The following is a 72,089-nucleotide window of genomic DNA, read 5'->3' as shown; positions in this document are numbered from 1 at the left end:
TAGGGCTCCACCACCACCACAAATTATTCCATTGAAAAATGTATGCAGTAGTTAATGGTATTATCTAATCTTCCCAAAACTGCTAATGCCACTAATTGTAACTATTTTTAAGCTTTTAAAGAAACTCTCAGAATACAGAACGCTCACTAGGAAGTTTCAGTCTTTAGGGGACATTTTTATGTCTGCACTGTACTTCTGCACTGAGTACTGAATAAAAAGTCCTGCTGTTTTGTACCCTTGAGCCTTCATAATGACATGCAAGGAAGGGCGGTTTAGGGGGCAGGAGGGAGGACATTGCATGCCTTCCCCTATTTGCCCAATTTATAATTGAGCATGGTCTTAACACGGACGGAATCTATTCTAAGAGCAGTCTGCCACCTCTATTAAGGGGAAGAAAAGTCTTAAAAATAGACATTAAGGCTACAAAAATGCTGTATTTTGTATCTAAACATAAACATGGACTTACTCGCCCACAGCCTAATCAATACAAATGATTTATGCTTTCGAAAGTTGCCACAGGGGTCACCATCTTTGTTAACTTTGTTAAGCATCTTTACAAGGACCAGGCTGGTGCACATGCTCAATGTGGTCTGTGCTGCTGCTTAAGGGATCATCATAAATTATCAAAACAGCACAAGTAATAATTTGCTAGAAGCTGATACAGCAAAGAACTAATTAATAATCGATTATACAGACTGCACTGGGTCCTGTGTTGTCATTAATCTCATGTGATTTTTATAGATTTGTACTGTTTAATACCAACTTCTCCAACCAGTGGCTGCCAAACAAATAATCCTCTAAAGAGGAATTCTGTTCATCTGTTTTAATCTGGCTCCATGATCCTTCTGGTCCTGCCAGCTGAAGTTGGATACAGTTAAAGGGATGTAAAGGCAAATAAAATAATTACAAATCTCACCACAGTCACTGAGCTACAGGGGACAACCATAGCTGTTATTGAGGTTCTGCATGGCTGGGGGAATGTAAGGCGGGGCTCCCCCTGCTGGTTCATAAGTAGATTATTTCCCTGCCAGAGCAGTTAGGGACGTCTGCAATTCCTGTCCAACGCAGTAAATGAAGAGAGAATTTTCACTGCATACAGGTCAAGGTTCTTTAAAAAAATTGTTCACATTTTAATTAAAGTATATTGGATATAGGTTTCTTTTTCATTAAAGAAAAGTTAAAAATTATTAACTATAACTAAGTTCACCTAATTAGCTATTTGGCTGAATTATTTCCGATTCATAATATTATTTTCAGCTTGTTTTTCTCCATCCAAAATAATATAAATATAATAATAAAATAAAATGTTCAGCAAACATTGGGCTTGTGGGCCTCCTAAAACTTGCCTGTAAATTTATGCATTTTTCGAGACTCTGTAGTTATCCAGATTGCCCTGCTTCTGCCTTTCATGTAAGTCATCTGATTACTCCTTCCTGCTCAGGGACAACAAGTGGCAGTTTTGGGCATGTACAGCTTCCAAGGAATTTTGTATTAAAGGAAAATGGAAAGCTTAAAAAAATGAATGTGGCTAAAAATGCCATTATTAGTGAACTTAGTGCAACAGGCCTAAATTTTCAGCTGTCAAAAGCAAGCATGATCCAGGACTTAGACTTGTCACAGGGGTCACCATCTTGAAAGTGTCTGTAACACTCACATGCTCAGTGGGCTCTGAGCAGCTGTAAGAAGCTCACAAATTATCCAGCAGAAAATGAGGATGGTCTGTAATATAAGATGATCCTACAGGGCTGATTATTAAATTCTGTGCTAGTTGGCACTGGTTCTGTACTGACATCTAGTAAATTATCTGTATTAATTATAATACAGCCTTATATTGTGAACATTTCTTATTTCTATGTGTATGTTATTGTGAGTTGGTCCCTAAGCTCAGGGGGCCCCAGGCCATAATTTTTTTACTTGCATGGAGGGCCCTGAACACCACTGCTTTTAATAACTTGTGGGTGGGGCGGGGCAGGCCATTCCAATTTATTTTTACTTGCATGGAGGGCCCCTGATCGCCACTGGCTTTTTATAACTTGTGGGTGGGGGGCCCAGGCCATCAATGTTTTTTTACTTGAAGGGGGCCCCTGATCACTAATAGTTTGTTGGGGGTGGCTGGCCACAATGTTTTTTTTTTTAACTTGGAATCCTGGTCACCAGTGCAGTGTTTATACAAATGGCCTGTAGATGTCACTGTGCTCAAGACTTATACTGTGCATACTTTCTGTACAGCTTGTGGTGTTAGAGTTGCTTCCTGTTGTGTAATGGCTGCATGAGTCTGCTAATAAAGCACTGTTATACTCTACTTATTCTCGGCTACCAAAACATACTTGTGGGGGGGTCTGGCCACCAATGGCGTTTTATAACATGTGGGGGGGTGGCCACCAATGACTTTTTATAACTAAAGGGGGTTAATGTTTTAGATCTGGTGTCTGTGGTTGCATTTTACTGTATGGTGTTAAGATATGGGGTGGGGTGGGCTGGGACCGAGGGGGGGCCCAGAAAATGTTGCTGTACAGGGCCCCGTAAGTTTCTGAAGGAGGCCCTGCACGGGCCGATAAAGCTTCTGATAGACAGAGTCAGCAGCTTATTGGCCTGTGTTTGGGGCCATCCAACGGGCTTCCCCGATTGATAGCTGGCGAAAAGTTTGGTCAGATCTCGATCAAGCAGGTTAAAAAAATCCCGCCGGATCGTGGCCGCATCTTTGCGTATATGCGGTCCCCGCGATCTGAACGCCTGTATCAGATCGATTACAATTTGATCATGGGCCCTAGCCCCACGATCGGATCAGCGCGATATCGCCAATTTCAATGTGAGCACATTGGCGAGAGATCCGCTCGTTTTGGCGACATCACTAAAAGAGCGGATCTCTATGTCTATGGCCACCTTTAGCTACTAACAAGCAATGCCAATTACAGTACCAAGGGCTAGTAAGACTTTGCCTTGTATTAAACGGTATAGATTCATGGGAGAAGAGGATAATTCTTCCCCTTTACAACCACTGGTAAGGTCCCATCTTGATCTTGCTATTTTATCTTAATTGCATCGGAAGGGACATTAGAAAAAAGGCTGGGAATGTTTACTGTATATTGGTGAAGGTAGATAGATTACTTTGTGTAAATATATTAGAAAACCATAAATAAACTCTCTAATGCTTTACTAACCAATACATCTTTCAGGAGTACATCCATTAATAAAAAATGAGGATTAATATTAAGGTTGAAAAGGGATTTTACACTGATTAATGCAAAGTTATAAAATTATTTCTTTGAAGCTGAAGCTGTTTTTCTGGCATATTCATTATATAGTTCCAGTAAGAGTGAAGGCACATGGGTGCACCTGATGAAAATGTTCTCCAGCATAGATGACAATATATCAGAAATACCTGTGTATAGAAGTCAGTCTGAATCTCTGGAGTATTTCAGGCATAGTTTTCCAGAAATTACACATTTCAAATTTTAGTGCCAACATTTTGCCATCCTTACTGGGGAAGATTACAGGTGTCAACACATACCATGTGCCATCACCCTAAGGAGGATTTTTCACCATGAGAGAGTCACTGATACTTATATTATTGTTAAACCACAGTGATTATGAAATTTTGAGTCAGGGAGAATTTTTCCTTTTAGGCAATTTAGAGATTGAATATTTTTCACCCTCCCCTAGACCAGCTATTATTTAGGTAAAATGTCTTGTGCATTTTGTAGCCTAAGCTCAGGGCAGCCATCAGGGGGGACAGGGGGAGAGTTGTAGGGGACCCCAAGGGTAAGGGGGGCCCGGCCACGCCACACTTACTAAGAGCTGCTGACTTCGGGAAGGCATGGACGTTTAAGGGGCCCTGGCCACCAATTTTCTTATAATGTGGGGTCCTAGCCACCAACATTTTTTAATAGGGGCCCTGGACACAAATGTTTTTTTATGGGGGGCCCTGACCACCAATATCTTTTTATTTTTATTAACATGTGGGAACCCTAGCCACCAATATTTTTTTTGTTTTTTTTTTACTGTGTGGTGGGGGGCTGACCTGTGGGGTGGGGAGGATGGACTTGTAGGTGGGGTTTGCAGTGGGCGCAGCCCAAGGGGCCCAGGAAATTTTGTCGTATGGGGCCCTGCGATTTCTGATGGCTGTCCTACCTAAGCTACTAATTATGTAAGTAGGTACAAGCACATTTCTCTTGCAAAAAAAAAAAACAGTTTGGCATGTTTTTGTGAATTTGACTCAACAAAGTTGTACAGATCAAGGTTTATAATTAAATTACCTTCATAAATGCACCTACACATTACTGTGAGGTTACTTACATAGGAATACTGTCTACATCTCTAACTACTTATTGATAAAAGTAGAGTGTGTCTTTAATAAATACTGGGCACAGATTATTTTCAGGCACAGCAAGCACTTGCCTGCAGAACTTCTAATATAATAATCGGCACCTACGATGAAATAATTTGTATCATTCACAGAGAGCTGTCATGAGAATGAGAAATAGCCTGCCTTTTTCTGTATATGTGCTAGAGTCAGTCAGCTAATGGGTTGTGTCTACAGAAAGCGTCTCAGTAATATCTGGCTGACAGCAGAATAAGCAGAAAACAGACACAGTTAAGGGAATTTGAGGAAAGTTTTGATAGAATATGAACCAAAAAAAAAAACTGCAATTTGATTTGACAAGAGAAAAAGCAGAATGGCTACTGTGTTTCAAAGGAATCTTTAATAAAATCTTTAATAAAACCTCATATTTGCCTGTTGAATAGAAAATATTCTATTGACAAAGGGTATAGCCCGAAACATGTTGTGAAACTCTGCTTCCCAATAAAGAATATTGTAGTCGAGTTTGCTGACCTGGATTTGTTCCACAACAATTTGCATTTCTGATACATTAATTTGGGATATTGAACACAGGATAACCCGTGGAATTAAACCAATAAGGACTTTTGGTGAGCCGCACTTATTCCCTTATTTGAATAGAAAATAAGATCATACAGAAGTGTAGATTATGGACTAACACTATTTACAGAAGCATTTGTCAAATTTTAATCATAAAGTATCTTGCTACATTATCCCTATATAACTGATTGGCAGAAGTTATTGCTGGCGTGTGGCTAGGCCAGTACTGGTACCTGCACCTCTGCACAATTTATATTCTTTAAAGAAGTTACTGTGAGACACAGTAAGGCCAAAATCCGCAGAATGTAAAAAAAGTTGATTGATATTGCACACCTCTTTCACCACTATGCTAGTTTACCTTGTGCTAACTCAGGCTATGCTTGGGACATTTTTTTTTTTTTTTTATATTTTCATTACAATATATGAATTGGAGTGCCATATTGCTTGTCCGGGCACAGGTCGTTTTCAGTTTAGCACCTTTGTTAGTACACCAGTTAAAATTATATCATAGAAGAAAAGAGCGTGTTTACTGTGAATCTCTGAAGATAAATGACAGTGAAGATAGTTTTGGCCTGAGATTCCCACATTATCATTTTAAAGGAGTAAATAGAGTAAATCAGGAGACTCAAGTGATCCTACTACTTATAGCAAACAAAGTGAAGATGAGAAACCATTGGATAGAGATCTCCTAAATGAACAGGTCCAGCAGATTGCAGTCTCTTAGCCAGATAAAGAGACTAACTATCAATGCCAGATGTCTCTATAATAAAACAAGAGAGCGACCAGTAAAATGTGTTCTAGTTACCATATGCTATAACAACACAAAGCAATAAGAATGTTTATGGTGGTCATCTAGATTTGGGGTGTATTGTGTGCTCTTACTAAATACTTTTCAGGCTTTGCTGGGCTTTGATCCTGACAGTTCTTGGTTACTGGCTGCATGCCCTAACCACCGGGCCAGAAAAGCAGCCAGCAAATTCTTATTTATGCTTTGGCTGGGTCTCAGGATTAGCCATCTCACTTAAGCATCCTAATTGGTGGGTTGAGGTCAGCCAATCAGGGCTGACCCTGTCCTATATAAGGCCAGCCCTCCTCACCACTAAGCACTGTGACACCTGCTCCAGACTTTTCCCTTAATCTTGTTCTTCCTTGCCTTCCCTGCCTAGTCTGTATCTTGCTTTGTCTTGCCCTTCAGTCCTGCTCCTGCTCCAGTCCTGTTCCTGCTCCAGTCCCGTTCCTGCTCTAGTCCTGTTCCTGCTCCAGTTCTGTTCCTGCTCTACACGGCTCTGTCTTGTCTTGTCACTCCTCTCCATGTTCAGCCTTACAGCCCCTGCCTTAAGGACTCAACCTACATCCTCTGCCTCCACAGTGCCCCCTACCCAATTGTTGACAAATTGTTGAAAAAGGGGGTATAAAGTCCCTGAAGACCACAAAAAGGCTACAATTATTGGAACAGCACAAATAAGTATTCTCAAGCTTCAGTCAACTTTAATGAATCTCCGATTACACTTAACAAGGTCACTACACAAATACCAAGAGGAGCTCTGTGCCACTAATGTGCTTGGCCTTAGAAGAAGCTCGTAAATATGTATGTGGTGTAACACAACCAAAAGGGCTTATGTCCTTAATACAATAAGGGTGATCTTGGTAATTCGTGTTATAACGATCTGCCACACAGTTTAGATTGGAGCAATATCATTTTAAATGCCTGTAACGATATTTGTTTATAATGCTGGATACCAAAAGAAGTATAAAAAGCCCCAACAATTACACGACCATACATATATTTGTTAGTTAGAGATTTTGTGATGGAATGTACATCACTGATGCGCTTATGTTTTTTTTAGTTTCAGTACAACTGCACTCACTTTAAGATGATTTACATTTCATTTATCTGTTGTCAAAAAGAAGGTTGAGTATGAGTAGAGATGCACCAAAATCAGAATTCTATTTGGGATTTGGCCTTTTTTTTTAGCAGGATTTGGATTCAGGAGGATCCAAGTACCTGGCTACTGGTCTTTTTAACCATTTCTTACTCTAATTTGTATATGCAAGTTGCCATGTTTTTTTTTTTTACCTACAATGCAGCATATACCCCATAACTCAAGAATTAACTGAATTGGCTAAAGGGGTGCACTTATGTATGCACTTGGACCCAGTGGTGTAGACAACCCCTCCATAAAACATCTTCAGAGGGACCTGGTGGGCACAGCAACTCATACCCAGTCCCCCACCTTTTCACACCCAGGGCTCATGTGCATGCAACTATTGAGGGAGGAAAGTAGCTGAGGAGGGGTTTTTTATATACAGCAAACCCTGTGGTCTGTGCCACTTTATTTCTCAGACCCTGGGTCTACTTCCTCTGGCGTTAATTAATGAAGAAATGAACTTGTTTCTACGCATAAGGCACCTGTGTCCTGGTGGGGCACAAATATTTAACATTAAAATGTAAAGTACATTTTAAAAAAGTATGTACAATTACATTACAATTACAATTTCCTCTCAGATAAAATGGCTTTGCAGCAGATCTAAGACTGTTATATTGTTATTGTTGTCAATGCATGTGTGGCGCTGAAGCCCCAAGCAGGACAGACAGTATTGGTTTATTTTCTTTAAACTTTTTGTGTAAACTCATGCCATAAACTCCTTGAAAAGCACCACTGTCTCAGCAGGTAGCAATCATGTATTCCTAAAGCAAATCATACAAATTAATGAAGCTGTCATGTAGGGGTAGAATTGAGGGAGAGCTGGGTGGGCAAGTGATGACATCATGTCTGCCAAGGAAGGAGATTAGCATATGAGTAGAATGGCCTACACACACTCACACAAAGGTGACAACTAAAATGAGAAACTGTTTTACCTTAAAAAATCAATATAATAGCTGACATTTTGTAAATATCCTGTTTATGTTTTTTCCTCTATAAAACAAGAACTTGTTTTAGGCATGGCAGGGCAATGGCATACCCAATAGAAATCAAGTGAGCTATATAGGGCAACGAACACTAGTGTGTGCCAGTAGGTGTACTGTAAATAACAATGCCCGTTACTATGGAAGCCATTATTAATTACACTGAAGATTATAGGTTGTAAAGGTAGATTTTATGGGGTAACATGGCAAAAGAAATGAAAAGAGTTTCTAGTAAATCATAGAAACTGCCCCCTAGGCTGTTTGTGACTGGTCCATGTATAGTAAGCTTATGTCCCTGTATTGGCTATACCACAACACAATCCCATTCAACCAGTTTATAAATAGAAATAATAAACACTCCCCTGTAAACAATTAATTTGCAGTAATTATCTTATCGTACTGCCTATTCTCAAGTGTTTTACCCATAGAATTGCCAAACCTCCATTAAAGCCCCTCAAAGCACAGTACATCACAAAAATACAAATTTTCCATGAAGTCACATGAAAAACAAACAGACCACATCCAATCTCCTACTCTTGGAAGCCACGCTACTCTCTCTTCTTTTCACTTCCCCTCCCCTATCCCAGAATCTCGAAAGAATCACATGCACATGTCATCATTTTGACACTAAGCACCGGAAAATGATGATGGAGCAATTGTATCCGATTCATATCAGAACACAAGTATAAGTGCACATCAGACAGTTCACCTAGCGCAGCCCCCTTATGCAGCCTAAATTACACTGGAATTGAAGTAGCATTTTTAGCATGGACTGAAGACAAGAGAATATTTTGAAGCACATTTAGAACCACACCTTTAATAGTAAAGGAATTCCTTGCATTAGGAATACAAGAATATATTCATCTTGTACATATTTACATTTAACAAAAAGTTAAAATAAAAAGTACAAGTGTTCGTTTCACCCTGGACAGACAACTAATACTTAGAACATCTAATAACCAAAGAAAGAATATAAGAGATAAATATATTTTGAAAACCAGACTGAAGCAAAGCTTTTTTATCCATATGTCTTCCAAATTAATGTGTGTTCTAATGCACGTCCATAACTGGAGGGCAGATATGTCACATTATACAATACATTATTTGAAAGAACAAAAACTTGCTAATGTTCATACAATAAGGACAACTTATACTCCCAGTGCAATTTCCTCAGGGTACTTTCTGTCTGGCAAAATGAAGGGGCATATGTGCTGGAATAAACATTGTATTTCCAGCACTCCCTTCTAAATGCGGCAATCACATACCTGCAATAAAAAGATTGTATCAGCCACTGGCCAGTGGGTTATTTCTTGTAAAATTAAGATAAGGATTTATTTCTATGGGAAGGTGATAATGATGAAAAGTGACAAAAAGTAGCACAGTCTTACCATACGTTTCATTTATTTGTGGATTCAAGGTCAGGCCTTGATTAATTCAGCAAGGGCAGCTTTGCCTGATATGTTATTTGGCATTACCAAAAGTATTGGCCTGTAAGTGTAGTATATTGGACAATGTCAGCGCTTGTAGCAGAAGCACTGGACCAGCTAGTAATATAATAGAAAGTACTGGAGATACCCACATAGGAGAGCACATGTTAGAAAAGCTCTGTAATAAAAATAAGTTCTGCATAGTCTTGTGTCGGTACAGCCACATTACACGAAGCACTGCAGGTAACTGTTTGTAGTTATTGACTTCTTATACTGTGCTGGGAGTCAAAAAGCATTGATGGCTGCTAAACCTGACTTCAAACTGCTCTTGGTGATTTTGCCTGAATTCAAATTAGCTGTGACTGGTAAATGCTATTTGAAGAAAAGGGAACATAGCATAGAAGGCAGTTTAGGCATCTGTCTAAGGATTCGGAAAGGTCCCACATGGGATTTGAACCCGGGACTACTTGGCCACAGACCAAGCATCATAGGCTTCTGTGCCACAGCATCTTAGCCCACCAGGCCTGCCTTCGAATGCCCATTACAACTGAACGTCCCTTTGTGCCATTAAATAGACAGGCGCTACCGGCAGGCAATCTTCCGCCTAACAGAGTCAGTGGTTAAGGCATCTGCCTACAGTGCCCAAGCTTGTGAGTTTGATTACTGCCTGTGGCCGGTGTAGCCTGCTGGGTTGAGGAAGTTGGTCAGATGGTGTGTTGACTAGTGGAAGTTGCTGCCTGGGACAGAGTTGTCCGTTGGATCAGCAGAAGTTGCTGACTAGCAACAGAGTCCCCAACGGATCATCAGTGGAAGATGCTGCCTGGGGGAAGAGAGCTGCGTGGAAATTGTTGAATAAGATAGGGGAGAGCTGCCACCATGGTCAAGTTGCAGCCGGAGGTGGCCTGCTGGTGACGAAAGGAAGGGTCCTGCTGAAAAACATGGTGCTTGGCTCTTGCAGAATTAAAGTATATTTGGTTGGCTTTCGTCTTGCAGGGGTTGCCCCCTGCACACTTGCCACTGCATCAACTTGGAAGTTCTCCGTATGTCAAACACCCCTGTCACCCCCCTAATCCCACAACCTCCTGCCTTTTTTGGGGGCTTGCCTAGCATCAGCCCACAGTTAACCTTGGGAACTGCTTACTCAGAACAGTGTTCTGTACAGAGCTTGAAAAATAATTCAGAGGTAGGCCCCGGGCCCCCCAGTCTGGCCGTGCTTGGGGCCCACCGGGGCTACTGCCCCAGGGCCCCCCTCCGGCCCTCCCTGCTGCTCCGGCGTGCCACAATTTTGAGTATGTGTGCGGCGCCGGGTCTGTTCGGCCCAGTCCGATGCTGGCCCCAGCCCCCCAGTCTGACCCTGCACACACTTAATTGAATGTCATGCTGACTAAATACAGATTTAAAGAAGAACTGTGAGGCTTTTCTTGCCAAGTACAACAGTGGTTTCCTCATGTTGGACAGGTGCTTAGATCAGACAGTATTGCTTAGTCAAAATAATGAGATTTGCAGCATAGTTTGGCCACTGTGGACAGAGTTTTATTTGACTTACTCAATTATATCTTACAATGAGCAAAATGGCAGATCTCGCTAATCTTAGTAAATCAAATTAAAATAGGAAATTAGACTTTATGTGCAGCATAATCCATGCTTAATGGTCTTATTAAATATTTATTTAAAATAAAAATACAAAGTGAAACATATTCTTACTTATAGATAAGGCACATTTTCCTATAAAATGGATACCTGCAGAAATGTTGCAATGTGAGCTGTTCCATTGTCAATGAGATTGTTATACCGCAGGTCAAGAAAAAAACACGAGATTTTTTACTTCTAGCTAGGGATGCACCGAATCCACTATTTTGGTATTCAGCCGAACCCCTTTGCGAAAATTTTGTCTGAAAACAGAATCCGAATCCTAATTTGCATATGCAAATTATGGGTGGGAAGAGGAAAACATTTTTTACTTCCTTGTTTTGTGATAAAAAGTCACGCGATTTCCCTGCCTGCTCCTAATTTGATTATGCAAATAAATGATATAGCCCATACCATCTCATAGTATGTTGTGCAGCCTGTTTTGTACTTTACAATAAAAATGTTTAAAAGGGGACACTGCAGTACCAGTACTGGAGAAGAATATATACTACTGCACTGTTTTATTTGTCAATAACCATTTTATTGACACATTTTATTTAAAGGACTTTCTGATTGTATATTTAGCATTTGTACGTGCCTATTTTCTCAAAGGAGGTCTTCACCATGGACTAATCCGAACTGCTTCCCCCTGTCTTCTGCCTGCTAGAAAAAAAAGTTGCCTGCGGCATGGCACTTGCGTCGCTTCATTTTCCGAAGTCGCCCGAAGTTGCTACACAAGGAAACTACGGACAACCTCGGAAAATGAAGCGCCGCGAGTGCCATGCCCCAGGCGATTTTTCATTCTAGCAGGTGGAAGACAGGGAGAAGCAGTTTGGGGAGATTAGAAAATCTTCCGGGTCCTCGGTAAGCTGACTGGGAGATCAGTATGTCAGCGCATGCGCAGTTGGAGCAATTTGCCGGTTTGCGACAACTGCGAATGCGCCAAAATTGACAGAGATTGCCAATCTCCCAGTCAGGTTTCCTGAAGACCCGGGAGATTGATGTTGTGAAGTCCGCTGCCAGAATCTGCGACGAGGGCTAAGTATAAAGTATGGGGCATTTCTCCGGGGGGTAGTTAGCCTGGGGGGAGGGGTGTCTACGTGGGGTGGTGCTTAGGGGTTTTTTTTCTACAGGGTTTCCTTCTCCTTTAAAGAGTCTACCTTGACATGGTGGCAGGCTTAATAATCCTTTGGCCAAAAGTTACTGTTCAGCGCTCATGTCCATGTGACCTTTGGTACTGAGTGGGGGAGTTGTGGGGACAGGGACATGGTTGACCCAACTTGCCCCTACCTTCCTTATTACCCCTCACAGTGTTGGCTGGCCTAGCAAACAACAGAGTGTGTCACTGTGGGGGCAAGAAGAAATGAAATACTCCTCCATCACTTTAGCAGGAACCCCCACCCCCACAAGGATGTCTCACAACCTGGACAGAGACATACCTAAAAACGAATCCAGCATAGTCATTCCCCCAATATCAATCACATTGATATACTAAATGTCTGGTATAGTATTAATAGGCTGGTGGGAAGTGGCTGGAATTCCCATATTAAGAAAGGGGACGCAGACTTAGAAATGCTATTGCATTGTGGCCTATGGAGTAAAGCAATATTGTAGTTCCTTCCAGTATGTGTCCCTAGGTCTTTAAGCCCCATCATGTACATATTAATCAATTAACCCTGCAGAAATATTAACCCATTCCCTTCTTCAACTAAACCCCTCTATCAGCACAACCACCCAGTTTTACCCCATGCCGCCTTTGCCCATTTTGAGCAGCCCCAGCAATATTAATTAGCCCGTCACACAACTGTCAGTCATCTTTAATAGAATGAGGCACAGGAGCCCCTTCCCTCAATATTCACCATAGGGATTAAAGAAAAACACAGAGACATATTTATGGGGAAACCAGGCATTGAGCACAGGATTTATTAAATTTAATAGCCAATTTATGTTTGGGCATCCCTAACGGCTGATGATCCAGAGGAAGGAGAAAAACCCTAAAGTGCTTGGGAATGATCTGCACTGAAGGTAAAAATTCCTTCCTGACTCCAAACGGCAGTCGGTTTTACTCCCTGGACCATGGCTTTATAAGTTCATTAACAAACAATAATTTAACTACACACACAAACATCAAACCACCATCCTTCCCCTACACAGGCTCCCACCTACTCTTTCTACATAGACTTGCTACCCACACCTTATACTCATGTACCAACCCATCCCTCATACATACACCCTCGATCGTATACACATGCACCCACCCTCCCTCCTGCACACACACACGCACTCACCCTCTCACTCACATACAAACCCACCCCTCATACATACATCTTCCCTCCTACACACATGCACCAGCCACCCTCCCTCCTACACACACACACACACACACACCCTCCATCTCTTCTACAGTCAAAAAACACAAACCCAACCTCCTACACACATGTGCCTACCCTCCCTCCCTGCTACACACAAACACCCACCCTCCTACACACATGTGCCTACCCTCCCTCCCTGCTACACAAAAGTACCCACCCTCCTACATACATGTACCTACCCTCCCTCCCTGCTACACACAAGCACCCACCCTCCTACACACACACCCACCATCCTATACAGACGCACTCACCTCCCTCCTACAGACAAAACACACCCACCCTCCTTCCAACCCTCCTTCCAACACACATGTACCTGTCCTCCAATATACACAGTCACCCACCTTCCTTCCTACAGACAAACCCACTCTCCTACACACATGTACCTACCCTCCCTCCCTGCTACATACATGAACCCACCCTCGTACACACAAAAAACACCCACCCTCCTACACGCATGCACCAACCCTCCCACATACAGTACATACACACCCACCCTCACACACGCACACATGCCCCACCATCCTACACACAGCCATCTACCCCTCCTACACACATTTAACCACCCTCCCTCCTACACATGCACCCAGGTCATACACACACACACACACCCTACATCCCTCCTACAGACAAAACACACAAACCCACTCTCCTACACACATGTACCTACCCTCCCTCCCTGCTACACACATGCACCCACCCTCGTACACACAAAACACACTCACCCACGCTCCTACAAACACACACCCACCCTCCTATACAGATGCACCCACCCTCCCTCCTACAGACAAAACACACACACTCCTCCACACACGCAACCTCCCACACATGTACCTACCCTCCCTCCCTGCTACACACATGCACCCACCCTCGTACACACAAAACACACCCACCTACACTCCTACAAACATGCACCCACCCTCCTTCCTACACACATGTACCCGCACTCAAATATACACATGTGCCCACCTTCCTACAGACAAACTACAGATACCCACTCTCCTACACACATGTACCTACACTCCCTCCCTGCTACACACATGCACCCACCCTCATACAAAATACAAAACACACTCACCCACCCTCCTACAGACATGCACCCACCCACCCTCCCACATACATACACACACACACGCACACACACATGCTCCTACACACATGCACCCACCCTCCTATACAGATGCACCCACCCTCCAGACAAAACACACACACTCCTACACACACGCACCCTCCCTCCTACAGAAAACACACCCACCCATGCTCCTACACACATGCACCCACCCTCCTTCCTACACACATGTACCCGCACTCCAATATACACACATACCCACCCTCCTGCCCACATGCACCCACCCTCCTAAACACATGTACCCACCCTGCCTCATATACACGCACCCACCCTCTTTCCTACATACATGTACCCATCCTCCTAGACACGCACCCCCTAACATGCACCCAAGAAGCTAATGATCCAAAGGAAGGCAAAAAAACCAACCAAGTGCTTAACAGCCAATCTGCACTGAAGGTAAAAATTCCTTCCTGACTCCTAGAAATGGCAGTCAGTTCTACACCCTGGATCATGGCTAGACACACATATACACACACAGTTGCAGGACAAGTAAAAAGGATTCAGGTGTTGTCGGTGGATCGATGACAGCAGGCGAGTTTTCTGGTGGAATGCTGAAAAGAAAATGTTTAGAAAGTGTTGAAATAAGAATAAATTACAGACAAATACTTGTTTATTTCTGATATAAAAGGCTTAGCCTGTCTTTAAGAGCATACTATTTGTCAGGCCTGTGGGGTCTGTTTGGGTCTCTCTACATATACAATGCCAGGGCCTGTTATGAATCTCAGTTTTATCAATCTCAGTGAGCATGCACCATTTATTCTTTTATACTCTTTGATCACTTGGTGCCAGTTCATTACCCAGTGGCAACCCATTTCTAAAGATGGATATCCAGGCTAGATGCACAGCAGCCCTATAAGAGTTAACTACCTTCCCTCTTATTGGCCTACTATAAAATCAACACTTTATCTGCAGACTTAGATCTCAGCCTCTGTCAGCAACCTTTTACAAGCTTAAGGAAGTCATAAATTGGTCTATCATGTAAGCCCTCAAAGTAATCAGCCTGCGGGCTGAACAGACAGGGTGTATAACTTCAGTGTCGGACTGGGACTCCAGGGGCCACCCAAAAACCTTAGACCAGGGGCCCACCATAAAACCTTAGACCAGGGGCCCACTCTCAGTACTTAATCAACCTATATTCTCCTAGTCTGCTCTCTTTATACTATAATCAATTATTCCATCTATTTAGCCTCTTTTTTCTCATAGAAATAGGGAATGACCATGAAATAGGCCAAATGTTTAGCAGCACAAGGGCCCACTGACATCTGGGCCCACCGGGAGTTTTCCTGGTATCCTGGTGGGCCAGCCCGACACTGTATAACTTCCTTTCTATTGTTCTGATTGAAAATGATCAGAATGGCCGGAAGTAAAGTGGAACTGCACTGGACAACATGGGGCATCTCTAGATGAAGGGTAATTGACAGTAAATAGATACATTACCCAAACTCTCTGTAGCCTCTTCATGATGGCCTTCCTGACCCGTTTTCGGAGGGTCAGCCTTTCCCCCACCGGAGGATGAGCAGCTTCCTGCAGTTTCTTCTCCTTCTCCGAGAATGTCATGCCAAGCTGGAGAAGGTGAGATTGGACAGTCTGCGAGCGAAGGGGAAACACAAAGATAGGAAAGAAAGGAGACAGTTATGATTATGCCCAGGGCCGCCATTAGAAATCATGGGGCCCCGTACAACAAAACTTTTGGGGCCCCTGGCACCCAAGCCCCACCCCTGATCCCACCCACTCCACATCACAGTTAAAAGACCACACAGACATCAGTGCTAAAAAAGTAACCCCCCAAACATACAAGTTATAAAAAGCTATTGATGGTCAGGACCCCCTTATAAGTTAAAAAAAACAAAACGTTGGCACCAGGGCCCCCCATAAAAGTTTTTTTTTAAAAAAGTATTGGTGCCAGGGCCCCCCTTACAAGTAAAAAAAAAATTGGGCCCCAAAGAATATTTTTTTAAAAAAACATTGGCACCAGGGCCCCCCTTACAAGTTAAAAAAGATTGGGGCCCCAAAAAATATTTTTTAAAAAGCATTGGTGGCAGGGGCCTATAGAATATTAAAATAATTCATTGGTGGCCAGGGGATTAACAAAAAAAAAAAAAACGAATTGAACTCATGGCTTCAGAAATTCAATTTCGCCTCCTTTCGTGACATAGGGGTCTTTTCGCCACTTCAGGACTTCAATTTCGGCTGTTTTCGTGACTTCGGTCTTTTCACCGCTTCGGGGCTTCGGCTTTGGCTATTTTCGTGGCTTCGGGTCTTTTCGCCGCTTCGGCTTTTCGGCACTTCCGCATTTCGGCTGTTCAGGACTTTGCATATGGCTGCACGGCTTAGCCGCTGTCAAGGGGGGCCCGCCCCTCTCAAAAGTGTAGCACTGCCAGGCCCCCCTTCAGGCCCGGGACACTTGTCCCCCCAGTCCCCCCTGAAGGTGACCCTGATTATGCCTGTATATGTGGTGCTAATAGTACTTTATATGCTGAGGCAGTGATGGTGTTGGATTCCCTGCCGGGTGATGTTGTGGTATTGTATTTATGACCATTAATATGCCTTTTCTCATCATAGGGAGAAAAAGACCAATCAAAGTTAATTATCTAGTGGTTGAATATCCAAGAAAAGCATCAGAGACAGTGATCACTTACATTCTGCAGCCGCAGATACTCCAGATGCTGCCTCCATATCTGCTGCTCTGTTGGTGTCTCCTGTGGAAGAAGAGAGTCAATGTTAAGCACTGCTTTGCACCAATGCCATTATTGTGCCCATGTGGCCCCTTGAAACAAAACTCTATGCAGTGTCTAATGACATTTTTGTTGCTGGTGAAGATGGCACTTAGGTGGATGACTTTAGATACCCCCCAGGGGAGCAGGAGATACAACGAATAATAATGTTCCTAATTATTATAAAGACACACAGTGAACAATAACCTCTGTTATAATAATAATAATAGTGACACTTACAGGAGACAGCGACACATCAATGCAGAGGGTGGCATGCTCCCTCTTGAGCTCTTCCTGTAACATAAAGAAATTAACAGTGTGAGACAAGAGCTGGCAAATTAATATCATTTATTCCATATTTATCTAAATGTCTATTCTGCATTACTTACCAGATAGTAAATCATTATCCAGTAATGGATAATGTTCCCATTGATTGTGCTCGGGTCCAAAAAGTAGAGCAGTATAAACTGATCTCTGAAAAAGAGAAATCCCAGTGTTAATAAAACATTGCTATTTTCCACCCTTACTTCCCTTGCACTTACCCCTGGCGCAATAGCAAATTATTCACAACATTTAATAAGACCATTTTTGTTATACTTACAAGATGACGTTGCTCCCATATTGGACCCGGTAGTGATGTTCTGCAAAGAAAAACACATTTCCATTAAACACTGAGCTAAAGGGGAAAGGAATTGTCATATAATAAAACTAAAGCTGCAACCTCAGCAACTGATAAATAATATAGGATTTTACCGTAATAAGAGGCGAGGGCCTCAAAATCTGTATCCTCCACCCTGAAATCCTCCAGGACGGAGTACAGTGACTGTAAATGAAAGGGAAAAGCATTAGGGACATAATACTAAATGCGTCTAAATGCTACTCACAGTCAGTCTGGCAGGACCGGGCCAAGGTATTTTGGCACCCTAGGCAAGGGCTTCAATCAGTGCCCCCACCCGGTCCTGCATTACCATTTGCCACCTTACTATTCATGTTGCCTCCTGTACCTGTGCCAGCAGCCATTATGTTGCCCCCATTTGTACCAATGCCAGTCAATCAATCAGATTGCACCCAAGCCCCCAATCTGTACCTGTGCCAGCATAGCCCAAAATATCCATCATATTGTTACCCCTAATCTGTGCATGTGCCAGCAGCAGCCAAAAATCCACAATATGTCCCCCAAATATGTATTTGTGCCAGCAGGAGTAAAAATATCCACAATATTGCCTTCAAATATTTACTTGTGCTGCGCAAGCATAAGCCAAAAATCCATCATATTGCCCCCAAATATGTGCCTGTGCCAGCAGCAACCAAAAATCGACAAAATTGCCCCAAACATCTGTGTACTGTGCCTATTGCCCCATGTACCTGTGCCAGCAGCAGCCAATCCCTCATAATGCCCCCAATCAGTACCTGCGCCAGCAGCAGCCTAAAAATCCAAAATAATGCCCCATAATATGTACCTTTGCCAGCAGGAGCCAAGAGGGAGGTGGGGAGTACTTCTGCCTGCAGTACGAATAATGGGCAAGAGGGAGTTGGAACAGGCGGTCTATAAAGTTTAAAAACTATTAAAGGCTAAGCATACCAGAGTTAAAAAACAAGAAATTCCCCTTAAAAGTACGCCCCCCCATGATTGCTCCCTAGGCATGCGCCTACTCTGCCTACCCCTAGTTCCGGGCCTGCAGTCTGGCTTTGAGGAGAATAGAGACAGAAAAGTGTTTCTATGGTACATACATTTTTTTTTGAAAAAGGAAATAAACGTAGTAATTCGATTCCCTCAATGTCGGCTCCCACCTATGTGGAAAAGGAAGCAGTGCAGACAGACAGCTGCTTAAGGGTTAGGGCACACGGCCAGATTCAGGGAGATTTAGTAGCGTTGCTTCGTTTTCCGAAGTCGCCCGAAGTTTCCTCATGAGGCAATTTCGGGCGACTTCGGAAAACGAATCGCCGCGAGTGGCATGCCACAGGCGGTTTTTAATTTTAGCAGGCAGGGGGAAGCAGTTCAGGGAGATTAGTCGCCCCAAAGAAGAGACGATTAGTCGCCAGGTGACTAAATCTCCCCGAATCTGCCCGTGTGCCCCAACCCTAAGGAGAAGTTATATAGAAGAGTGATAGGGAAACAAAAGTTCAGATAAGAGAGAGGTTTTTTTTCACTGAGGCATTACCAGGAGTGATGGAATTCTCTCTGTCTTGTTCATCTTCAAAACCTAAAGATACAAATGGACATAGTCAGACAAAATGAAGTCACAGTTAAAGAGGCTGTTCACCTTTAAATAAAAATTTTGTATGATGTAGAGAATGATATTCTGAGATTATTTGCAAAGGGTTTTCAATTTTTCTAATTTGTCGTTTTTGAGTTATTTAGCTTTTTCTTCAGCAGCTCTACAGTTTGCAATTGCAGTAATATAGTTGCTAGGGTCCAAATTACCCCGGCAACCATGCACTGATTTGACAAATAGTAGCAATAACAATAAATGTGTAGCCTTAAAGAGCATTCGTCTTTTAGATGGGGTCAGTGACCCCCATTTGAAAGCTGGGAATAGTCAGAAGAAGGCAAATAATTCAAAATATTAAAAATAAACAATGAAGACCAATTGAAAAGTTGCTTAGCCCACTTTAAGGATAAACTCAATTGATAATGGTTAATGAAAGACTAACCAGTATACGTATAGATAAAAATGAGAAATTTAAGGAAATATGGTAACCGTGTTATCGATATTCCTTCCCAACTACAGAAATCCCAACAATCTTTTTGTAATCACTATATGATAGTAATATATGTTACACTTTATACTTTCTCAGATGTGGAATAACTAATACTTAACAGTTGTATTTCAGGTAATTCCTTCAGCCCATAGAATTATCTTCTATTATGATACTTAAGGGACCTCGTGAAAACCACTGTAGAGCATGCAACGCTCGATACAAATGTTTCATAATACATAATATGCCGTCAAAGTTAATTTCAGTTTATTTCTTTCTCTTTCTTTAATCTGCAGGTCCATTGGATTAAGAAAGGACCGACTCCATCTCTACTCTTCTCTCTCTCTCTTAACTCCTTTTCTCCAAGTAAATACTTGATGTTATTACATAACTGTTATAATTTCTCATTTTTCTTAAAATGTTAAAACTCAATAAAAACTATTGAAAAGAAAAGTTGCTCAGAATTTGCCATACTATAACATAATAAAAGTTAACTGAAAGGTGAACCACCCATTTATTTCCTTATCTATATTATCCTATTTGTATGAAACATTGTTCCACTCAATGACAAAAGCCCATTATTAATGCTGTTGATGGCAATGGATTGGCTTCTTATAAATACCATATACAGTAAACATATGGGCTGATATGGACAAAGCCACGTAGAACTCCAACAAGAGAATTTAGGGCAGACTTGCCGAAGAAGAATTCATGAACTGAATCAATTGTATTTGCAAGATTACCTGTTAAAGGAGCTTTTCAGATCTTGAAAAATGTAGGGGCCGGCTCAAGGCCGGGGTACCCCAAGGGGGTCTCCCTAAGGAGACCCTGGCTATCTCTTACACTTGTTCAGACGAGATGGATTTATCTGAACAAAGGAGAAGCCAAAAAATAATAAACCCAGATGTTAAAAGGCAGGTGTAGCACCAAGTCGCAGTCCAAAAAGGCAGGAAAAGCACTGTAGCAATCTGTATAGAAAGAGAATAAAAAGGCAAGTTAATGAATTTGCACTTAACATTTCCTATATAATACAGAGGGAGGCAGGCAGAGATCTATGTTACCCTAAACTTGAGCTTTGCATCACTTCCAGAAGGTAATGGGCCTCAGTTTATAGAATTAAGCATCGGTGCAGTTGGAATGAGCACACAGTACATTGGTGCCATTCACTCCATGTTTTTTTAAGTAAGGCCCAGTTATGCCCCTTGGGTGACTTGGCTAGAGAAGTGCAGAATTCATAGAAAACTCAAAGCAAATACTTCTGATTGATCTACAGAAAGTGACTGGTTTGGTTGATATGGAGAATGACACACATGGCAGTAAATGATGCTTGTTGTCCCCAGTTCATGGAAAGACTCATTGATCTGTTAGATCTCCAACTATTTCATACACTATTCATAGCAGGAATGCACCCGATCTACCATTTCAACTGAACTTATTAACTCTGCAACACATGATTAATATCTAGTTGCTAGGCTCCATGGCGTTAGCAACCAGATGGAAAATATTGCCGTATTTACTAACATAGGTGCTTAAATGTAAAAGAGCACTTGCCAATAGCAACAGATCAGCGATTCGCTTTTATTTATCACCACCATTTTGGAACCACTGATTTAAATGTTCCTCTTTCCAATAGTCAGAAATAGCAAAGGAGGCAAAACTCTAAGAAACCTGTCGGTACTGGCAGGAAAAATTAAGTATGTTATGGTGAGGTGCAGGGGTCCCAAAATGTTTCCTTTTTATGGGGCACTAGTGGAAATTAAGAGTAGATATGCTGGCAGCCTGCATAACATCCAAATCTTGGGTCTGTGTTACCCAACCAGCACTAAGATGAAAGGCAGCTCCAAAGCCCATTTTAGGGGAAAAATCTCCAAATTCACTAAGATCAGTGAGAGAAGCAACACCTGCTAGTCTGGGGAGGTGTCACTCAACTATTTCCCCTCTTTTTTCCACTAATATAAGGGTTATTTGGCAAAGAATCCATCAGAGGGAATATACACTTATCACAGTGTTAACCAACGGACAAAACCAACTGTCAAAACCTAGGTATGCTCACCTCCCTTATATGGGATCCTGCTATTTGTCCCCTACTCATTTGCTATCACCCACCCCCCAACTGTCCCAATGGCACGTGCCTCTGCTGCCAACTGTTGCTGTTGATACTGGGAACAAAAAGTAAGCACCTTATGGTTGGTACAGGGGTCCCCAAATGCTACCTATAGTAGGAAGTGGTCATATTTGCTGGCAGCCCTGCATAACTGACAAATCCTGGGTCTGTATCTCCCAAGCAGCGCTTAGATTAAATGCATCTCCAAAACCAATTTTAGGGGAAAAATCTCCAGATTCACTAAAATCAGTGAGAAAAGCAAAACCTGGTAGTCTGGGGGGGGCATCACCCAACTTTCCCCTCTTTTTTTGCACTAAAATAAGGGTTATTTGCCAAAAAATCTCTCAGAGGGAATATACATTTAACACAGTGCCAACCAACGGACAAAACCAACAGTCTAAACCCATGGGTTACAGTCACCTCTCTTACAGTATATGGGATCCTGCTATTTGTCCCCCAATCATTTGCTATCACCCCTTAACTGTCCCCATGGCACGTGCCTCTGCTGCCCTCCCTAGTTCCACACTTTGATAAAGGGAGCATGTATTTAGCTACAATGTTGGTAGATAAGAGCAGGGCAGATACCCCAGGGCTGAGGGGCAAAACTCTAAGGAGCCTGTTAATACTGGGAACAAAAATTAAGCACCTCATGGTGTAGTACAGGGGTCCCCAAATGCTCCCTACAGTAGAAAATGTGTATATTTGCTGGCAGCCCTGCATAACATCCAAATCCTGGGTCTGTATCTCCCAAGCAGCGCTAAGATTAAAGGCATCTCCAAAGCCAATTTTAGGGGAAAAATCTCCAGATTCAGTGAGAAAAGCAACACCCACTAGTCTGGGGGGGGGCATCACCCAATTTCCCCCTCTTTTTTTACCTTAAAATAAGGGTTATTTGGCAAAAAATCTCTCAGAGGGAAAGTTTACTTACCTCTCACCACAATGCCAACCAACGGACTGAACCAACTGTCGCATCCCCAGGTATGAAGTCACCTCTGTTCGCTGCTCTTAAAGGGGAAGTGTCCCCTGTTGTTGAGTGAGGTTTATATTTTGCCTTAGATGAGCAGTACATACACAGCTTATTATGTACACAGAGCATTGCTTTGTATGTGTGGCCTATTGAGTCAGTGCAGTTACTATGCTGCCATATCTGTTGGATCCATTCATTCATCAGCCATGGTTCCAATCACTGCTGCTGCTGTTGCTAAGTCTGGTGGAACCGGGGGGTCCTTTGCTTGTAGGGGTTCCCCTCCTTAGCCTGAATAGTGGGTATAGATGTTACACTCTGACCAAAGGATGGGCTTTGTCCTTAGTTGGGGAATATACAAGGTATGTATGGGGGGGGCATATTCTTCTAGTAAGGGACAGATGGGTGGGGCAGCAGCACAAATCATTCATTACTCTGGCAGTGACCAGGCCATTGCATGTTGGGAAACCGGAAGAGATGCTGCATATAGACTGATGTCAGTAACACAATATGACACTGGGTTGCCAGGTTGGTGGTTTTCCTGCCAAATTGGGCTACTAATTTAAAGCTCAGAGAGGTTTTTAAAGCCCAAACTAGCCAAGGTACGGATTTGGGTTACTTTTTGCAGCTTTTGGCAGGTTTGTGCCATATTTTTCCATATAAAAATATATGACCAATGTTGGGTTCATATATTCTCGCTCCTCTTCCCATAGGATTCTCGATTTGGGATATAGGTTTCTGGACCACAATGAGTAAGCCCCTCTTGGATTTGAATAAATACTTCCTCAAATTGAGCCAATGGTATCCAGTCATCAGGGGCGTAACTACAGAGGAAGCAGACCCTGCAATTGCTGGGGGGCCCAGGGGTATAGGGTGCCCCACAAGGCCCAAATAATGAGTAATTTCATTATCTATTGGTAGAACAGCACAACCTGTGGATATGCTTGGGGCCCTAAAATTAATTTGCTGTGGGGCCCAGTAACATCTAGTTAAGCCACTGCCAGTCATCATCCTTGTTTTAGTATAATTGTGCCCCTCTGTCCATCTAACATCAGCACAATAGCCAAATAAGGTGCATCTGCTGTATCAGCACAGTGTCCAGAATGGGATCTGTGCTGTCGGGATGTATCCCAATGTATTCTTTGTATTCATTTTATCCCCCTGCCCTTGATTCATGATTACTGACAGTGTCGGACTGGGCCGGCGAGACACCGGGAAATAACCCGGTGGGCCCCGGTCCTCATGGGCCCCGTCGGCCCAGACCCGCTGCCCCAGCTGCCCCAGACTCGCTCCCCAGACCTCTGCGCGCACGCACGCGGCGTGTTCATGGATGTGGGCAGGGGACTGGAAGTTAGGGCCCTGGGTTGCTTCTTTTGATCGCACACATCGCGTTCATGAAAGCGGGCTGGAGGTCAGGAGGGGTCCTTGGGCACTGCCGGGAGGGGGGGGCCCTGTGACAGCAGCCCCGGTGGGCCCCAGGCCCCCCAGTCCGACCCTGCATAGGGCGCACAGGGCACTTTCCCACGTATTGGTCAGTGCTAGTCAGTGTTAGTGAGTGCAGAAGGTCGCGCCTTCCTCCGCTCACAGCAGGGCAGGCGACACTGGCACTTCACTTCTCTGTGGACAGAAGAGTGCGCTTGCAGGTGCTGCTTTTGAAGCGCTGAAGCGCCTGTCTTTCCATTTTTTGCGAATGCGCACAGCACAATAATATTGACAAATGGCTCACAAATGAGACGGGTGTTTGTGTGAGTACAGGCAATGTGTGAGGTTGTTGTGCATGAAAAAAGAGTTGACAGTAATTAAATTTTCAACTTGCAAAAACTGTTTTTTTTTTAATTTTTCACCAAAGTTGTGGCATAACTCAAACGCATAAATATTTGCAACATTCGCAGTGTGAATAAAAATTTGTAATTCAGTTTGCACATTAAATACACCACTCGTATCCAGCTTTATAAATATAACCATGCACATGGCAAATATAGTCACTGCGTGAATTATTCTGAACTGCCCAAACTTTATAAATGAGCCCCAGTATGTATTAAAAGATCTACTAGTCCATCAATAGTGATTCAGTGTATATGACTAAAATTAAATACCAATTAAAGGCAAAAACAAGTTTGCTTTATGTGTAAATGAGTAAAGTATTGGCAGGTGTTTTTCTGCTATGTGCAAAACACAAAAAAGTGAATAGCAGGCAGAAGAGGGGTTTTCCATGCTTCTTCACTAGCCAAAATATTTCAGTGGAAGAAAACTATATATATATATATATATATATATATATATATATATATATATATATATATATATATATGTATGTATATGTATATATATATATATATATATATAAAATGCCATATATGGTGCACTCCAACATATAGTCAGCACATGCCTGGTTGCTCTCATACACATGCCTGGGGTCTCATACATCATAGGTAAAGTTTCTCAACAATAGACACACTCCAGGACTTCATAATTCAGTGAAAATAAAGAAAAATATATTGGCAACGCTTCGGTACCATTTTGGACTTTTCTCAAGGCATTACAAACCACAACGTTGCCAATCAGTTTTCCTTTATTTTCACAGCAATATCAATTCCTAGGGGCAAATTTACTAAAGGACGAAGTGACTAATGCTGGCGAAAATTCGCCAGCGTGACATCATTTCGGAACTTCGCCAATTTAGTAATGGTCACTGGCATAACTTCGCTAGCGAAGGAGATAGACTCTTGCGGTACTTCGCTCCCTAACGCCTGGCGAATACGTGCTGTGGCGAATGGATGTAATTATGCAAATTCACTAAGATGCGGATTTTACTGAACGTTACGCCTTTCGCCAGACTTGGCTTCGCCACCTCAGACCAGGCGAAGTGCAATAGAGTAGATAGGAGTTCCTAAAAAAAATAGTTGAAAATTTTTCAAGTCCCAAAAAACGCTAGCGTCTTTTCCTTTTTTCAGGGTGATAGGCTGCAAAAGAGCGTACATTCTTTTTGGGATAACCGGCTTCCCCCCTACATTTCCTAACATATGGCACATAAACTATACACTGGGCTCATGTGTAGGGCAATATAACAACTCTATTTTCTTTTATTTAAGTTTCCCGGGCTTGTGTAATGTAATGTATTTGCTGCAACATATACGTCCATTGAAATTTAACCTCCTGCAGTTTGCAAATTAGCCAACACTGGCACAACTTAGTTTCACTTGGCGCAGTAACGCTAGCAACTTCGCCAGCGTTCAACGCCCTGGACGCGACTTTGGATTTTAGTGAATTAGCATTTTCCTGGCGAATCTCTGCTTGGTGAAGTGTTGTGATGTGAGCGAAGACGTCGCTGGCGATTTTTTCGGAGGTTAGTAAATTTGCCCCCTAGAGTGCGTCTATTGTTGGAAAACTTTATATAGTGAATAAATACCCCTATTGGTCTGCTGGCAGGTTTTTTTCAGCCCATGTATAGCCTTTAATTAATTACTAACTCTTTGTCCCTGAAAGGATTGTTTACATACTGTAGTTGTTAGTGTGTGTACAAAACTGTACATGGGTAGGTCTCATGGGTAGGTCTTGTAACCAAAAGCAACCAATCAGATGTTAAACAGATGACCAGTAAATTCCACCTGGTAATTTGTTGCTATTTTTTACGAGACCTAAAAATGATTCTCTCATATCAAATTCATATTGCAAGGGAATTTCTAATAACAATGACTTGCATTTCCCTTGGGCACATAGATGGCCCATGGACTAAATGAAACTAAGCTAGTCTTAGACATACAGTATGTAGACATAACATATTGCAAGAAATATTCCTTCAATACTATGGTAGCATGGTATGGTAGGTTGTCTGGCTGCTTTAGGCAGGAGGAGGATGATATGTGGCTTATAACATCCATTCTGTTTCAGATCCAGGCATGGTGGCGAGGCCTAATGGTATGTAAAGGGCTTGGGCCATTTCAGTGTCTCCTACAGTCTGGGAAACTAAACTAACCTTCAAGGTAACACCTAGAATTACTATTTGATTTAGATTACAGTTTATGCAGTTATTTAATACATACATTGTTTTTTTTAATCAGACAGATATCAATGCAATGTTTAATAGCATATTCAAGTTTCTCAAAATATTGATAGTGAAAGAGCACCCAAAGGCCATCTTGTGCTATTTCTTTTATGTTTATGATTATAGTGCAGTGAACTGTAGAGAAAATTGTCCTATCAGTCAAAAAGAATGCTGATGTTCTTCTCTGTCATAATGTAGCTGAGCTGCTGTTTCTCTGCTGCTGTCAGCAACCAGCGCTGCATTCCAAGCTCTCGGAGTCCTGGTAGTTTCACCAAGATGGACAATAAATGAATGAACCAGGGCCCACAGCTTCGGTTTGAAGAAGGCCGCAGGCTAACGTCTAATTCAGTAATGTTCTTAAGAGCATGTGCACTTTCAAAGAAAAGCATCCATCCTTCATCCACGACTGTGTCATTGTAAGCAATGTCCAGCTGCTGCAAACTGTCCAAGTGTCCTGCTTGTGCTGCCGATGCTGAAATGAGAAGGTATCTTCAGGAGAATACAAAGTTTGCTTTAAATGTATTTATATGTTACATCATGGAGAAGAAGAGCATCATGGAACTTTCATATAGGCCCCCATCACACCACAACAGAGCTAATAAATAGCGACTGTCTATGTCATCTTACAGCAGTCCATCTGCCACTTGCCTGAATCCACAGATTGTTAGAGTTAGTTAAAGGGGAACTCCGGCTTCCAAACCAAAATTTGATAACGAGGCCCACATAACACAGACACCCCTAATATATCCATCACAGTTACCTGTTTCTTTAAAAAGTATGAATACATGCAATTTTCTATGCTGAAATCCAGCTGTTTAGCAGTTCTTCTCTTTCTGCATCATTTGAAATCCTGGAAGGGAAGGAGGGACTAAACACTGATGTTACAAATTGTAACAACTTCTCCACAGCTTACAGACAGCATGCAGGAACTACATAACCCACAATGCATTGCACTGTGATGTTCTGTTCCTTATTGAAATCACGTGTGCAGGGAATTGTGGGGTTTGGAGGATGCAGGCTGAGGACAGATGGCTGTTGATACAAAGTAACAGTAGTCAGCCAGCTCAACAAAGTTATCAGAGAGATCAGCAGGAGAGCAGGGGGGCTAGGCTTAGGGTACAGTCAGAGACCATTAAAAATCATGAAACATCTTCATATTTTTTAATTGATGTATATTGCAAAGTTGCTTGAAATTATGTTTACTTTTCAAAAAGTTTAAGTTATGTTTTTGTGGAGTTTCCCTTTAAAATCATTGTGTAGGTATCAGAGAGTCTTATTCTTTACTTTGCGTTAGCTCGGGGCATGTTGCTCTCATCCCTTTCCCTTTTTTTTTTTGCTGACATAAATGGCAAGATATTGGGGGACTGACAAGAAACCTAATTTGGGAGCTCTGGTCAGATACATGCACAGACCTCATGATCAGCACAGACCTCATGATCAAGTGGTGCCTATGCAGGGGTGCTCCACCAATAAGGCAAGTTGAGCAACTCACGTCAGGCAGGAGCGCAACACTAGGTACCAGGGGCAGCAATAATTCTACTCCTGGTACTTTAAGAGCCAAATTTCCGGTTTGAAAACCTGAAATCCAGCTCTTGTAGCGCATAGAGCACAATTATGGTCTCTGCGCTAGCGTCCTGGCTCCCTCCGCCGCCCTCGTCATCCCCCTGGACCAAAAGGTGAGCGCACCGGGGGGGGGGGGGGGGCGGCAGCAACACCAAGCTGCCTCAGGCGGCGGAGGGGCCAGGATTGCCCCTGTGCCCATGGTATTGTTCATTGAAACAAAACACTTTGTTCCCTTGTCTGTGCATTAAGTAAATTGGTTGGTTCAATACGATCAGATAAAGTATATAGAACGACTCATCTACCAGCCCTTTGTTGCTTCATCAGCTTCATACTGAGTCACATAGCTTTATATTGGGGCAATGGCTTCATCTTTAATAATTCTAGGCCTTCCCAGAAGGTGTGACAATTAAGCCTGTTCATATTTTGTTTTTCTCCTTTTTTGCATTGGTGTTTGATGGGTTTTGAGACATAACTGAGTTTTTTGAGTTTATTGTTGTGTATTTCAAAGGCCCAAAGCCAAGTTACCATTGTGGGTAGTCATAGGACCTTTCAGTAAAAAGCAGTTATTTACTTCTGTTGTCCCGTACTTACCACTGTGTATGGTAAAGGCCATTTTACATGAAATAATGTTTACTTATCAATATTAGAACTGAGTTTAGTGTGTAGTATTTTAAGTGCAAGCTTTATACATACAGTACATACCTAATACTGCCAAATCCTGGGTCACCAGGTTGCAGCTACTCAGTACCATGCTTTGCAGAGCTGTTGCAGTTTTAAGGGTATCTAAAAGCAACTTCAGCTTCCCTCCGACACACTTATTCCAAGAAAGGTCTAGAACTCTCAGGTCCAATAGGTAATGGGAAGCTTCAGCTAGGAAGAAGAGATAACAATGTCCCATATATACAGCATTACATACATAACAACTGCTAGCCCAGTGGCCATAAATACAAAAGTGTCCAACCAGGCAACCATTGGTTGTAGTGTTGGGGTGCAAGTTGTTTAAAACATTTTTGCTGAGGGTAAGTAATTTGCAGAATTAAATAAATTCAACTCTGAATGAGTCGGATGGTACTAGAATACATATCAGATAAGCTGAAACTGCATGTGTTGTGGGACTGCAATTTTTATGCAGAGGTACAAAGTGCCACCATACCAGGTATATACAAATAAAATCATATCCATACCTAGTGCTGCAAAGGATTCCTCCTTCAAGCTGCAGTTGTTGACAAGAACAGATTTCAGTCTTGGCAAAAATCTGAGTCTGCTGAACAGATATTCAGGACTCACTCCGACTGCTTTGTTAGATGAAATATCCAGCACCTCAAGGTTGGACAGCAAAGGTATGACCTGGGCTTCACAAGGACAAAGGTGTTTCATATCATTATTCATGTCACAAGCTTACTTATAATCTGTGTTATCAAACATAAAGGTATATTGACATAATTTCCTGTTAGTCCCAGCACCCTGGCAAAGGAAGAAATGTATTATCCATACAGAATGGTGAATTCATTGGTATTATGGGCACAGAGCTCCTTATATGTAAAGGGTCACTATACCCTAATCACTCTTCAGGGCAATAATACATGTTTTGTTTCCCACGTGTTGCCACCACAGCAAAATTCCTTGCCATTGTGGATGCTGAGAATCAATGCAGGTAAATTAGTCAAATTATGTTACCATATAAAAACACACATGAAGGCATTTTTCATGATTACAAGATTTGATTCCTTCAACTGCATTCTCATTGACCAAGGAATTTTCTGGAGACAAAACTCCACTTGTGTCATTGCCCATTTATGTTTGTGTTGTACCGAAGGCTTTTTTTTATTATTTTTAACAGACAGTGATCATAAGGGTATAACCCCCTAATTTACATTTATTTTATATAAAGTAAATAGGCAATTAGACTTAATTAGATTAAATGAAAGAATAGGTTTTCCCCAGACAGATTTGTTGGAGACCTTTTCTAAGGAATCATAACTAGAATGTTATTATAGATTAAAAAGATATAGTGCCCCAATGAATAGGTGACTGTTGTGACCAATCACACGATGAGAACTGCTCACTGCAAAACGGATTAGAAGTGGGTGTAAAAAGTTTACAAGCGTTTTTTGGCCTATCATAGAATCAGAATGCACCCACCCTTTCTACTGATGGGCTTGAAATCCTATAAAATATCTAAATTAAATATTTCTGAAACACAGAAAGAAATCGCCAACGATTGGTCTAACCCATGCTGTGGCGTTGACCAGCTGCTAGAAGCACCCCTAACCCACAATCTGGAGTTGACCATCTGCTATAAACGATAAAAAGCCAATATTTGTACACAAAGAGAAAAATTGCAAGCACACGGGTGGCCTTTAAAAATAAGTATTACAAAAAATGTAAGCTCACATATTTTAACCAAAGTGTGGCACGTAAGCTTACATATTTTGGTGTGCTACTAACACCTCATTTTTTGTAGTAATTATTTTAGGCATACCAAGCGCTGGCAATTTTTCTCTTTGTGTATATACATGTTTCTGAAGTTTTTCTATGCACAGAAATTAGTTAAATAGATGAGGCAGTTAAAGTGGACCTGTCACCCAGACGCAAAAAACTGTATAATTAAAGTCTTTTTCAAATTAAACATGAAATTCTAACTATTTTTTTTATTAAAGCATTCATAGCTGTTGTAAACTCATTTAATAATCTCAGCTGTCAATCAAAAATTACTTTCACTTTCCACTCAGCACTTCCTAGATGTCACTGCTCTCCTCTCATTCCCCCAGTTCTTTTAAACATTTAATTGTGTAGCCAGGGCATGAGGATGGACATCAGGTCCCCCATTCTGGTGCACAAACAGGATTCTGAGATGATGGAAGGCTTATCTTAATAACAGTGTCCACAAAATGGCTCCTGCCTGCTTGCTATAATAATGAATTCCCAGACGGAAGGACACAAGATTCAAATAATTTATACAGTGTAATTAAAGTTCATTTTGCTTGACTAATATGATAAAATAGGATTTGGAATAATTTTTTTTGGTGACGGGTCCCCTTTAAGTGACTCGTTGCCATAAGGATCTAGCATGTGTTTTTATCTGAATAAAGTCTTCAGTGATATGTTACTCTCCCACTTTGACAAGCATTACAGTGATTGTATGGTACAAATAGAGATTCATTGCAGCATATTCTTACTTAATTACTTCCTATTCTTACTTAATGCATTGACATCATCCTGTGACAGGCAACACTGGTGAATATCCAGCCGCTCAAGGTGTTTGAAAGCTGTGAGTCGTGCTGCAGCTTCTCGGAATCCACCCCCAGCTTCCTTATTGCTGGACAGGTCCAAAACTCTTAAATTCGGCCAGTAGTGAAATATTGCACCTGTAAAGGGCAAAACATGTTTTAAGTGATAGCCATGGCACCAAGGAGCATGTGTGACACAGAATGTCAGCAACCATAAACTGCAAACAGAAACAGAACAGAGAATTAAAATAAAACAAAGCATTCTTGATGCTTTTGAAAGAATTACTGTAAGATAGGTCTGGGTGTGTGTGAACATCACCTGAAGGGACAATCTTCCTACACCATTGCTACTAGTCATGTTATTTCATCTGACAAGCTGATTGTGTTTTTCCAGTGCAGATTCGTTAATCAATTTTGGTTGGGAGAAGAGTAAATATGAGAAAGCTTTTTCAAGCAAGCAGCACTGGGAGGGTATTTAATAAATGATAACTGTATTTGTAAATGATGGACTTGCTCTTTATCTAGTCTAGGGATGTGCAAGCTGCCCTTAAATTAAGCCTCTATATACTGTTGCACTGCGACTGTTAACATTATGTGTGTCACAATTTGACGCCAACACTAAAGCATTTGTATAGACTGCTAAGATTCAAGTGATTGCAAGGCAAGTGCATTCCAGTTGGATGCTGTGACTTTGATCTGCCTCACTTGAATTACACTGGATTGTGGAACTAGAGTCCTGCATAAATCCAGTTAGACAGACCTGTACCTGACCCAAAACCCAATACCCACCACCCCACAATGTCCCCCTTCCCAGACCCACTACTCAACCTGACCTCCTGACCTCCCGACCCAGGACACACAAAACAGAAGTAACATTACCAAGAGTCAGAAGTGACGTCACTCCAGATCAAATGGGTAGGGAGAAAATTGCTGTTTCCACAGGGGAGGGCGGGGGAGTTATTAAGGAATGCCCAATCAGGGTATATATGTCCTAAACCCTACCGCTTTGCAAACATTCCATAGGTATCGAAACCGATGCAGGGCTCTTTATGGAACATTAGCATAGAAAGCACCAACCTAGGCACACACACCATAGACCAGTGATCCCCAACCAGTAGCTCGCGAGCAACATGTTGCTCTCCAACCCTTGGATGTTGCTCCCAGGGGCCTCAAAGCAGGTGCTTATTTTTGAATCCCAGGCTTGGAGGTGAGTTTTATTGCCTTAAAACCAGGTGCACTGCCAAACAGAGCCTCAATGTAGGTTGACAATCCACATAGGGGCTACTAAATGGCCAATCACAGCCCTTATTTGGTACTCCAGGAACATTTTTCATGCTAGTGTTGCTCCCCAACTCCTTTTACTTCTGAATGTTGCTCACGGGTTGTAAAGGTTGGGGATCCCTGCCATAGACCATCATAACTGATTCAAAGCAGGCAGGATTCATCTCAGTCTGCCTAAATAAAAACATATGAAACCTGACATAGATAGAGCCCTGAAGATAACATCACACCTTGCTGTTAGTAAATTTTCTGGTAGAGATAAAATGCTGTCACACAAAGTGCAATATATAGCTCCTGAAGGCACCCATGTGAATGAATGAAACCCAAGGCACACAGGTGAATAAATGAAACACAAGGTACACAGGAGAATGAATGAAACATAAGGTACACAGGAGAATGAATGAAACATAAGACACAGGAGAATGAATGAAACATAAGACACACAGGAGAATGAATGAAACACAAGGCACACAGGTAAATGAATGAAACATAAGGTACACAGGAGAATGAATGAAACATAAGACACACAGGAGAATGAATGAAACACAAGGCACACAGGTGACGGACTGTGTCAGAGATCCTCTCATAGATAACATGCAATGAGTTGCTTATATATCAGACATTCTCATTTCTACAGTGTGAAGAATGTGAACTTGCCTACTCCTCCCTTCTTTTGTGTAATAACATAGCAATACATGGCACTGCCAAGGTTATGAAAAAACATTGGCGGGGAGCCCTGCATAGTAACCCATAGCAACCAATCTGATGTCTGGTGTCCTTATTCCAAAACCAACAATGAAAACTGTGGTTGCAGATTATTTGCTATGAGTTCAGGGTTGGGTCACACTTGGCTGTACATTAATGCTGGGAGCATGTACATTCTTCTGTTTTTATGCAAAATGAAATAATATTTACTGACTCAGATATTGGATGTTGTCCTGGTGTAGTCCCGTGGCATGTAAGTTTAACACCCTCAGAGAAGAGCAGCTTTTAAGTTCCACAACAAGACTGTTCATTATGGAGCCAATGTATTTATTTAAAGACAGGTCCAGTGCTTCCAGGTGTGGCATTTTTCCAATAGCTGTGGCTAAGAGATAAGGATAAATAAATATATATATTTGACACAAAAAACTAGTACCCATTGATTGCGGTCAGGCACCCCAGTAAAGTCTTGGTGGCATGATTCTAAAGGTAGAGGGGGGGCAGATGGAGAGGGGGCAGCAGACAAAAGGCTATGGTTACTTCTCTGTACACAGATGGAAAGAAAGCAGTGGATAAAGTGGCAGAGAGAGGCCAGATAGAGAAAGGAAAGGGAGGCAGAACTAAAGGATTAAGCTACACCTATTTATGGGAGGTTCCAGTTTGAGCTCCTTTGACCAAATAGCTCAAGTCACAACCTACATTGTCGGATTATCTGGCAGAATGGTTGGATATAGTGACTGAAATATATTGGATAGAATAGTCAATATATGTTGGATAAAACAGCTACACTATGTAATATAGAGTAAAACAGGACAGGTCCAAGCAGAGAGCATATGCGCCTGTCTACTATATGCAAAGTCTACTTTACAGTAGTAATGGTATACTTATTTAAGAAAGTGTTGCTCGTTGGCATTGTTTCAACAGATAAACAACTACTAAGCATGGCCCTAATGAAACTAACCCCTGATTTCTCTTACCTAGTGCTTCCCCATCTGTTTCACCCAGGCCACATTCTGTTAGATTCAGCACCTTTAGCTCAAACTGGACTGGGATGTGTTGGGTGACTTTAGAAAGATTGCCTCCTATGTCACTGTTCCAAGATAGATCCAATGCTTCTAAATGAGGAATGTACTCAAGTGCTTCTCCTGTAATAGAGAGAAAAGGTTAATAAAGAATAATCATTAAAAATATCAAAATAAACATGCCTTTAACTCAAGTACCATACTTATGCCCGTGATACACTTTGCTCCAATAGTTTTGTTTGTGCATCTCCCATACTGGCACCTGATATTGTGGCAGGCACAACTTTGCCTGTAAAACAAGGACAGCATGTAGGCATCCATGTATATCAACTTGCAGGATCCTAGCCTTGGAGCGGAACACCTGTTTGCACAGAGCAGGCAGGTATTAGGTACACCCCTCTTTTGTGATATAGAGTGCACCTTTCTCCTTATTGTTTCCAGGCCCAGATGCTGATGGTGCCCTGTTTGAACATAAATGAGCTTTTCAATCTTTAGCATCTCTAGGACTGACCTAAGTATAAAAATACTTCAAATCCCTTTTCAGTTGAAGTAAATTGAGGGGATTTCTTTGTAAACAATTTATCCCTCAGCATTTCCATGGAAAAAGCAGATGCAAATGAGACTTAAGAAGTAAACTCTCCCCAAAGGCATTTTAATATGGTACAAGTTCAAGCCTAATGGGGTTCTTAAAGGGATACTGTCATGGGAAAAAAGTTTTTTTTCAAAATGAATCAGTTAATAGTGCTGCTCCAGCAGAATTCTGCACTGAAATCCATTTCTCAAAAGAGCAAACAGATTTTTTTATATTCAATTTTGAAATCTGACATGGGGCTAGACATTTTGTCATTTCCCAGCTGCCCCTGGTCATGTGACTTGTGCCTGCACTTTAGGAGAGTAATGCTTTCTGGCAGGCTGCTGTTTTTCCTTCTCAATGTAACTGAAAGTGTCTCAGTGAGACATGGGTTTTTACTATTGAGTGCTGTTCTTAGATCTACCAGGCAGCTGTTATCTTGTGTTAGGGAGCTGCTATCTGGTTACCTTCCATTGTTCTTTTGTTTGGCTGCTGGGGGGAAAAAGGGAGGGGGTGATATCACTCCAACTTGCAGTACAGCAGTAAAGAGTGATTGAAGTTTATCAGAGCACAAGTCACATGACTTGGGGCAGCTGGGAAATTGACAATATGTCTAGCCCCATGTCAGATTTCAAAATTGAATATAAAAAAAATCTGTTTGCTCTTTTGAAAAATGAATTTCAGTGCAAAATTCTGCTACAGCAGCACTATTAACTGATTCATTTTGAAAAAAATGTTTTTCCCATGACAGTATCCCTTTAAGGCCCCCATACACAGGCCGATAAAAGCTGCAGACAGACAGAGTAGGCAGCTTATTGGCCCATGTGTGAGGCCATGCGACGGGCGTCCCCCATTGATATCTGGCTGAAAGTCGGGAGATGTCGATCGGGCAGGGTAAAAAATCCCGTCGGATCACCGCTGCATCTGTTTGTTGATGCGGTCCCAAGATCTGACCGCTGTATCGCCTCCATTCGCCTCCTAGGGCCCATGATCGGATCTTGCCAAACAAGTGGATCTCCCTGTGTATGGCCACCTTTAGACTGCACTATTTTGTAGAGAGTCAAGCACTGCATAGTATGAATTAAGCCTATTACAAAATCAGCCGTCTCTCCAAAAACTCTAACTCCTTTGCTTTCAAAATGCAGTATACAGTTATGCTTCAGGCTTCAGTTTCATTATGTTTAAAAAAAAAACGTGTAAAAGTTTGAATCCATTTATATCTCCGTATAGACTTATATTTGAAAAGTGTGACCTAAATTTGATGGAATTCTCATTTTCTCCTCTCTATATTTATTCTTCCCACCCAAAATATACTGTCAGAACAAAAGGCATATACCCCCCAAAAATGAGTAATATTGTGTAAATTAGTGCCCTTTTGGGTAAAAATTCTTTACTTCTGAAAAATGTGTAGTGTTTTTTTTTCTTTTGGCACTTGCATGGATTTTTCTACGCTACAAAAAAACAGCAGCTCTCCCAAACTTTATGGCAGGGATTCTTTTCACACTCTCAGGCCTGGAGAGGTCTGTGTATTCATTTAGTTTTGAAAGGGGTGCAGATAAGAGCTTGTGGTTAAAGGGATACTGTCATGGGGGGAAAAAATTTTTAAAAGTGAATCAGTTAATAGTGCTGCTCCAGCAGAATTCTGCACTGAAATCCATTTCTCAAAGAGCAAACAGATTTTTTTATATTCAATTTTGAAATCTGACATGGGGCTAGACATATTGTCAATTTCCCAGCTGCCCCAGGTCATGTGACTTGTGCTCTGATAAACTTCAATCACTCTTTACTGCTGTATTGCAAGTTGGAGTGATATCACCCCCTCCCTTTTTCCCCCAGCAGCCAAACAAAAGAAGAATGGGAAGGTAACCAGATAACAGCTCCCTAACACAAGATAACAGCTGCCTAGTAGATCTAAGAACATAGTCAAAACCCATGTCCCACTGAGACACATTCAGTTATATTGAGAAGGAAAAACAGCAGCCTGCCAGAAAGCGTTTCTCTTCTTAAGTACAGCCACAAGTCACAGGACCAGGGGCAGCTGGGAAATTGACAATATGTCTAGCCCCATGTCAGATTTCAAAATTGAATATTAAAAATATCTGTTTGCTCTTTTGAGAAATGGATTTCAGTGCAGACGTCTGCTGGAGCAGCACTTTTAACTGATGCGTTTTGAAAAAAAACATGTTTTCTGATGACAGGATCCCTTTAAATAAAAATGTGACCTCCACAGATTTTGCCACCATAGAAGTGTTTTTATTAAAGGTGATGGGAAACACAACCGAAGGGGGCATCCTTTGCCTAAGTGAAATCTGCCTGTACTATCCCATTGTAATGAATACACCCATAGTAATCTGAAGGCTTTTATCCATCGTGAATAATCCTCATACTTATTTATATTTAGGGAGGTAACTGGAGTACAGTGAAAGCTCTACTCCGGCCCGAATCATGCTCCTGCCACTCCTTGTATGTAAACAAATAACAATTAAGTGCAAATCAACAGCAGATTAACCCGTAGTCACAGAAACCTGGTGTAACAATGAATGTATTAGAAAGTCCATTGTCATTCATTGTCAATGCTTGAAGTGTTTAAATAAACTACTGTATATTGCAAGGAAATAAAGCAGTCGTCAGTCAGTGTTGTAGAATGCCTTCAACATTTTCTAGTGGGTTGGTTAATACTCTTAACTCACTAGCAGTGGCACTATTCCAACAAAAATACAAGGGATAAAGCATGCTTCGAAGAAGGTCCAAAGTCATTCAAATAAAGTAAAACGGAAGGAGAGAAGGGGACAAAAATGAAAGGCTATAGATAAAAAAAGGGAGGGGGAGGAATGCATAAGCAGAAAGGGGAGATTTTAGGAAACAGAAGAAAGAAAGGGAGGGTGTATTATAAGATATAGATATATAAAGGGGAAAAGCAACACAGGTAAGAGGGAATAAAAATAGAATGGCAAAAGACAGAAAAGGTGAAGAAGAGTTTAGAAAGAGAAAATACATAAGGGGTTATGCAGTAAAGGCATTAATTTGCCCAGGTGCAGTAACTCATAGCAACCAATAAACAGGTAGCATTTACTGATCACTTGTTGCTATAGGTTAATCCTCCTGAGCAAACCTAGTGTACTTATGGGGGCTAGTAACTCAGCCTCAAGTTTCCTGCTGGGCCCCAGAACCCCAGGTTATGATTAATGACTTTATAGGGTGATTTGTATTTTATATCTTTGTGGGTTCAGGCCAGCTATGAAGAATGTAGAAATATCCATTTCCCTATCTACCCTACCTGTGTTTCAGAAAAGCCAGTCATATGACAGCAGCACATATCTATTCCCAACTCCAACTTGATAAGTCCCCCTTCAAGATATATTTACATTTTGTAACTAAAAGGATGATATTATTAGAAGGTGACAGAAGTACAGGAGGCTTGGGGTAAAAGCATGACATCTGGTAAGAAAATCACAATACCTAAAGCGCTGGCATCTTCTTCAGTCAGATTGCAGTTGCTTAAGCACAATAATTTTAACCTGGCTACTTGACGGAGATGTGGGGTTAGCAGTTTTATTGATCCACCAATCAGATTATTCCAAGATAAATCAATTTCTTCAACATCAGGTAGAAAAGGCAAGTGCACACCTAATGGAAAAAGGAAATGGAAAATTGAAAAAAAAAAATCCTTCCCCACTTCAGTCCTTCATAAAGTAGCTCCTTTTATGTCAATAAAATATTATATATGTTTTATACTTACCAAGATCATTCAAGTCAGTCTGTGTCAGGGAGCAGTTATTTAGATTAATGCTATGACATTCTGCTTTCTTCCCAAATTTTTGCATAAACTCAGTGACCTGGAACCATCCAGCTTCATTCGAGGCCATCGTTTCCTCTGCTGAGTGAAAGACAAGCCCTGTATTAAAGTACAGGATATACAAATATTGCCCTATAACTCCCTCTAATAATACTACTACTCTTTTTCATATATTTAAGCTTAAACATAAAACCTTCCTATACAAATTTTCTTCTAGTTCTTTGTGAAGGTGGTCATACACTGGTTGACTTACATGGTATCTGACCAATCAGAGGGTCCACCTTAGAGATACTGTGCAATTAGTCATTCATGGAAGGACAAGTGTATCTGGCCAGGATTAAAGAAAAGCTGCGACTCCGCTCACTTATCCATCAATGTACCATCAACCCACCAAGAAGGTACATTGACAGATTTAATGTTTGGACAGACATCAAGTAGAATTGAAGGATGATCAGCAGTTGTCCTTTCTCTGTGAAGTAACATACAGGTCCAGACAGCTGAGCACCACAAATGTGGTTGTGATGGCTGATTCTATTAATGCCTTTAAAGGAGAATTCAACCCTGAAGTGGCAGTGAGACACGAAGCGCGTTAAGTGGGCAGCCCCACAGGAGAGATGCTGCTGTAATTTTTAATGGATTTGTAATAATTTTGACTTTTTTAACATATTATTCTGGATCTGCGGTGCTCCGTTCCTCCACATTGATTTTGCAAAAATTTATCAAAGCTGTATTGAGAGCGAAACCTGGAGGAACTATGACTCCAGTGAAATATTACCTGGAGGGTACAGGCAGAGATATAGGCTTATAACGTCAATTTAGAATAAATGGACTGGTATTGTGCTATGCCTGCTAAATGGGAGAGACTGCTGTTCATCAGAGAAGAGTTACTGTTTAATGGTGCTGTCTCTTTAAAGGTGCCTTTACATATGCTGATAAAAGCTGTCGTTAAGGCCCTCTAGAACAATGGGCAGTTTATTACATGGAGCCCTGCGGGTGGATCTTTAGGTTTGTGGCCAGCTCTCAATGAGCTTTGTAGACAGTTTATAGTGAGAGACTAAACCTGGCCCCATGTCAAGTTCAACCTTTTCGATCAAATTGATATAGTATATGATCTTTATATAATGTTTATCTCTGTGTGGTCTCCATAGCTCCATTATGTGAGGCAGTGAGCAATTGTTTCACCACCAGCAGCAGGTAAAGGCTTTTCAGTAATTTAGCATGTAATCCCACCTCAGAAGACAGTAACAGAAAATAGTTGTGTACTGAAGGTAAATTTCCAACAGAAAATTGACTGATATCATATTACATACTTTTTTTGACACTTCATTTTGCCCATTCTCTTTGTTGTGATCACCAGATGTACATTGATTTGTGGGCTCCTCTCCTTCCTTCTTCTTCTTCTCTGCCTTGCTGGAATTTCTCTGAAATCCTCTAAAGAATTGCTTCACTTGGAAATTATTTTCATTGCTTTCTTTGGTAACTTTTTTCTTTTGGATCTGACTAAAAATCAAATCAAATGGGGACCGTTTATTTCCCTCTTTTTTTAGCTGGGACTCGTCTGGAGGAAAACAGACAGTGAGGTTTTAGGATAGGCCCGAGAGAGCTTTTGCCCTTCAGTATTGAAGGGATGCCTTGGGGGAAATAAATAATAAAAACAGACACTTTCAGTTGTATAACAAATGTTACATATTGAACGTTAATGCTGGGAACTATACCCAGAATTCCACTAATAACCAAAGGCTTCTTGTTCATATGCCATAACTAGATGTTGTGGGCCCAAAGCAAAAATAATTTTAGGGCCCCCAAATAGACAGAGGTTGTCCTGTTTTACCAATATATATTAAAATTACTCATTAATTTGGGCCTCATGGCCCCATGTACCTCCTGGCCCCCCTGCAGCCGAGGGTCTGCTTTCTCTATGGTTATGCCCCTGTCTTGTTCTTCAAATATTGGCTGGCATCCAAGTATGCTCACAGACAGTGGATGGGGTGCTGTAATAATTACCTTGGCAAGTCAATTCTTCATATTCTTAATATAAACAGTACTCCAATAACTGTGTATGAAAAATGCCTTAGACAAAGCAAATGCCAATGCCTTCTAACATGTCCAAACGATCGGCCTGTTCTTTGATCCCAATATTATGCACCCTGATACATTACTTTCAGTATACAGAAAATAAATACAGCATAAGCCCTATGTATACATTCCATTGAATATACCTGCTACTGAGCCAGCTTTTGCTGAACAGTCTATATTTTTGCTGAGATAAGGGAGGAATTAGCTTGATCAGGGTGAATTGGGGCATGGATGAACAGATGGTGGATAATTGGAATGGCCATAAATACCATTATAAATAAAAGTAAGTAAGTGTTATAAAATTCAGTATCTATGTATTTTTCATATTTAAAGGGATTGGTCACCTTCCAAATACATTTTTCAGTTCACTTGTTTTCAGATTGTTCACCAAAAATAAAGACTTTTTTCAATTACTTTCCATTTGTTATTTTTTACAGTTTTTCCAAATTCTAAGTTTAACGTTTAATGTCCCTGTCTCTGGTGTTTGTCTGGTAACTCAGTAATTCAGGTGTAGATTTAACTGAGACATTTCTCAGCAGCATCTCTGGAATATTAGCAACTGTTGTATCAATTCTAACAGCTGCCTTTCGTATCAACTAAATGTTTTAATTTAGAACAGTTTACAGGGTTGGTGACCCGTCTCCCAGAGTGAAAAATTACACTTCAATATTTGAAAAAAACGGTGACATATAGGAAAATAGATAGTAATTGGAAAAAGTCTTTATTTCTAGAATACAACTGAATTGAAAAAATTGTTGGAAGGTGAACAACCCCTTTAAGTAAAATATCGCTAGGCGGTAAAGGCAATAAAATATCCCATTTAAATATCATTGGTCACAAGCAATATTTTTGCACGGGTTGATACTGAAATAAGTTATGTTCATTGCATATTACAAATAAAGTGTGATATGCCTGTTGTACGGCAGTCCTGACTTTGTATTGGCTGGTTGCCTGAGCTAACTCAGCGATTCAGTTACCTTGCATTGAGAAATAACAAAGTATATAAAGAAATAACGAGTGTCATTTATTATGATAGGCACAAAAATACTTAAAGGAAAATTATACCCCAAAATTAACACTTAAGCAACAGATAGTTCATATAATATTAAGTGGCATATTAAAGAATCTTACCAAACTGGAATATATATTTAAGTAAATCTTGGCCTTTTACATCTCTGGCCTTGAGCCACCATTTCATGATGGACTCTGTGCTGCCTCAGAGATCACCTGACCAGAAATACTTCAACTCTAACTGTAACAGGAAGAAGTGTGGAAGCAAAAGACACAACTCTGTCTGTTAATTGGCTCATGTGACCTAACATGTATGGTTTGTTGGTATGTTTGTGTGGCACAGTGAATCTTACGATCCCAGGGGCTGCCCTTATTTTTTAAAATGGCAATTTTCTATTTATGATTACCCAATGGCACATACGACTAGAAAAGTATATTATTATAAAAATGGTTTATTTACATGAAGCAGGATTTTACATATGAGCTGTTTTATGCAATATCTTTTTATAGAGATCTACATTGTTTGGGGGGTATAGTTTTCCTTTAATCATTTGCACATGCATAAATGCTATTAACTAAGCAGTTTCTTGTTACTATCACCAATCACCAGTATCTTGTATGTATGGCAAGAGAGTACTGATAATAGAGACATGGCAGCAGAGGATTTGATTTAGGGGAATATCGTGAAAATGAGAATTTAATATTAGCTTCAGCATACTAAAATAAGACACTTTCTAAATACACTCAATTAAAATCATGTTCTGTTTCCTGAATAATCAAGTTTATATTCACTATTCCTCTCGTCAGGATCTGTTTCTTCTCATTATGTTTCATTTGGCAGTTAAGTGTCAGATGAATGATCCAATATATCTTATAGGGGGGCTCCTTTTACCTAGAAGATGTATTAGAGCTCACTCTTTTAAAATCACCAGAAATCCTGTCTTTCTACATGCATGATTTGTGCAAAAGGCAGTTATTTAGTTAGATTTTGTTTGTACTGGAATCAGTTTGAGTGAGCTCTAATGCATCTGCTAGGAAAGGGAGTCCCCCACTATAAGATATATTGGATCATTCATCTGACACCCAACTGCTGCATGAAGACAGAATGAAGAGAAACAGATGCTGAGAGAGGAATAGTGAATATAAACTTGATTATTTCATAAAAAATGCAGAATTTTTAACTGATTGTATTTAGAAAGATACTTCAGAATGAGAAAGTTTATATTAAAATTTCATTTTCACAATAGTTCCCCTTTAAATAAGCAGCGACTCATACGTCCATTATGGAAAGGTGTTTGTTGCGACCAATCGCCCTGTGTTACATTTTTGTCTAACTAACTATATTAGAAACATTTTTTATTTTGCACAGCCTATCTATTTACACAGTTTTTATTTTCACACTGAACTATTCCTTTAAGTTATGCTGTGGATGGTACATCATTGTTGACCTGTTCCATCGATTTCCGGTTTGGTATTTTAACTGCTCTCTGGTTACATTGGTACCAGATAGTGGTTTGAATGACATACTGCTAGGTGAGTGCAAGAGGGTCTAAACAAAAATATAGGGCATATAAAAATATATAATAACCTTAAAATCCTGAAAATCTAGCCTTATAATTAACTGCGCGGCTGCTACGAACACCGTAGCTAGTGTAGAAGTATAAAAGAGAAGAAAGTCCTATAAAAATAAATATTATTTTGCAAAGACTGATTCATCTACTCCTATGCAGGCCCAACCATAAAGACTATGTACACATATAGTCACCTCAGTGGCTGGGCACAGGAAAGATGGCAGTTCCTTTGATTCACTTTTTATTTTTTGGACATAGAGTGAAACAAGCTGAACTGGGAACATTACAAAAGGTGCTCTCACAGCTGACAAGTCAGCAAAACAACAGAGAAAAACACAGACATTCTTTTAAGTCCCTTGCACTTCAGCTCGTCATGCAAAGCTAACTTTTCTGCATTGGTTTTCTGTGTTAAGGGCATGGAGTATTGCTTAGTTCACTGTCTGTGCACCAAGGCTCATAACTAATCATATATGGTAGATCCATGTTATTTCTGTGGATGAAATTATTGGGTGAAATTATGGCCTTGAATCTGCGGTGCCTGTACCAGACTGCCAAACAGTAGTATTTATTATGTAGTAAAGGAGCACTAAGGTTGTAATGAATGACAGGGGCAGTAAAGTGTCATGGTGCCTCTCATAAAGAGTTACCCTTTCCCTAACATTCAGTATAGTTACCTGTGAAGCAATAAAATCTGTCTGTTACACTGTTTGTCTCAAACTAAGTCAAAAAAGAATCATTCAGATAATTTGCTGCAGCTCAGGCCAGCTGTAATGTTGCATGACAAACTAACTGGCCTAAGGGACGATCATTAGAACCGAGACATATTTCAGGTTTGCTGCTGTCTGGCCATATAGGTGTCTCCTCATACAGATGCACAGCCTTTCCAGCAAATCCCGCTGGTCATTTTATCCTCAAACCCATCGTGTTTCATTTTGTAATCTGCATAAACATCACATTTACATGTACACAATGGAAGCAGCATATGGAGACAAATCTGCACGTGGTTTCAGTATTCATTATTCCTCCAGTCAACTTTGTCTTTAGCTTAGCTCTACTGCTGTGAACATTCAGCATTCTCTCAGGTGACTGCTGGCTGGCAGCGGCTACTGGGATTTGTAGTATATATATTTTAGAGGACCTTCATTTTGATGGCATACAGTTCAGCAGAACACAGAATTACATTTTGCAAACAATATTGGCACAGGCTTATTGTGAGACAGAAAATATAATTGCGCTGCTCAATACATCATCTACATATTTTAAAGGAGATACAGGGAATGAAATGCCAGGTGGACAATGGACGAGCCACATATACCCAGTGAATATATTATGCCTAGTTCCTATTGCATATTTCTAGATTTACAGTAATGCTGAAAACACAAGATAAACAATGAAGTAAGTTCAATAATAACATACCTTTACTCTCCATAATGTTCTTGCTTCCACATCAGACAGCAGCTTCTATTACCTGTGCCGTCTCTACAACAGTACACCTTGTAAGACTCACCGCTTCTCTATATATACTGGGGATACGGTTCTACCACTGGGAATTGTACGAATGCCTCCATCTGGCTAAAAAATGTATTCCTGCAAATTGTATCTGTTCACACACCATATTGGCAACTGGCTTAACATTGATATCAGAGAGGGAGAGAAAAAAATGAGCCCCAGCAGTGGAGTGATCTTGTAGTTAATCCGGCTCTTCTGCTATAAGAAACCATTTCTTAAAACCTGCAAGACCAGAGTGAGAAATGCAGAAGTGACTAATAACCCAGGAAGTGTGCAGCAGCAGGGCAGGTGGACTCTTCCTAGGAACTCCCTACCTTGCCAAAAAATAATGTATTTAATAGCTAAAGGGGCTGAGTCAGGCACTAGCTCAGGTTACACAATACAGGAGAAAATACTAGTTAACCTCCAGCTATGTATATGTTTATATTGAGAGAGAGAGAGAGAGAGAGAGAGAGAGAGAGAGATACAAAGGGTGACACACTGCTTCCAGACACCAACCAGTTGTACATAATCTTCAAAAAGAACCAGCAACAATAGGACACTTTGAAAAGCAGAAAAATATATTTTAATAAAGCATGTATAGCCAAAGTGACTATCGATCCCATCCCAATTCAGACCTTATATACAGTACACAGCACTGCACATTAATAGCATTATTATTATTATCCTTATGCATTTTTGCTTGTTTGTTTTTTATAAAGATGCACTGTTACAAAGATGAAGCATCACATTTTAAGAGTAACAGGGTAGGAGGCCTCTGTCCCATAATGTTTATGATCTGTACATATTCCTAATCTGGGCAGACTTTTAGAGGACTGTAATAGCAATGGATGTCAGCAGCCTGTAAAGATGGCCATAGATGCACGGATTCGATTCGTATGATTTTCGGATCGTGTGTGGAGTGTCCCGATCAGACAGGTTAGAAAATTTCTGTCGGCTGCCGATCATATTTTCTGCATGTATTGCCAATCAGACGATTTTCAGTGGGAGACTGTCACCCAGCTTGCAGTAACGTAACTAGAGGGGGGCGGGCCCTGGTGCATGACTCGCAGCTCGGGCCCGCCCCCCTCTGTACGCGATTTTCGGCCACATTTTAGTGGCCCGCGGGCTGCCGGGGGGCCGAGGGCGCTCGCACCCCTGCTCCCCCAGTAGTTCCGCCACTGCCAGCTCGTACGATTGATGTAGGGTGAGAACATCGGCTAATCTGTTCTTTTACTACTTTATTTGGTCTAATGGTTAGTGGCAGGTCGGGAGATGAGGACGTACGATCGTTCGTCCGATATTGAGGTAATATCTTTGCGTCTATGGCCAGCTTTTAGAAAGCAATTCCTCCTGCATTTTGCAAATTTCACAGAGATGCTATCCACCTGAAAAGAGAGCTATATTCTCTATGTATACAGCATATATGTGGCCTTTGCACCCCAAATGCCTTAACTAAGGGTCAGACTGCACCCTACCCTTCCCTGTACAAACAAATACCTTATTGTCTATGTGCATGTAGTCTTGCATATACTCCACCCTGAATATAATAAACCTAGGCAACCTAGTCTTGCCCAAGGCAGGTGGAATGGAACTGAGAGGGCCAGACAATAAGGGGCAGATCCCTAACAGACCTGTAGATGGGAGTATGGCATATATAGAGGAAGGTATGCAGTATATAGTATCAGTGCAGAATAACCTAAATAAATAATAATAACCTAAATAACCTCTCTAAACATCATATATCCATATTCATATCTCATTCCAATGACATTCACTATAGAATAACTGCTCTAAAGCAGAAGACATAATAATACGGATTTACCTAACTGTACTAATGTCACAAGACTGCAATTATAAACCCATAAGCCCAAAATTGTATCTTGTGAGCCAAAAAGCACAGAATCCACTCTGCCTCTAGGACACTGCCCTCTAGTGAACAGCTGGAATGAAACAAGCCACAGCAGCAGAGTAAGAGTCAAACACAAATGGGGCATATTTAGCAAGTTGTGTAAATTATTATGGAAAAAATGGTGTTCAGAGCTGTGCAAAATAAATGGCGTGATTTGGAGTCCACTGAATAGAGCTGAATGCAATATTTCTAAAAAGGCAATGGGGAAGCTGGTTTTACTCAGCATTTTCTGTGCTGATGTTTACAATGGAATCAATATAAAAACTAATTATTATGACATATTTTATGAGGCAATGCTTGGTATTCAGATGGCAATTTGTGATGTATTTCATAATTTTTATATACAACTTGGTAAATTGGCCCATTCAGAAACAATGACACGGTCACATTACTGGAAATCTGCCAAAAGGGGAGTCCTAAGGTTCAAAATGGCACCCATTACAGGAGTAAATCAGAGACTACAGGTATAGGATATTTAATTGGGGTTTTTCATTAGGTGATATAGGCTTTTTGTGCTCCTTTAACAACTGCATTTTGGTTATACTTTGAATGCTTTAAGACATATGCTGTGGTATACTTGGCACATATTATTATATATATTTATAGGGGATTTGGTTAACCATTCAATTAATAGCTAATCAATTTTACTGGAAATGCTGAGACTGTGTTGCTGATTACATTCTGTTGCAGCCCATGCTGTATTCCTTTCTGTTTGGTATTTGTAACTGTCCTACCTGCATATAACTATTCCTTTAATTATAATTCCACATATTTCTGTTGAATTTGCCATAAACACATCAGAAGGGCCAAATGCTCAAATCATGGCCTGACCTCAGTGTAAGCTCTTTTTATGCTGCACACAGAAAAGGGACCAGCCAAGCGTGTCCTCTACATGAAATTTAAGGTAAGAGAGGAGGACTACAATACAGCAGATACCCCCTGTCACCCAGGACCCCCCCCCCAGTAGGGTCTGCAGAAGTGATGAGCAAATCTGTCCAAATTTGCAAAATTGCTAAAAAAATCAGCAAAACTACAAATAATTTGTGAAACGCATTCAAGTCAATAGGTGACTAATTATTTTTTTTTTTTTGCAGAAAAGGACTCTATTAATAAATAATCCAGTGGGGGAACAAGCATTTCACCAAACAAAAAAAGATGATTTTAAAAGTCCTGAAGTAAACATTATCCAGCAGCTGTTGAGTCCAAAAGTACAGTGGACCCATGGTTTTGGTTGCCACCTTTTCTGGAAAAAATACAAACCTACCTATACCTTCATGTTTGTCCCTATTAATACCATTGGCATCAAGCAGCATGCAGGCCAGGCAGCAACCTTACCTATGGTATTTGAAAAATTTCTCTCCAAATGTCCCATATGTGCCTCGAGATTATTTGTTCCAGTTATGCCATGTATTTCCGTATCACTGTAGCTGCAATAGTCTGCAATTTTGTATGTCAGGTGGTGGGGGTGTCAGGTTTCAGAGTCTGGAATAAGAAACACCCAACCTGAAAGCCTCTTAAAGGGATTCTTTCATAATTTTTATGATTTATTCTAAATTAGACTGTTTACACTACAAATAATTCACTCTACAATATAAAATTTAATTCCTGAATCAGCAAGTGTATTTTTTTTTTTAAGTTGTAATTGGTGTGTAGGCGCCATCTCAGGTCATTTTGCCTGGTCATGTGGCTTTCCAAAAGAGCCAGAACTGCTTTCTGGCAGGCTGTTGTTTCTCCAACTCAATGTAACTGAATGTGTCTCAGTGGGACCTGGATTTAACTATTGAGTGTTGTTCTTAGATCTACCAGGCAGCTGTTATCTTGTGTTAGGGAGCTGCTATCTGGTTACCTTCCCATTGTTCTGTTGTTAGGCTGCTGTGGGGGAAATGGAGAGGGGTGATATCACTCCAACTTGCGGTGCAGCAGTAAAGAGTTTATCGGAGCACAAGTCACATGACTGGGGGCAGCCTGGGAAACTGACAATTATGTCTAGCCCCATGTCAGATTTCAAAATGAAATATAAAAAAAATTGTTTGCTCTTTTGAGAAATGGATTGCTGAATTATGCTGTAGCAGCACTATTAACTGATGTGTTTTGGAAAAAAAATTCCCATGACAGTATCCCTTTAAGGATATCATTTGGTATAAATTCTGTCTTGCATACCCCTGAAAGCCCACCTTAAAAGTTACTTACAGCAAGATTTAGGTGAAACGCTTATATCCTAGATATTCTTAGGACTAAGCAGTGACATAACTAGATGTTACTGGGTCCCACAGCAATTACATTCTTGGCCGCCCTGCAAACCACGGGGACTGCTTGCCCCTGGGACTATGACTGAATGTTTAGCAGGGCCCTAAACATATGTTGGTCAGGGAATACATAGAAGCCCTATTTTATTTGCCTCTTCTTTGCAAGTTTACTTCATCGCCTTTGAAGCTGCCCTTTAAAAATTCAGGGCAGCTTCAAAGTAATTGCCTTGAATGGAATAATTTTTCATACTGAGGACATCATTGGATGATGCATGTGCTGTATTTAAATAAAGAACAGAAACAAATCCAAAGGTAAGGAGAAGAAAAAGAGAAAGAAATCAACTTAATATGCCACAATCACAACTAAAAAAAATCCCAGACTTTTTCCTAAAGGAGAAAGTGGATATATAAAACCTTATATTGATGTACACATGAATCACTTGCTATATGCATGCCGTATAAACTAAAGCTAAATATAATTTGTCCCAGCATGCATCACTTAAACACTTAATAAAGCAGTACTGAAGTTTATAGAAACAATCCTCTTAAATTAACGCTGTTAAATAATTACCTTTCCTTATATTTACTGTTGAGAGATTAGCTTGGATTTCAGTACTTTGCCTCACTGTGACTCTTTAATACGACGTGCCTGCAAAAGTATTACAACCATTAGAAAGATTAGTTCAGCAAGATGGTCCTAATGGAAAGGTATTGACAGCGCAATCCCTCAGCTGTTCTAAATACTCCCTGAAATCTTCTCTGCCAACCCATGGAAACACCTATCTGACTGTATGTGTCTAATCTACAAATGAATGAATATAATACAGACTTCACTAATGTCCCCAGTATGGCATCCTACTCCATTGACTCACAGTTTATGTTTTGATTTAATTATTTAACGTTTCTCATAAAGCAGCTTTTGTTATCACGTATTCCAAGTTTACCATATGTCCGCTACTATCGATTTATATAATATTCACATGCTCAGATATTTATGCCCCTCTTATATTTTCTATTTAAAGGAATGGTTCCCTTTTACATTAATGTTTAAGTATGTTATAGAATGGTTAATTCTAAGCAACTTTTCAAATTATCTGAATTTTTTAGTTTTGAAATGATTTGCATTCTTATACTGACTGTTTCCAGCTTTCAAATGGTTCCCATTTACATTAATGTTTAAGTATGTTATAGAATGGTTAATTCTAAGCAACTTTTCAAATTATCTGAATTTTTTAGTTTTGGAAATGATTTGAATTCTTATACTGACCGTTTCCAGCTTTCAAATGGGGGTCACTGACCCCATCTAAAAAAAAACTCTGTAATGCTACAACTTTATTGTTATTGCTACTTCTTATTACTTATTTTTCTATTCAGGCATTCTTCTATTCGCATCCCAGTCTCATTCAAATCAATGTGTGGTTCCTTGGGCAATTGTAAAACCGGAGAGCTGCTGATTAAAAAAAACACAAGTAATAAAAAATGAAAACCAATTGCCAATTGTCTCAGAATATCACTCTCTACAGCATACTAAAAGTTATTTTAAAACTGAACAACCCCTTTAAGATATGAAGATCCAAATTATGGAATGATCCTGAAAACCCCTGGTCCCAAGCATTCTGGATAATAGGTATGGACCTGTGACTTTCTAAAGAAGGGAAGATAAATCACACAAAACCTTTACTCGTCAGTTTCATGTAATAAATCTATATATTTTATTGATTGTATCTGTGGCCCCAATGAATTTTTTTTTTATCCGTAGGATTACTGGTGTTCCCAGGTATATTGGTCCTGTATGGATCAAGCTGTGATTGATTGAGATAGAACACTTACTGAGCCTGGAACGGCAGAATCATGATGGGTTAATTTTCTGCACAGATATAAATGATTACACAAAACAAATGTATTCTTTAACTGAGCATAAATAAACAGGCGTTCTTCCAAAGAATGGGATGGGCTGCATAGCTTACATTACATAACTGTAACAAACCAAACGTAGAACTTGCCAGAGGTGTAATAAATAGGCTTTGCACAAAGAAAGAAAGAAAATGAAAGGCACTAGACTGGCAGGCTATTGTTTTCTGCTATGACTGTGAATCTTAATATTTGCATTCAGGCATGAATAGGAAGAAAGCAACAAATTTTGTAAAATGTTTCACTGCAACACAAAACCTTTGAGAAAAGGGTAAAGGGTTTTACACTGATTTTATCTTCATGTACTTCCTACAGTTAGAACTACATTTTGTTAAGAGACGAGGCACCAGATATTTAAAAGTTTTAAAAAACTCATGACTATCCCAAGATGTATCACTCCTTAAGAGAAGGTCAATGGGTCTCAAGGGGCAGCCAGATGTTATCAATGTGGTTTCTCCAGACAAATAAATGTAGTGCAGAATCAAGATGACTGCATGGAAAGCCTGTAATGCAATCTGACTCTGTAAACTGTACTACTACATAAATTGGGAAATAGGCAATTCTGGCATCATATTTGGCTGATTTCTATCCCGTAAAGGTGGCAACAAGGAAGAGAAAAGGTAGAGATCTTTTGAATAGTATAGTAAGTGAAGATGTTGCCTGTTTTGGGTTTGGAGAGAATGTAGGGGGTTGATGTAAACCCAAAATAACACTGGGGGGCCTTAGAATGAGATAGGAAGACATGTTTCAATTGTGGATGTATAAGGTTCCTGGATCACTACTGCAGGAGGGTTTGAGCCCTAGGGAGGCCTCTGAAGAACCAAGCAGCAATGAACAGAGAGTGTACCAAAGACAGAGAACTTGAGTGTCTGTAGCAGGAGGCAGGATCCCCCTGAAGACGTGTGCAGAGGCTGGACCTTCTGTGGAAATAAACCCACCCATGAAAAGATGACTGATATAGTGAGTGAGTAAGAGGATCCATTGTAGCCTTATCCACATTTTTGCCAAAGATTTCCATGTACCAGTCTGGTTAGTGAAACTATAAGCTACTGCATGCTGGCAAGTTTAGACTTCAAGATCAGTGTTTGGCAGCAGTAATCCTTGTATTAATAACCCTCTACTATGTATTATAATATTGGTTTATTGTGTGATGATTGTCCTAATGGGGCCTCCTGTAGATCTTTAGCTGGATGCTACTAGTTGGAGTTGTGCCATGTAACCCATCCTCCCCTTGTTCTTCATGCTTTGCCCTGTACCAGAAAAGCAAGTGCCATATTAAAGTAAAATGTTATTGCTGGGCCCTCTAGTTTAAAAATATCTGCCAGCCACTGTACCTGTACATTTTTAATTCATACAAGTGGCTTTTTGCTAACCTATTAGCAATAGCTATAATGGTATGTATATGAGAATGGGTTCCATGCACAAATTAGTTCACTCTACTGGAAATCCTACACATGCTCTTCATAGACTGAGTCTTTAAAAGCTGGTGTCTCCCTGTTAATCTGCGCATAGTAGGTTTAATCTTCTTATCATTTCAAGAGACTTTTTATGGACATTTCTGCCTAACGTGAATCCATTCCTGGATGGGTGTCCTCTGTGCTATTAAACAGAAAAGATATTACTGTGAGTATTGACAATTTTGTTTGTAATAAAACATTATTTCTGTTAACTTGTTGGGACAGTAAATATGGAGATTAGAGATTAAGACTAGTGGTGCAACACAACCTGTCTTATGTGATTTCCAGTAGTGCATACCTGCCTTGTGTGTTCATACACTTAATTTTATACTGTAAAAAAATTACAAATCATACATACAGCAGAATCATTTGAATAATTCCTATAATTAAGTAGAATATTATAATGAATATTGATAATTCAGTTAAAGGCTCTGCAACGAACAGCACAAATGTGATAATGTGGTTACGGCAATTTCCAAGCATAATGATTTAACCAGAGAAAGGCAGGGGTTATTTTAGGAAAAATCATTCTGGTGCAAATGTATAATCCCTTGGAAAATACAGACATTTTTGTTGTATATTGTTATGGCTGTGATCAATTCTCATAATCTGAGAAATAGTCTGAATACATTACACAATAGTCTTCCATATGTCAGCACCTTTACTTGGCAATAGTTTCCCTTTAATATAATTAAATCATCATGCTTGGGGAAAGTTGTGCTTATTTGTACAGAACAAATGTGCTGCTTCCCTGCATCATTATCAAAGAAGAGGGATTTGAGTCATCCTATTATTTATTAGTCAATGGACACAGATTTTGCTGAATTTCTGTTTGTACTTCTTTCTGTTCTCCTGCTCTGTCAACAAAATTGTACTTTCATCGTTCCATGTTCTCTCTAGGGAAATAATTTACTGCTTATATGTGAGCAATTAACCGTTTTTACAGGAAAGAGGTAAATGTATAATGTTCCTTAGTGCAATATTATTTACATGAATTCTGCCTCTGAATTAGCCAATACTGTTGCCACCAAGTTCAGGTGTTTGCTTATCACAGTTTGGAAAAATTGATACTGGGAGTTACTTTGCATCAAAATGAACACAGTTATCCCAAAGTACAATGCTACAAATTTGTCTTGTTATTAGCTGGTGTTATTTACTCAAGCATGAAAAGCTAAATTGCATTCTTTCAAGCCATCTGCATTATCTGCTATAAAATCTTGTTACTTATTATCAATTAATTCAGTCATAGCACATTTATAAATATCATTGTTCCCTAAAAGAATCACTTGTTTTTGCTGCTTATGTTTAAAAAAATCTAAGACTAAGACTATAAAATTTCTGGCGTACAGTTCAGCCTGTTGTGTTAGAGAATAAGCCCCAATGTGTGCAGAAAGCATCATTTTTTTGAAAGCCTTTTGGTAGTAAAAATGTATAAAATATATATAATCATATATCAGTGTCTTTATTTTCCCCCTGTTTAGACTAAGACTAGGAATATATGATGGTTTTTGAAAAGCCAGGAGCGAACAAGTGTTTTATACCATTACATCTATGTCTATAAAATTATTCATTGAGGTATATAGTGAGCAGGGGCTGTGGCTCTATACATGGGATGGGGGGTAGGGGACAGTGGGGCTCTGCTTATTCTGCCTATGTTTCTGCACAGGGTAGAAGGATCTTTGGAATGGCTCACTACAGGTATAGGATCCATCTGGAAACCCCTTATTCAGATAATTAATCTTTATTGGAGGCAAAATAATCCTATTGGGTTGATTTAATGTTTAAATGATCTTTTGGTAGATCTAAAGTACGGAGATCAAAATTATGGAACGATTCCTTATCCAGAAATGTTCTGGTGCCACACCTGTACTGACACTCTCCAAGTACTGACAAGACAGAATGGTTGAAACTGCCTTTAGAGATTTTTATTATATTATTTCAGCTAAACCCTGCCCAGGAGGGAACAAAAAGGCTGGAGGAAAAAGCTATTTGAACAGGGATATGTTTATAGCTTCTGGTGCCCTAGGTCATTACAGAAGACAGGTACAAACCTTTGAGAAATGTGTAATTGAAATAGTATGTCCACTCATTGTAGCCCCCAGACTGAGCTGAAACTAATTTAAAAATATTCAGGCCTTCCAAGAGTATGTTAATAAAATCATGTATGTGCTTATGGAGGCTTATGGGGATTCCTTAAGGCCCAAATGATCCCTTTTTTTTGGTTGTTTTCATTATATTATTTTAAAAATATCACATGAATAAAATGTCAGATTCAGGGAAGGAGCACTGATATTTCTGGGCTAGATGGTCTCTCAGACAAGACAAAATAAAGTAGGTGTGAGATCTGTTGCTCCTGGCAAAAAGGGTTCACTGAGGCTAAGACGCTCTAAGCAGGGATTATACTCTTCTTATCTGCACCAGATACTTAACAGTGGCAGCTTATCAGAAAAAGGTGCTGCTCCTGCTCGAGCACTCAGCAGATGGTGTCATGAATGTCACAGAATGCCACAGTGCCATTGGGTGTAAAACCATCTTTGCACCACACTTGCTTTGAGTGTAGGTAAGTTTCCACTGTTGTTACCACTTTTTTCTTTCTACATATACTGTGTACAATTCAGGGACCAGAGAAAATGAGTAAAAAAACATTTTTATTTATATAAAATTAAAAAATGTATATTTGCAGCTCCATCCATTGGGCAGATGGAAATACAAATATACATTTTTTAATTTTGTACAAATAAAAATATTTTTATCTAATTTTCTCTGGTTCTTTGGATCAGTTTGAGTGGCCCTGCTTCTTCTTCACATCCTTTGCTGTACCACTCCCTAAAGCTGGGGATCTGGGGCTGGTGATCCCGGACCACGTTCACTATTTTGTGAGTCATTTACAATTTATTCTTGAGCATCGTGTTTCTCCCAACTATTGACATGAACATAAGAGGCCATTTTTCCTCTTCCAAATAACAAAAGAAAACAGTATGGAAGCAGCCAGTTTGACTCAATCTGCTCAATCTCAATCTCGAGCAAGCAGTTGTGCCACTCAAAAGTATAATAAGAATTCACCAGATCCATCATTTTTATATTTAGCCAAATAACAAATCTCCACAAATGATTTATTAAAAAATCTAATTAAAACCAAACCTTAAAAGTAAATATTAGCATCATCTGTTATTTAAAATTTGCCACTTTCACATGGCATGTGACTTTAAAATTCAAATTCTGTTTGACTGGCCAAATAAACGTGGAGAGAGTTAAACATGTGCCTTGCTTGTTGCCAATGCTCTAGACAAGAATTCAAGCCCTCCAGTTGGACCTACTCACCTCCTGACATGATGCAGTTTCATTGTATATAATATGCAAATGTTTAATCTAAAACATGCAGATGACATTTAGTCTAAAACATGCAGATGATCTAAGACATTGATATAATTGTAGAAATTAGTGCTTTTGAACTCTTTGACCAAAAGTGCCCCCTGCTTTTATGAGTTTATTCTGCAGACACTTGTGCTTTTCTGCAGTCAATACATCAAGAAATGTCCACTAGGTGTCAGCACTGTGCTGCATTTCAGCAAAGCTGAAAGTAATTCATGAGCAGCTACAGAGCACCAGGGCCCTTGACAAGATTAAATAATTTCATCCTCGTCAGATCAGACAGATGAACAAGAGTTAAAGAAAGATAAACTAGGGGTAGTCAAGAAGAAATAGTATGTGCCAAAGCACCCCCTTCTGTTGCACCATAGGTACATGCCTCTTCTTCACCCTGATTGTGGCCCTGAATAGGGGACAATCTTGGCTCTAACAGGATCTTTCATGAACCCAAGCCAAAGACAGTTCCTATGTGTTCTTTCTTATTTCCAGCATAAGACTATATACATTTGAAAACATTGAGTTTCTTTATCTAGGTGTCAGGTTCTACGGTGGGCCCCAGAAAGACCAACAATGAGTGTATTGCCAACTGTAAAGTAGTACTTATACAAACGGGATAGATAGACAGACTTAACATGTTTGATAGGTACAGTGGTTGAATTATTGATTCAGTAGTTAAACAGGTTAGGTACCAACAGCCTGTGAATCAGCCAGTCATACATTATTATGATCTGGCAACCTGCATACCTCCCAATATTTTGGAAACAGAAAGCGGGACAAAAAAGTTGGCGCGAAGCGTGGCAAATTTTTTTTGACCATGCCCATTTTGTGGCCACTCCCCCTAATTACCATGTTCATTTTACAAAATTTGACAGGTTATGAAAAGTTTGAACATATTTATGTGGGGTTTTTTTTCAGTTCTTACAGTTTTGCTAGTGAAGGTGAATTGCCCTTTAAGCTGTGAGTCTAACTTTTACCAAGGGACCTGTTATAGAAATTGTTACAAAAGTATCTAATCTTCTGCTGTGGCTGTTCTGGGCTCTCTGCCAAAAGCCAATTAAGTTAGAAACTTTGTTTCTTTTTATGGCTGTTCCTTACAAACGAGGGGCTGCGGGTTGAGCTGTCAAAAGAGGGACTGTCCCTCTAAAAACGGGCAGTTGGGAGGTTTTGAACCTAGCCACTCCTATCCACCTCCTCAGCTTATTGGCCTGACATATTCTTTTTTTTTCTTAAATATATATTACAATTGCTTACCTGTGTGCCACTGAGCCCCCTCAACCTCCTGCCCCCTCTAGGCCAGGATGTCCCTCCTTTATATTTACACTGGGGCCACAACTAGGAGTAGGCAGAAGACGCACCTGCCTAGGGCACAACGGTAGGTACCTACTAAAGTGTCTTCTGCCTATCCCAAGTTCGCTGCCCTCCCCTCTGCCGCTCTGGACTCCCTCCCCTGTGCTCCCCTCAGCTACTGCGTATAAACGTTGCGGTTGGGCACCGCGGGGGTTCGGCTGGATTTTCTAGGGCACCTTGTCAGCTTGGCCCGGCCCTGATACTGTGCACAGAAAAGAGCCCAAAATTGCACTGCATACTTTAGGTGAGGCCTTACCAGGGATCTATACAGAGCGGGACTGGTACCAGAGACACTTGTTGTGCCCCCAGACTAATATACTGAATATACAGCATGAGTTCTGGTGGCTACAGCATGTGTGTACATATGACACATATACAAGAGTAAAAGACACACATGTGTACACGTATAACTGGTAGAGAACTGTAAGTGACGAACTCCCCTTATATTATTGATAATTCCAATGCAATAATAACCTGTCTGTTACTGGGTGGACCCAACTGAATCCTAGATTCTTGTTTCATTTTCTGAATGTATAAAGGTACAAGATGTAAAGCAAAATGTCTTCATAACATTCTATCAAGTCTATTCTTATGTTTATATTATAGAGGCAGTTTGATCCGAATACGTTTGGCATTCCTGTTGCTGTGGTACCAGATTGAGCATTCCCATATTGCTGTGGTATGACCCCTCGTGATCACCTGCAGAAAATGTCAATAATTGGAGAGCAAACAAATGTAGAAGGGAAACACCTGTACCAGCTCACAGGATGCATGTCCACTGCAGGTAAATAAGTCTGCCCTATTTCCTTATGTAAGAGTGTAGTGTAAGGTTCTCGGAGTACCATCTGTTTCAGATTTGGACTGGGCGTGTGTCATCCTTCATTCGGTCACTCTGTATTTGGCCTCCAAGAAGCAAAACACCATAATTTGCTGTGACTCAGAAATCCAGGGTCTGGATGGAGACGGAAAAGTTGATTACTCCATTTCCTTCTAAACACTTGGCTTTCACTGGCAAGACGAAAGGAAAAACATTTCAGTATATAATAAATTAAATAAATGTTCCTGCTCTAGCCCATTCACATTGCCTAAGTTATTTCACTACCAGCTAGGCTGTGCATTCAAGCACAACTCACAGGCCTGAAAGGACAGCCAGTGCAGCCATTGTCTATGTCAGAAGAGCAGATATGTTATTGCTAGAAGTTTGACAATCTAGATTTTAATTGAGGTCAGCACAGTCATTTAGTAACATGAGCAATATTAATATTAACAGCTATCCAGCAATTCTTAGCAACCAATTAACAGTTGTAGATGCAGCACAAACCCACTTAATATATATATATATAATATATATATATATATATATATATATATATATATATATATATATATATATATATATATAGATATATATATATAGATATATAGATATATATAATATAATACACAAACTGTAGATGTATTGTCTGTGCAGGATGGTAAAATCTGATTTCTAACCATATAACAATAATTTCTACCAATATTTTGTTTCACATATAAACATAGAAATTTTGGTTGAAAAAAGATAAACGTCCATCACCTTCAAGCTTTGGTCTAAGTGAAAACTGCTAATTGAGCCTAAAGAAGGCAACATTTCCATCTGAAGCTTTTGTTTCAAAGTGGTAAAAAAAAATTCCTGACTCAAAAAGGCAATTGGATCAGAACTTGAATCTCCTTTGTGTTAAAAATAGTCAAAAGTAACCAGTCTTGTTTCTTTCTATACAGAATTGCGTCAAAGGCAAGAGATAATGATGAGAAACCAGATGATGGCAAGCAACCCCCAAGTTGTGGTACCTACCCAACAGAGAATGCCCTTGTTACAGTCCCAGTTTGAGCACCGTATGCTAGAGAGGTAGTAAGCACTGCTACACATTTTTTGCATTTTTTGAAATTGTATAAGCCAATCAAGAGGGCGGCAGAAAAGTGAAGGGTGTATAAGGATAAACGATGCCCCTTACCAAGGCAATCTTATGTCATGGGAGGTTTTTGTTTTTTTGTCTTACGGCAGATTTTGATGTGTATTTAAAACTCTAAGCCAATGGATTTTATGAACGTGAAAAAAATGGCCTATGAAAAAAACTCAGCTTATTGTTTGGCAGCCCAAGCAAGCACTCTGATGTTCATGTTTGAAACGCCACTAGAGAGACACAGTCTGTGACAATGATTATAGGCAACAATCATCAGTGTCAGCCAGCAGTTAACGTAATATATTGGGGATATGTAATGAGCAATGGATAGGGAACAGTCAGCACTCCAGTTTGTGTATCTGCACTGCTAAGCATCTGTTTAACTTCTAAAGGGATGATCAGAGTTGTAGATTTGTAATAACTGGAGTTTTCAGTTTCTTAAAATATATGTATATATTGTTAACCAGTATAAGAGGAAACAAGCAGCACATTATCTTAATGTCAATGTGAAATGGACAGAGGGCTGTGTGTAGATTGTAAATATGTATCATCCTGTCTTTATGTTTACATGCCTCATGCTACACACATAGCATTGCCTTCATACCAAAACTGATATTTAACTCTCACATAAGGAATTATGAATGGGGACATGCAAATCACTCCCTATGGCCAACTATGTATCCAGAACCGCTAGTTTTATAGCACAGATACAGCCTAATAGTTCAGAGACACATATCCAAACTTGCAGACAGCCTGTTTTAATCTTGTTAGATTTCATCAGTGCAAGATATTGGAACATGGCTTCTGAGTGACTAGGATTTGTAGAGTAGCGAAGCAGAGAACTGACATGGTTAGGGTGAGATGGGCTAAAAGGAGCCAAAAAGCCCTTCACTTACAAGACATGCAGCGTAAAGCTTTCTGAAAACAGAAGGTATTTATATGCCTCATGCTACACACATAGCACTGCCTACATACCAACAATTAAGCTTTGATACATTAGTGCATTTTATTATATAAATAATAAATGTAATATAATTGTGTCTGTTACCCCTGATTGTTAGAGACTTGTTGCCATCTGGAGACCTAATCCTTCCCAATGACACAAGGCAACTACATGTGGCATCTCAATTTGGTCACTCGCTTCCTGCACATCCAGGCTTACTCTCCAACAGAGTCTTTTCAAGTCCAGGTAATGCCAAGGGCCTCATTGTTTGTAATCATATACAAATATATATCATTGAGAAGTACCATGACCATAAATAACTTTAATTTAGGACAAAATATTAGATGTTAAAAAGGAGGTTAAAAATGACCTCACTCTCTTGCATCAATACCTGCCACCGTTTCTTCTGCTTCCTTATAGAACAAATCTCTCCACTACATCTATTCATAATGTGATATCTCCTAGGTCATTATAGACTTGTATCTTCTGCTGCTGGTAGACTAAAAGCAATATCTCTTTTCTTCACATTCCCAATATATTTCTAAAATTTGTTTTCAAGGGTACAGTGTTCTGCAAACAGACCCTATGGATTTTGCGGCTAGGAGACAGGAACTGTTGCAGAAACATAATATGAATAGGTAAGTTGACTTCCTTCCTAAGCAAGGGTATGTCTATCTGCTTTCTGTTAAATTTTCTGACGCTTTCCCTAGTTGCCCCATTCTAAGCCCCTGTTTTGTTCTGTTTAGCCAATTCTGATCAATTTCTGAAGAAACGTGTTGCCCTGCATAAGCAGTAGGTGTTTTGGGTTGTAGGAGAATGCTAGGAATCAGTGCCCACTAAAGATAACGTGTCTGTGTTTAGCTCATCTGAGTGTAGATGAACCTAAGATAATTAAATAGCAGTTATAGTTATACTATGTAGTTTCCATCTTCTATGGATAGGGTACATTATGAGACCACAGGGTAATAGTGATACTTGATACCAATGTTGTTAACAGGGAAGAAAAATTACAGAAATTGAGATCAGTGGCTTTACCCATGGATATGGCAGGTTTGAGTATAATTGTGTAATACATATAGATGATAGGCTTTATATTGTATGTTCATACATGATGAAAGCACCACATACTCTAACTCCCTTTACTGATGTCACAAGGTACTGTATATGCCTGTAGTTAATTAAACATATAAGGCTGAGATGATTGTTTTTTTAATTAAAAAAAAATACTAAAATATTGCTTTTCTCGCTTTATACACTGTTTTATATTAAAAAGTCATCAGTTTTATTATTAAATTGCTTTAAAGCACAACAAAAGCATTGAAGAACAGAATTCCAGAGGACCCTTATTACCGTGTTTTTTTTTCATACATATACTGTTAACTGAAATTTTCTATTTGAATATGTAGTTTATGCAGAACTCTCACTTTGTGTTTGCTTTGCAAATATTTGAATCCATTGTACAAGATCACACTGTTTTTAGCTGGTTTTAACCATGAAACAGTAAATATGTGTATGTAGATTTTTCCACTGGCTCCTCAAAAGAGCCGTTTCAAAAAATGAAACTTCAGTTTGTGAGTAAAGAGACATTAGGGTTCATTTACTATGGGTGGGGTGCAAGTGCTTAATTGCTACAGGGTGACAGCTTGACCCCCTTAAATGAGAACTAAAGCTTAACTAAAGAAGTAGGCTAGAAAAGTTGTTCATTATGATTTGGGTTTCTGTACCAGCCCAAGGCAACCACAACCCTTTAGCAGGGAAGATCCGTGTCTCCAAAGATGCCCTAGTAGCTCCCCATCTTCTTTTCTGCTGATTCACTGCACATGCTCTGTGCTGCTGTCACTTATTGAGCTTAGGGACCCACTCACAATATACATTACACATAGAATATAAATGTCACAGTATAAAGCTGATTAGTAATTTAATACAGATAATTACTACATGGCAGCACATAAACCAGTACAATTAGCATCAGAATTGAATAATCAGCACTGTAGCATCAGCTTATATTACAGGACAACCTCATTTTCCACTTGATCATTTGCGATGACCCCTAAGCTTGGATTCTCAACAGCTGTTCAGAGCCCACTGAGCATGTGAGTGTCACAAACACTTTCCAAGATGGTGACCCCCGGTGACAAGTTTGAAGTCCTGGATCATTGCTGCTATTGAGAAACTGAAACTTTAGGCTGGTGCGATAAGTTCAGTATATAAAATTTGCCATTTTTAGCCTTGTTTATTTTTAGGGTTTAGTTCACCTTTAAAGCTCATACTCTTAGAACTTGCCTAGCTGCTCCTAGCTGGTGCTTCTAGGCAATGCACTTGGTCCGGGTTTTTTTCATTGTATTTGATTTCATGCTCCAGAATATCAGACATCTTAAGGCGAGGGCTGGATACTAGGGCTGGATACTAGGGGTAGGCAGAAGAGGCACATGTCTAGGGAGTAGCGCTGGGGGGTGCTAGTTACATACCTCTTGCCTGCATACCCCTATAAATCCCTCCAGTACTGCCTGCTCCTCACTGCTCCCTGATGTTCCCTTATCTCTCCACCCTCATCCCCACCCACCACTGCGTCTGTTTTGCCTCTTCTGCTGGATCATGCACCTCTTGTTGTTGTTGTTGTTGAGGTACTCTGGAGCTACCACCACACTAAAAATTATTGTAATTCAATGGTTCCCCCAGCTTCAATAAGTGCAGAAGATTTGCCTTAAAAAATCACATGCTAATGGTGTTAAATAGAGAGTGATCCACAACTTGCCTGATTTTTGAACTAACACATGCTGAAATAAATTTGTTTTTGACACATCAGGCACAACAGCGATAGGTGCAACTATCAGTTCAGCAGTATATATGCTGGAATTGTGTGAAATAACACATCATCATGGATACATTTGTGTCTGAAAACTGCACACTGCCCTGCCATTCATAAATAACCCTTCTTGTATATTCTGCAAAAACATTTTCCCATCTATTCACATTTTGGTTTAGTGTATTCAGTGTAATTTTATGTAGAAAGTGTTCTTCATTTTCGAAAATTATGCAGAATTTGCAGACTAAGCACAGATATAATTATGTACCCATTGTAGATTGGCAACTCCACTGGGGACAGGGACTGATTCAGATATTCGTGGTTTATCACGTGACAGTTCATGGATGAGATTAAATTCACAGAGAAACATTTTTCCCCAAATTCAGTTCCAGTTTTTTCCCATAGACTTCAACAGAGTTTAAACAGTAAGACACATTTTTCTGAATTGAATTGTACCTCAAATTGAATAACATCCATGAGTTTTCATGTCATAAACCTTTTTCTTACTTAATTGAATCTGACCAATTATATGTAACATTCTGGGCAATGTTAGAGCAATTTTAAACAATAATTATAAATTATGATTCATGTCTGCTAGATTCACATGCTCGGACTTTTCATGTATCTAATATTGTTTTAAGGCCCAGATCCAGTTTTATATGTAGAACCCCAAAAACTTGTTTAGATGATCATGCTCTTTCAAATAATTTGCTCTTAATCAATAATTTGCCCTGAGAAATGTAATTATTTTTTTCATCAGAATGGAACTGGAAATGAATACCATGTATCCGCCCAGAGAGATTGATAAATCACAACGGAAAGGCTTTGCTGATTTTGATGCACCATTTCTTTTCCATGGGATTTCATCAAATCCAATGGCAGTCAGAGGAAGGCAGATGGTTCCAGAAGGTCACCTTCCTTCTGATGTGTTTGTACATCGAAATGCCTTTGAGAGTCTACATGGACATGCAATGTTAAAAACTGCCAGCCCATACCCTTCCATGAGCAATCTACAGAGAGAACGAGCTCGCAGGCCAGGCAGAAGAGCTGCCAATCAAAAGGCCATAGACAACCATATAAGTGTTTCCAAAATACAAGCAGATAATAAGCCACCTTCCCCACCTGTCCCTACTGATGAAGAGAAGGATGAGAAGAAAGAGGAAGAAACTGAGACCATTTCCAAATTCGATCAGGTAAAGACAGAACTACAGTCTGCCTTAGATAAGAGTACTTCTGAATTGCAAGATCCTCAAAAGAAGAGAAACCAGAATACTCCAAGAGAAATAGTGAATGGCAGGAGTGAGATGGACAAGGGACGGAACAATCCTGGAATAGCTTTTGAGGATAGATATATCTACCAGCCTCCTGTCCACCTCTCATCTGCTCCATATAGTTTTCCAGTTGCCATGAACTCACCGCTGCTACCAGGTAAGTGGACAGAAACCTTATAGATGTTTACCTTTAATTAACCCTTCACTTGCTTGTTCCTCTTCACTGCTCACTTAAGGCTGACTTGTATACATGAACTTTACCTTGAGCCATCAGCATCATGTTAATTTTATGCCACAGCATGTGAAGTTCTTCCATTGCACTTGTTTGCTAATTGAATCCTTTTTGTATTGTTTCTAAAGGCCCCCAAAGTCTCTTTTTAACTAGAGAAGATTTACCGTCGATGGAAGACATTCGCAAATGGGACTCTCAGGATGTGTATAACTTCATTCTCAATCTTCCAGGTTGTTCTAGTTATGCACAGGTAAATGCTACCAACTAAAATGTTGTTGGTATATTAGTTGTAGATTATTTAATATAGCCAGCACTGGAACGAAATAGGTTTTTAAGTTAAAACATATTTTTCTCATAAGCTCCTACTATTTTTTAGGTCTTTAAAGATCATGATATTGATGGATCAACATTACCACTGCTCACAGAAGAACATCTCCTAGACACAATGGGACTTAAACTTGGACCAGCACTTAAAATTCGGTCTCAGGTATCATACCTACCCACATTTGGTTCACCAAAAACAGGACATTATACGGTCTAAAAATTGAAGGTGATATCGGCAAGTAGTAATCGGCAAAACCAGGAGTCAGCAAAAAGTGGTTATTGAGTATTGCATAAGGCAGGTAGTTCCATGTAGTTTATTGGTGATTTGCAGGTTGTCCCAAGTTTACCTGCAGATCGGAAAGGGTTCATGACGACTTCCGCACACAGGGTGACAGGCAGGTTCCGGTTGAGTTGTTCCTTACATTCTCCCTGCCTGTGATCTTCCTGTGCTGACTTCTTCCTCCAGCAGCATCTACTTTTAGGCGTATGTCTGCCCCGCCCCACCCCATTTTCAGGATGTCAGAGATGGGTGAACACTTGGGGATAAGATTAATAAAATCGATTGGGCAGCGTTGTAAACTGCTTTGAATTCCAGGGCCAGAAATCTACCTCAGTGGCATGGCTAAGGTAGATCAGTTGGCGAGGTGTATGAGCCTGGCAGCTGCATTTATTTATGGACTGGAGTGGTGACATGATAAAACGTATGTGTAATACATTTATTAAACATGCCATACAACATGCCTTTACAGCTGTTCTGTTGGTATGTATTCTTTCATATGGAACCAGATTCTCACCAATTTTCCTATAGAACAGCTTCCACATCTATGCACATAACTAATAGGTGCAGGAACGTATAAAGACTTGGTATGCCCAACCTTGGACAACCAGAATATAGAATATTAGCATTAAAGTTAATAAAAGTAAGTGCATAATGTATATGGAAATCTGCTATTGTAACCCATTATGCCCTATTTCAGCATTTTATGGATAGTTAATGTTGTCAAACGTATTATTTTCCCAAAATGTTCTGCATCTGTTTTGTTTTGGAGCCACAAATTAGACCCCTTGATTTGTTACTGATGCAGTTGCCCTATAGTATGTATTTACAATAACTTGGTGCAGGAATCTTAATCGATGGATTGAAACCATAAAATAGATCCCAAAGATACAATTTAAAACTGTAATGAATCTGGGTCCCCAAAGAAAAAGGTTAGAGAGAACTGCTTCAGTAGAAATTGATGGCCAAGAGATGTCTCATGGTCTAGTTTGCCAGTGAGCTATGGATATAGATTTTAACCCTACACAGAAGCCAATATGATAATATTGACTTAGGAGAAGGTTTAGCAGATCAATTAAAGAGAAAAAAAGATGATAAGTTATTAACACTGGGATTATCATTTACAGATCTCCTGCCGTTTAGGCAACATTTTTCATATGCCAAGCCTGCAAATGACCAGACCTATTCCATCCACTGCACCAGTGGCACCTGATCATTCATCTGAAGTTGTGTCACCACTTCCTTGCGTTAACAACGGTGACATTGTGCCGAGTCCTGACCCCCAGGACCAAGACGCACTGAAGCTTGCTGAAATAATAATGCCAGAAAATAAAGAGAATCCATGTGATTTATCAATAGGACAAACTGATTTCCATCTGAACTTATTAAAAAGCTGACCAATTACTTTTAAAATGTAAATGGAGGATTTGGTACTTTTTAAGCTGTATCAGGTATTCACTTTAAATGTGACTGTAACTGGAATACTATACTCCACCATCAAATGTTGTCTTTGTGAAGCACATTATTTAAGCATTAATTTCTATGATATAAATTAAATATGTATAATAAAATATTTAATATAACAATAGGAATTTGTACTTTCTGTCTGCTACATGCTTGCACCACAAAAATAGAAATATCTATGAAACAGCTTCCTCTACTTCTTTGCCAACATTCTTTGTTCTTAATTACACGCCATGCAGAATCTTTATTTCAAGCACTATCCTCTTCTCCCAGTCCCTATCCATAAACAGCAGACCAAACAGTGGGTCAAATCCAGCTTGTTCCAAAGGGGCATTTTTAGACTTGGCATGAGAGAAGTACATCCAGTCATGAAGGAATTTTCCAGCAAATATTTGTCATAGCCTTGATTGTCCATCCCTACAGTATGAGTCCATGTTTGGCCAATAAGTCACAATGATCATGGATGATGTTATAAACATATAGTTAAATATAGGCATATATTACATTTATTCAGTATTTAAAGGCTGCATTTGTGTGTCCAGCACTTGCTGCACCTCTTCTGCTACAACAAAGGTTAACATTTTATAGGTGTGTAGAGAGCCATGAATGATCTTTATTAAATATTCATATATTTTTGTTTAGCAACTCTCTGCCAGCTAAAATATACTGTGAAAAAACAGCCCCATTTGCCATTGGCAGTACAGTAAAGGGGAATTAGCTAGTATAATAAAGTGGATAGATATATACACACGGAACATTCTTGCAAATAATGGTACACTGGCTGCTATGACCAATAACAGATCATATAATCATTATACAATGAGGGAAAGAAGAAGTCACACCAAAAATGAGAAGCAGTGGGAACTTTAGCCCCATGTACAATAAATACAGTGAGAGGCAGTGGGCTAAATACATTAAACACAATGCGAGGCAATGAATTCTGACACCCCAGACCACCTTACCCTTCCTAAAAGCAGGTTTCCTGAAGGCTGGAAAAAAGATTTCAGCATTGTTTGCATTGCTAAAAGTGCTCCATTGCCTTGTGGTAGACATGAGAACAACACCCAGGCAGGAGAAACCCTGCTTTGCTATTGCATGACCTGGGTCGTACTGAAGTACAATGGGAAGGGGAGACCATTAGCTTATCATAAAGCAGTTCTATTGTGCAGCACTGGCTCCTTCTCAAAGCTCAGAATCAGGGTCAGTGCACTGAGATGGCTGCCTACACATCAATATTACAGCTAAAAAATAATACATAATTTGTTGGTTGAAGAAAAACATTTTAAGCAGTAGAGTGAATTTTTGTATTATTAACAGTTTAATTTAGAAATAATAACTACACCATAAAAATCATGACAGAATTCCTTTAATATACTTAACCTGAATTTTATCTGGTTGAATAATCACTCCAGCAAACAGGCAGCAAATTGGATATCATTTTTGGGTTGCTGGATTCAGTGACCCCAGCAACACAATGACATTTTTGACTACAAGTTGGGAATAGGGAGAAACTGAAGGTAACAGTTATAAAGTAAAACTAAAGAAATAATGGAAACCAGCTTAGAACATGTATAAGGGTGATGCACACAGGTCAAATTGCAACCCACTACCTGAAAAATCACCTAAAATACCTTTGCATCCTAAAGAATGCTTTGTACAGTTACATGTATTTTAGAGCTATGACTCACTGAGCTTTTAGTAGCCAGCTAATTGTCGAGGCTACAAAATGCCAGAAAATACCCTGCTATAGACAATAACTGAGAATTATTATACATTTGTGTCATTTGAAAATTCAATAAAATTACCATAAGATTTGTATTCCAAACAATGTATCTGGTATTTGCTATGCAAATATAGGCCCTACAGCCCTATGAAAATTTGAGTAGGAGCTCTCATGTCTACATAGTAGCTTATCTATATAAACTATATTAATGATTCTGTAACAAACAAACATGTTCTTACCAGTGCAGGGTCACAGTATTTTATTGCTTACAAACCCCTTGTGTTTTGGCCGTTACTGGCCCTTTTTTGTTACATTATCAGATGCAAGTATGCAGTGAAAGGAAATAATTTATAGCAAATGCAGTACAGTGAATATAACATTGAATGCTATATAAAGTGCACATCAGAAAATGTCATTTATTTCCTAGAATATCCTTGCTGATTCCAGTTCGTAGGGAAAACAACCAGGGAGTTAAGGGAGTGAATAAATAAACATGCAAGGAATATTAAAGTTGGAGTAGTGACCCATAGTGTGTCCAAGCATTTTAAAGAAGAGTGTAAGAAGAACCTGCAGGGATTGAAATTTTGGGTTATTGAAATTCTTGGGAAAAAATTGGAGAGGGGGGACCTAATGCAAAGGCAAAGTAAATGGATATATGCAATGTCAGACCTTAGACCATGGGCCCACTTTCCAAAATATTATTCCTCCTCTCCTCACTTCACTTCTTTATTCTCCTAGTCTTAAATATCTACTTAATATACTTTATTCTTCCATTATTAAGCCTCTTTTTTACCATAAAAAGGGGAATGTCTGTGAAATAGGCCACAAGGTTTGAAGCATTAGGGCCCACTGACACCTGAGCCCACCAGGAGTTTTCCTGTTATCCCGGTGGGACAGTCCGACACTGGATATATGACATGCAGACTTTTATTCCCCTAGATTTGAACCAGTAATGGAACAGGCTATGCCTTCGCAAGAGTGCCTCAAGGGGGTGCATACCCTGGTGCGGTTGCACCCTTTCCACCACTGGTAGTTCCGCCACTGGTTTGAACATTGATATTCATTTGAAAGTATTTTTATAGGACTATTTAGTATGGATTTAGGATTGGTATAATGTTATATTTGTATAAGGTATTTATGTATTTATTTATTCATTGATTGGATATGAACCTGCGCTTTAAAGGCAAATTCAGTACTTTTGCAGTATAAACAGCCTTTTTAAACTGGTGCCCATATGGAATTTATGGGGGTGAAGTCACAAGATCATTTACACTATCAGGAAATCCACCTCTGAAGAAGCTGTCCTCAGAGAAACCCATCAGGTGTGACATCACTTACAGTTATAGCTGTGAGTGATTGCACAGGTGAAACACATGGAAGAGGGAGAATCAATCTCTTTGTATTGCAAAGGTCCACCTCCATAATCTGCACCATAACACTGGAGAAAGTGATTTTTTGATTTGATATGCACTGAAAGTGCAATAAGTTTTAAAACCTTTTTAAAAATAAAGGCTAATTACACTATGGGCACGGTTTAATGTTTTTATATAAAAAAGAAATACTCTGGAGTTGATACTGATATGTTGTTTTGAAATCAGGAATCTTGTAAATTGCTAATCCCACCAGAGAGTGGAGAAGCCACATGCTAAATTTTATTGTTTGAAGAAAATACCATTGCACCTTGCTTTGATTCATTCTACCTTTTGATGAAAGCACTGTAAGCACCTTACTTAACTGAATTATCATTTTATTTTGGAGATAGCACTTTGTAAAAATCACTATAACATTTTTAGAACACACAAGAAAAATCTGTACATAGACACACACAGATTTGTGCTGCAACACCCTGGTGACTGCACTGAATATTTTTGAGAATAAATTTACCAGCCAGTGGAGGGGTGACAAAGGGAGCGGCCTGTGATTTCACTCCGCCTCCAGGAGGATCGGGCAGAGGAAATATGAAGCAAAAGGGTATGTTTAGAGTAGATTCTGAGCAGATGGGGGCAGGCCAGGAGCTGAACTTACTTGTATTTATAATTTACCGGCTAATACATTGCCGGTAAATTTGTAATACCGGCCCCGGCCTTGGCCTGTAAAATACAGCACCAAACAGCAGATTGAAGTAGCTTTATCAAATGTTCCCCAGTTGCATGAAACCAATCTGTTGGTATACATTTTAAAACAAATATAATTGATTCTAAAATATGCAACTGAGGGAAAATATACACATATAAATATAAAACCCTATACAGAGCGTTAGCTTTCATTTATTTTCCCTGAAACATGGAGATATCAGGAAACACTTCACAACCAAAACATTCCTTTTTGGCAAACCTAATTTATATATATGTGAGGCTCATGACTATGATTAGTGTGTGTGATGTGGGTATACTAAAGGCTACTACAATCAGAAAAAAAAAAGCAACTGTTTTGTTGGCTAAGCAGGTTTACTGCACTGCAGCGAATGTGCTGAGTATTAGTAAATATAAAAGTATATCAAATAAAAGCTTGCCAGTACAATTTATGGAAAGATCCCTTATCTGGAAAGCCCCAGTACACAATAATTCATTAAAATAGATCCTATACCTGTGGCATGAATTATTCTTTATTTATACCGTCCGACAACAATCGCAGACCAACGTGCAGTCCACTCACATCTACTTTGCACTCCTTCACCCCTGCAACTCTAGATGAAGTTAGCAAACTTCTAGCCAGCTCAAAACCCACCACCTGCTCCCTTGACCCCATACCCTCTCGCCTTCTCCACCCAATCTCTGATACACTCTCTCCTGCACTTACCCACCTATTCAATCTTTCAATCTCTACTGGTACCTTTCCATCACTATACAAACAAGCACTAATCACTCCTATCCTCAAAAAACCTTCCCTTGATCCCAGCTCTCCCACTAACTATCGACCGGTCTCCCTTCTTCCATTCGCATCCAAATTACTAGAAAGGCTTGTTTACAAACGCCTGATCCAGCATCTCACTCACAACTCCCTCCTCGACCCCTTGCAATCTGGCTTCCGCCCATCACACTCGACTGAAACTGCACTCACCAAAGTAACCAATGATCTTCTATTGGCAAAGTCTAAAGGTCATTATTCCATTCTAATCCTTCTAGATCTCTCTGCAGCCTCTGACACAGTTGACCACACACTCCTCCTTGACATTCTACACTCATCTGGCATTCGGGACACTGCTCTTTCATGGTTTACATCTTATCTGTCTGACCGTTTCTTTAAAGTTTCCTTCTCTAACTCTACTTCTACTACTTTCCCACTCTCTGTCGGAGTTCCTCAAGGCTCTGTTCTTGGCCCCCTGCTGTTCTCGCTCTACACAACTTCACTAGGAAAACTCATTCAGTCATTTGGACTTCAGTATCACCTTTATGCTGATGACACCCAACTCTACTTGTCTACTCCTGATCTTTCTAATTCTGTCCTTTCCTCTGCTGTCTCCTCCTGGATGTCACAGCGCCACCTGAAACTGAACCTTTCTAAAACAGAACTCATTATATTTCCTCCTAGATCTTCCCCTGTCCCTCAGATATCACTCACCGTAAACAACAACACCTTTCATTCCACCACACAGGCACGCTGCCTAGGAGTCATCTTAGACTCTCTCTGTCTTTTTCACCACACATTCAAACACTTGCAAAATCTTGCCGTATTCAACTGCGCA

The 72,089-nt window shown here is 40.1% G+C and overlaps 3 protein-coding genes across 4 annotated transcripts; 1 reads left to right on the top strand and 2 right to left on the bottom strand.

Moving 5' to 3' along the window:
• Nucleotides 1–14,753: 14,753 nt before the first annotated feature.
• LOC121394289 lies at nucleotides 14,754–20,686 on the bottom strand. 2 transcript variants are annotated; one of them, XM_041564901.1, is made up of 9 exons: nucleotides 20,499–20,686; nucleotides 19,218–19,259; nucleotides 17,809–17,878; nucleotides 17,657–17,696; nucleotides 17,445–17,529; nucleotides 17,296–17,349; nucleotides 16,981–17,040; nucleotides 15,779–15,928; nucleotides 14,754–14,892 (listed from the first exon to the last, which is right to left on the bottom strand). In XM_041564901.1, exons 2-9 carry the CDS (start codon nucleotides 19,248–19,250, stop codon nucleotides 14,842–14,844), a joined length of 543 nt encoding a protein of 180 aa, XP_041420835.1. In that variant the 5' UTR covers nucleotides 19,251–19,259; nucleotides 20,499–20,686; the 3' UTR covers nucleotides 14,754–14,841. The 2 variants fall into 2 exon arrangements, with proteins under 2 accessions (XP_041420835.1, XP_041420834.1); XM_041564900.1 differs by lacking the exon at nucleotides 14,754–14,892 and having other exon boundaries at nucleotides 15,628–15,928.
• Nucleotides 20,687–26,560: 5,874 nt separating this feature from the next.
• On the bottom strand, nucleotides 26,561–45,512 carry LOC108705376 (leucine-rich repeat-containing protein 31). The gene is made up of 10 exons (XM_041564899.1): nucleotides 45,108–45,512; nucleotides 40,340–40,591; nucleotides 38,977–39,114; nucleotides 38,697–38,864; nucleotides 34,622–34,789; nucleotides 33,862–34,029; nucleotides 31,632–31,799; nucleotides 29,616–29,783; nucleotides 29,134–29,301; nucleotides 26,561–27,340 (listed from the first exon to the last, which is right to left on the bottom strand). The coding sequence occupies exons 1-10, from the start codon at nucleotides 45,118–45,120 to the stop codon at nucleotides 27,024–27,026; spliced, it is 1,728 nt and encodes a 575-aa protein (XP_041420833.1). The 5' UTR covers nucleotides 45,121–45,512; the 3' UTR covers nucleotides 26,561–27,023.
• Nucleotides 45,513–52,793: 7,281 nt separating this feature from the next.
• On the top strand, nucleotides 52,794–66,783 carry samd7.S (sterile alpha motif domain containing 7 S homeolog). The gene is made up of 9 exons (XM_041564898.1): nucleotides 52,794–52,871; nucleotides 58,028–58,205; nucleotides 59,183–59,309; nucleotides 60,426–60,553; nucleotides 60,867–60,945; nucleotides 63,874–64,541; nucleotides 64,745–64,866; nucleotides 64,993–65,103; nucleotides 66,345–66,783. Exons 2-9 carry the CDS (start codon nucleotides 58,103–58,105, stop codon nucleotides 66,612–66,614), a joined length of 1,608 nt encoding a protein of 535 aa, XP_041420832.1. The 5' UTR covers nucleotides 52,794–52,871; nucleotides 58,028–58,102; the 3' UTR covers nucleotides 66,615–66,783.
• Nucleotides 66,784–72,089: the final 5,306 nt, after the last annotated feature.

The sequence above is a fragment of the Xenopus laevis genome, chromosome 5S, assembly GCF_017654675.1.
Source record: "Xenopus laevis strain J_2021 chromosome 5S, Xenopus_laevis_v10.1, whole genome shotgun sequence".
Lineage (NCBI taxonomy): Eukaryota > Metazoa > Chordata > Amphibia > Anura > Pipidae > Xenopus > Xenopus laevis.
The sequence above is the reverse complement of the archived record's forward strand: the minus strand, read 5'-3'. Positions and strand labels throughout refer to the sequence as shown.

Excerpts from the sequence above, each read along its gene's own strand:
- samd7.S (XM_041564898.1), top strand. The coding sequence starts at position 58,103 with ATGACCCCTCGTGATCACCTGCAGAAAATGTCAATAATTGGAGAGCAA. Across the intron at positions 60,554-60,866 it reads CAGAGTCTTTTCAAGTCCAG|GGTACAGTGTTCTGCAAACA; the intron begins GTAATGCCAAGG and ends TTTGTTTTCAAG. Across the intron at positions 64,867-64,992 it reads GTTGTTCTAGTTATGCACAG|GTCTTTAAAGATCATGATAT; the intron begins GTAAATGCTACC and ends ACTATTTTTTAG.
- LOC121394289 (XM_041564900.1), bottom strand. The coding sequence starts at position 19,250 with ATGAACAAGACAGAGAGAATTCCATCACTCCTG. Across the intron at positions 17,530-17,656 it reads TATGGGAGCAACGTCATCTT|AGATCAGTTTATACTGCTCT; the intron begins GTAAGTATAACA and ends TCTCTTTTTCAG. Across the intron at positions 17,041-17,295 it reads TTGATGTGTCGCTGTCTCCT|GAGACACCAACAGAGCAGCA; the intron begins GTAAGTGTCACT and ends CTTCTTCCACAG.
- LOC108705376 (XM_041564899.1), bottom strand. Across the intron at positions 38,865-38,976 it reads GACTGACTTGAATGATCTTG|GTGTGCACTTGCCTTTTCTA; the intron begins GTAAGTATAAAA and ends TTTTTCCATTAG. Across the intron at positions 27,341-29,133 it reads CCAGGATTTGGCAGTATTAG|CATCGGCAGCACAAGCAGGA; the intron begins GTATGTACTGTA and ends TTCTCATTTCAG.